The sequence below is a fragment of the Papaver somniferum genome, chromosome 8, assembly GCF_003573695.1.
Source record: "Papaver somniferum cultivar HN1 chromosome 8, ASM357369v1, whole genome shotgun sequence".
Taxonomy (NCBI): Eukaryota; Viridiplantae; Streptophyta; class Magnoliopsida; order Ranunculales; family Papaveraceae; genus Papaver; species Papaver somniferum.
In genome coordinates, this window is record NC_039365.1 from 147858361 (window position 1) to 147930449 (window position 72089).

Consider the following 72089-nt stretch of genomic DNA (forward strand, 5'->3'; position numbering starts at 1 on the left):
CAAAATATGAAGAGAATTATAACATACGAAGAGGATTATGCTGAGTAGAGAAAAAGGAAATAGAATACCCGATTTGACGGCGAAAGCAAAATTAGAACTCTGTTATTCAAGGCAAAAATCCAACATATTTCAGTTAAGAGTCACATTGGATTAGCAAAATATGTACAAAAGAAACAAAAGATTTAACTAAGAAACTATCTACTAGATTCTATACAAGAAAATTTGGCTTTTAATGGGATTGGACTTTTTGGGAAAAATTTGGTTTTGTCGGGAGACATTTGGTTTTGATGGGAAAAAGAAAAATTTTGGTCTTTAGGGAAAAAGAAAATTTTGGTTTTTAGGGAAAAAGGCCCAGCTGACAACTTATAGTTTGAGTACGAGGCCCAACTGTTCAGTAAACCAAGCCCAGAAGTTAAGTTTCAGTTGGGTTTTGGGCTAGCTGTTTAGCCAAAAGACTAAGCCCAACTGGGCTTTGAAAACGTTTTACAAATTTTTGTTTTGGGTCAAGCCCACAGTTCAGAAATTCAAATTTCAGGGTTGAAACCCACAGTTCAGAAACAAAATAATCCTACAGTTCAGCTTAAATACAGGCCCACAGTTTAGTTAAACTACAAGCCCAGCATTCAGTCTTAAAATTACAAGCCCAAAAATTGGGTTTACTGTTGGGTTTAGGCTTACTAGTTAGCACAGCCCAGCTGCTCAGTAATTGCAGTTGCACAGCCCAGTTGGGCTTGGTTCACAGCAACAACAACTTTAGCAAGAGCACCAGAGGCTCATCAGCAACAGCAACAAGAAGAAGAAGCAGCAGCAGGAGGCAGCAAGACAGCAGCAGCAGCAACACAGAAAACAGCAGCAGCACCAGAGGCTGGCTGTAGCAAAAGCAGGAGTTGACATCAGCAACAGCATCAGTTCAGCCACAGCACAGCAGCAAGTAGCACCAGCAGCAAGTAGGAAGAAGAATAAAGAGTAGCAGCACAGCTGCAGCAACAACAGCAAGAGCACCAGAGGCTCAGCACCAGCAGCAGCAACTCCACAGCAACAGAAGACAAACAGTAGCAGCACCAACTACCTGACACTCATTGTGTGTGATCAGTACACAGAAAAGGAAGGGAAAAAAAAAGGAAAACTGCATAAAGCAGTGCAGTTTGCAGCTGTAGTTGGCAAGGCCAAGATGCTTGACAGATAATATGCAGCTACAGATGTAGTGAACAAACGGAACACTAATATGCAGGCTAAGCTAAAGCTATAGAGCAGGCATGCAGGCTAATATGCAGATGCAAATGGAAATGGAACAGATGCAGGCTAAGCTACAGATGCAGATGCAGATGATGCAGATATGATGCAAAAGTTACAGACTAAGTTACAGTTAAAGACACTAAGGCTAAGTTAGAGATGCAAGAATTACAGACTAAGTTACAGACTAAGTTACAGCCAAAGCAGCTAAAACAGTTATACTAAGTTACACTAAACAAGCTAAGTTACAGCTAAGTTTGAAAACAGAAAAGCAAGAGCACAATTTTTTTTTTTCTTTCAACTACACAGCACCAGTCCCCGGCAGCGGCGCCAAAAACTTGGTAGGATTTTAAGGATGTAAGAAAATAAGAGCAAAGAGGAAGCCTACTTGTTAACCGCAAGTGCACGGTGATTGTAGCTTGTGCAAATACGGGTCGAATCCACAGGGACTAGGGTGTGAGTTGAAGTTTCCTAAGCTAATTCTCTAAGCAGTGAACTAACTAAACAAGGATATGAAAACTAACAGAATTAAACAAGACAATAACAGGACATGAAACAGCAAATATTGAACAAACTAAACAGTGATGGATTTTTGGATGAAAGTGAGTTTTGGAAACTAGGGCTTGAATTCCCCTCTTCACCTAAGCTAAGTCCTCCAACTATGTTCTTATCCCTTGTTAGTTATTAGTGAGCTTCTAGGCTCACTGATTAACTAGATGACAGTTGCGGTTCAAAGCCGGCTGTTCATCTAAGGGTTGGTCTAGAAAGATTACTAAGAACACTAAGATGAATCTAATCCTAGTAGTAGTTGGGGCTCTCACACTGCAACTACCCGCAGAGAAGCTTGCTTAGTGTTTTAGCAACCTAAAAGGATATTCAATCCTAGACAGTTCAAGCACAACAAGATCAGAGCATGGATGCGACAAATACAATTGAAATTTACAAAATAATTTAAACTAAGAACTAACCCTTGAGGCACTGTCTATTCCAGTCCTCTTGGGTGAAGCACTGGCTAGCCCAGGCATATCTTCAACACAACACCCACAACCCATATTTATACCCAAATTAATCAATTAGGGTTTACAGAGAAAATCCCCAAATCCCCAAATTACACAGTTGAAATTAGGGTTCGACTTTACCTAATTTGACGTGACAAAGCACTCAAGAATGTCGAACCATTTCTTCTCTGACTCTCCTGCTCCTCTCCATCCATTCCAATTGCGTTTCTAACTCGACCTATTCTATTGATTTCTTACCTAGGGTTTCAGAGAGAAATCAGGGAAGAAATCGAGAGAATAGATGGCTAGAAGTTTAGGGGAATGATGGGTTTCGGTGAGGGATAGCCATGATGGCTTTTGGTGGTTGATTGTGGTGGTTGAGGCAGTGGAGTTGGCGGAGTTGGTGTTCAAGGTGAGGCTGTTGCAGACGGAGTGGAGAAGATGGAGTTGGAGTCGATGGAATTAGGGATAGGGGTGCGTTTGGTTCTGCGGGTATAGGTGTTAGGTGTTTGGGTGTTGAGCGCATCAAGTCTCGATGATTCGCGAAGCTGAGCCGTGGGATGCGGAAATGATAGATTTATCTAACGGCTACAAGTGAAGAGGATGGTGTCGACCGTCGGATGCCTGATACAACGAAACTGACGGCTCAAGATGGAGTTAGGTGTTGTAGTGTTAGACAGGAGCTTCAGACTTTGATGTACTGGCGATGCTGCGACCATTGGATTCAGATGTGATCCAATCTGACGGCTGACGAAGGAGACGGGTATGGATATTGAAAATGGGTTTGGGTAAGGGTTTTGGCCTTGGGTATGCCAAGCCCATATCTTCTTTAAGAACAATTCTTCCTTGTTAAGCCCATTTCTAGCCTTTTGGTCTTGTGCACAACATTCTTCGCGGCTTCCTTGCGTGATTCCTATCGGCTTCCACCACTTTTCTACTCTTTTCGCTCCGTAATTCCATCGAAACTTTATTTAGAACCTAAAAATACAAAATTAATTAAGAAAAGTATTTATTCTTGAAAACAATGAAAATACAGAATATGGGATAAAATGGAGAATTAGAGCACAAAAGATGAGTTAAATGCCAACAAAAAGATATAGAAATATGCACTTTTTAGCACTCATCAAATACCCCCAAACCTGAATTTTACTTGTCCTCAAGTAAAACAAAACTAAGGAAATCCTACCTATACCACTGTCGCTGGTCTCTCGAATGCATTTAGCGTATGCACTAAGCCTTTTAAACCACTAAGTGTCCCTAGTGGACGAGTTGAAGTCTCGTGAAGGTTTGCTTAGAACGTACCTACAAAGTTCTAGGACAAAATATAAGCTCAGATTCCATGAAATGTGACATGTGCAAGACAGTAGAAGCTCACAGCAAAATGGAGATGTCAATCTAGCTATCAAAGGCAAAATCCTAGCACTGATAACAACTAAAGACACGTGATAAGAGTGTAAAGTGTATCTACACATGTTTCTAGAATGACCTGAAGTTATGACTACTAATCACCAAGAGATAGTTTTTAGGCTAAGAACCGAATTCTAAGCCAAGCTAGCTGTCCGGCTTTACGAGAATTGTGAATGTTCACCCAATGGGTTGGTGACATTTCAGTTTACCCGCGTTATACATCGATGGCTGCACCCTCCTTGCTTATTACAAGACTATTTACAACAAAAAGATGACTCTTTACATGATTCTTATTTACATTGATTACTCTCTTTTATTTTTGGAACAAGAGAGAACTATTGTCTTTAACATGACAAAACATGGAATAAATAAATACTTGATTTTTTTTTTGATTTTTTTTTGATTTTTTTTTGATTTTTTTTTTTTTTGAAGAAATAACTTTGATCTTTACAACATAGTGACACTTTTGATACATGAACAAAAAGAAAAACATATTTACATGACTCTTAGCAAGAGGTGGCCCTTATCGAATGCATCCGGTCAAATTCTATGGTTGCTTTTCTTAACGTATCCTCCAACTTCTATCCCAGCCAACCAAAGAACAAGCTAGTCAAGTATCATTCAATATTCTAAAGTGATTGGAAATCTAACTTCCTATCAAACACCTTGAAGATCGAGGCTATACATGTATTGGTAGATTGTGCGTGTGCAAGTTTCTTATCACATGTGAATTGTGCTAGAATCAGGGTGCCTAAATATCTAGACTAATAATCCTTATGTTTACATACATGTACAGGAGTCAACATTTCAAGGTAAATGAGCTCCATTTTTAAGATTTTTTTCATTTTTTTTCATTTTTTTTTCAATTTTTCAATTTTTTCAAAAAGAAGGAGTTCTGTTTTTAATTATGGCATATTATCATGGTATCTACTCTATACCCCCAAACCTAAACTAAACATTGTCCTCAATGTTTCAAAATATGAAGAGAATTATAACATACGAAGAGGATTATGCTGAGTAGAGAAAAAGGAAAGAGAATACCCGATTTGACGGCGAAAGCAAAATTAGAACTCCTTTATTCAAGGAAAAAATCCAACATATTTCAGTTAAGAGTCACATTGGATTAGCAAAATATGTACAAAAGAAACAAAAGATTTAACTAAGAAACTATCTACTAGATTCTATACAAGAAAATTTGGTTTTTAATGGGATTGGAATTTTTGGGGAAAATTTGGTTTTGTCGGGAGACATTTGGTTTTGATGGGAAAAAGAAAATTTTTGGTCTTTAGGGAAAAAGAAAATTTTGGTTTTTAGGGAAAAAGGCCCAGCTGACAACTTATAGTTTGAGTACGAGGCCCAACTGTTCAGTAAACCAAGCCCAGAAGTTAAGTTTCAGTTGGGTTTTGGGCTAGCTGTTTAGCCAAAAGACTAAACCCAACTGGGCTTTGAAAACGTTTTACAAATTTTTGTTTTGGGTCAAGCCCACAGTTCAGAAATTCAAATTTCAGGGTTGAAACTCACAGTTCAGAAACAAAATAAGCCTACAGTTCAGCTTAAATACAGGCCCACAGTTTAGTTAAACTACAAGCCCAGCATTCAGTCTTAAAATTACAAGCCCAAAAATTGGGTTTACTGATGGGTTTAGGCTTACTAGTTAGCACAGCCCAGCTGCTCAGTAATTGCAGTTGCACAACTCAGTTGGGCTTGGTTCACAACAACATCAACTTCAGCAAGAGCACCAGAGGCTCATCAGCAACAGCAACAAGAAGAAGAAGCAGCAGCAGGAGGCAGCAAGACAATAGCAGCAGCAACACAGAAAACAGCAGCAGCACCAGAGGCTGGCTGTAGCAAAAGCAGGAGTTGACAGCAGCAGCATCAGTTCAGCCACAGCACAGCATCAAGTAGGAAGAAGAAGAAAGAGTAGCAGCACAGCTGCAGCAACAACAGTAAGAGCACCAGAGGCTCAGCACCAGCAGCAGCAACTCCACAGCAACAGAAGACAAACAGCAGCAGCACCAACTACCTGACACTCATTGTGTGTGATCTGTACACAGAAAAGGCAGGGAAAAAAAAAAGGAAAACTGCATAAAGCAGTGCAGTTTGCAGCTGTAGTTGGCAAGGCCAAGATGTTTGACAGATAATATGCATCTACAGATGTAGTGAACAAACGGAACACTAATATGCAGGCTAAGCTAAAGCTATAGAGCAGGCATGCAGGCTAATATGCAGATGCAGATGCAAATGGAAATGGAACAGATGCAGGCTAAGCTACAGATGCAGATGCAGATGATGCAGATATGATGCAAAAGTTACAGACTAAGTTACAGCTAAAAACACTAAGGCTAAGTTAGAGATGCAGGAATTACAGACTAAGTTACAGCTAAAGCAGCTAAAACAGCTATACTAAGTTACACTAAACAAGCTAAGTTACAGCTAAGTTTGAAAACAGAAAAGCAAGAGCACAATTTTTTTTTTCTTTCAACTACACAGCACCAGTCCCCGGCAGCGGCGCCAAAAACTTGGTAGGCTTTTAAGGATGTAAGAAAATAAGAGCAAAGAGGAAGCCTACTTGTTAACCGCAAGTGCACGGTGTCGATTGTAGCTTGTGCAAATACGGGTCGAATCCACAGGGACTAGGATGTGAGTTGAAGTTTCCTAAGCTAATTCTCTAAGCAGTGAACTAACTAAACAAGGATATGAAAACTAACATAATTAAACAAGACAATAACAGGACATGAAACAACAAATATTGAACAAACTAAACAGTGATGGATTTTTGGATGAAAGTGTGTTTTGGAAACTAGGGCTTGAATTCCCCTCTTCACCTAAGCTAAGTCCTCCAACTATGTTCTTATCCCTTGTTAGTTATTAGTGAGCTTCTAGGCTCACTGATTAACTAGATGACAGTTGCGGTTCAAAGCCGGCTGTTCATCTAAGGGTTGGTCTAGAAAGATTACTAAGAACACTAAGATGAATCTAATCCTAGTAGTAGTTGGGGATCTCACACTGCAACTAACCGCAGAGAAGCTTGCTTAGTGTTTTAACAACCTAAAAGGATATTCAATCCTAGACAGTTCAAGCACAACAAGATCAGAGCATGGATGGGACAAATACAATTGAAATTTACAAAATAATTTAAACTAAGAACTAACCCTTGAGGCACTGGCTATTCCAGTCCTCTTGGGTGAAGCACTGGCTAGCCCAGGCATATCTTCAACACAACACCCACAACCCATATTTATACCCAAATTAATCAATTAGGGTTTACAGAGAAAATCCCCAAATCCCCAAATTACACAGTTGAAATTAGGGTTTGACTTTACCTAATTTGACGTGACAAATCACTCAAGAAGGTCGACCCATTTCTTCTCTGACTCTCCTGCTCCTCTCCATGCCTTCCAATTGCGTTTCTAACTCGACCTATTCTATTGATTTCTTACCTAGGGTTTCAGAGAGAAATCAGGGAAGAAATCGAGAGAATAGATGGCTAGAAGTTTAGGGGAATGATGGGTTTCGGTGAGGGATAGCCATGATGGCTTTTGGTGGTTGATTGTGGTGGTTGAGGCGGTGGAGTTGGCGGAGTTGGTGGTGAAGGTGAGGCTGTTGCAGACGGAGTGGAGAAGATGGAGGTGGAGTCGATGGAATTAGGGATAGGGGTGTGTTTGGTTCTGCGGGTATAGGTGTTTGGGTGTTGAGCGGTTGCATCAAGTCTCGATGATTCGCGAAGCTGAGCCGTGGGATGCGGAAATGATAGATTGATCTAACGGCTACAAGTGAAGAGGCTGGTATCGACCGTCGGATGCCTGATACAACGAAACTGACGGCTCAAGATAGAGTTAGGTGCTGTAGTGTTAGACATGAGCTTCAGACTTTGATGTACTGGCGATGCTGCGACCATTGGATTCAGATGTGATCCAATCTGACGGCTGACGAAGGAGACGGGTATGGATATTGGAAATGGGTTTGGGTAAGGGTTTTGGGCCTTGGGTATGTCAAGCCCATATCTTCTTTAAGAACAATTCTTCCTTGTTAAGCCAATTTCTAGCCTTTTGGTCTTTTGCACAACATTCTTCGCGGCTTCCTTGTGTGATTCCTATCGGCTTCCACCACTTTTCTGCTCTTTTCGCTCCGTAATTCCATCCAAACTTTATTTAGAACCTAAAAATACAAAATTAATTAAGAAAAGTATTTATTCTTGAAAACAATGAAAATACCGAATATGGGATAAAATGGAGAATTAGAGCACAAAAGATGAGTTAAATGCCAACAAAAAGATATAGGAATATGCACTTTTTATCACTCATCAATAGAGCACGATGATATCGAACCACGCTCCATTGCAGAATGGCAAAAGAGAGTAGATTGTCCTCAATGGAGAGATGCAATCCAGGCTGAACTAGATTCACTGGCAAAAAGACAGGTATTTGGTGCGGTAGTTCTAACCCCACCAGGTGTAAAGCCTATAGGACATAAATGGGTATTTTTCAGAAAGCGTAATGAGAAGAACGAAGTCTTGAGATATAAGGTTCCTTTGTGGCGCAAGGTTTCTCACAACGCCCTGGGATTGATTACGAAGAAACGTACTCTCCTGTAATGGACGTCATAACGTTCCGTTACTTAGTCATCTTAGTAGTTTCAGAAGGAATTGAAATGCAACTTATGGATGTGGTTACCGCATATCTCTATGGGGATCTTGATACAGAGATATTCATGAAATTTCCAGATGGACTTCCATTTCCAAATCAAGTAACTCTAAATCACGGAGTGCGTTTGCAATTCAGTTGAAATGCTCACTTTACGGATTAAAGCAATCTGGGCGGATGTGGTATACCCGTCTAAGTGATTATTTAATTTGGAATGGATATACAAATAATGAATTGTGCCACTACGTGTTTATAAAGAAAACAAGTTCCGGATTTGCAATTGTAGCTGTCTATGTCGACGACATGAACATAGTAGGAACTCTTGATGAAATAAGAGAAACCGCAAGCTATTGAAATCCGAATTTGAGATGAAAGATCTTGGGAAAACTCGGATGTGTCTAGGACTTGAACTAGAACATCGATCTTGTGGAATATTAATCCACCAGTCTGCATATGTCCAAAAGATACTCATGAAATTTAATATGGACAAAGTGCACCCTGCTAGCACTCCCATGGTTGGTCGAACCTTAGATGGACGTAAAGATCCATTTCGTCCAAAGGAAGATGGCGAAGATGTATTGGGACCTGAATATCCCTATCTAAGTTCAATAGGCGCATTATTGTACTTAGTACAATGCACTCGACCAGATATCTCGTTCTCAGTGAACTTTTTAGCTAGATATAGCTCAGCGCCAACGCAGCGTCATTGGAATGGTATACAGAATATCTTTAGATACCTAAAAAGAACAATTGACTTGGGTTTATTTTATCCCTATGAAGACGAAAGGAGAACTGCTAATGCAATTGCGACTCCTTACACCGAAACCTCGAATAATGTTTTGGTTGGTTTTACTGATGTTGGGTACCTCTGAGACCCACACAAAGGTCGATCCCAAACTGAATATGTGTTCACTATTGGCAATACAACGATATCATGGAGATCGACCAAGCAAACACTTGTGACTACCTCCACGAATCACTCTGAGATCATTGCCCTATATGAGGCGGTTCGTGAGTGTATATGGTAAGGTCTATCATTACACATATTCGAGGGACATGTGGTTTGAGTTCTACCACTGAAGAGCCAACTTGCATTTATGAAGATAACGCAGCTTGCATCGAAGAGATGAATCAAGGGTACATTAAGGGTGATAATACGAAACATATATCACCGAAGTTCTTTTACAATCAGCAACAACAATGTCTTCTAAACATTCAAGTCAGTAAAGTAAAATCTGACGAAAATGTTGCAGACTTATTTACTAAGTTATTACCTTAGTCCACATTTGAAAAACATGTGAGAAATATATGACTAAAAATAATGTCTGAACTTCCATGACTTCATGGGACTAAAGGAATTGTCCACCCCCATGACTGTATTAGACTAAAGAAATTTTCATGCATCAGGGAGAGCACCAGATGGTATGTTGAACTCTTTTCCTTCACCGAGGTTACTTTTCCCACTGGGTTTTGTTACTCAAAAAGGTTTTTAATGAGACAACAATAATACCATAAATGCAAATCATGGAGAGATGTCGACATCAGGGGGAGCATCTAGAGATGCACTGATGACATCAAAGTGTGTTGTACTCTTTTCCTTCATCGAGGTTATTTTTCCCACAAGGTTTTGTTACTCGGCAAGGTTTTTAATGGGACAACAAAACACTAGAGATACAACTTCGGTTGAGGTTGTTCTTCTCCTTACAAGTGTTCAGGTTTTTTGTGCGAAGTATTTTCCTGACACATTAAAGGACAAGAGTCTTGACAAGCGACACCATTTCAGAAGCTCAAATATAGTCTTTATCCTTCGGCCAGTTTTTTTTATCTCGACGAAGTTTTCTGGCAAGGTTTTGACAATACAATGAGTATGTAATGGTGGTCATCCATGGGGGAGTGTTGAAGTAACATGTGTAGAGGAGTGGATGACCATATACCACACATGTCAAGATGCATGTACCTTTCTCTCAACCACTAGACACATGTAACTCTTTCTGTTCTCCTTCCCAACAAGTGTACTAATTCAAGCATTTCTTCTTTTGTATTTGAAGGAACTAAAGGAAATGAAATGGAGACACTGATTCCTTTGCATTTTGTCTACAATTATCTTTCTTCTCTTTTATGTTTTGTCCCCTCTTTTACAGAAACATGATTTTTTATTTTTATTTTGAATTCTCATGGCTAAAATGTTATTGCAAGATGATTTGAAAGCACAAAAAGTAAACATAAACAAGATAAGAAAGATGCACAAAATAGTGCAAGACAGGTGCAGGGAAAGTAACAAAGCCTTTCCAACAACACTATACAAACTGGATTAAGCAGTATAGAAATTGAAGTTTAGTCCCATTTTTCCTGATCTTTGGACACTCTAGTCCTCCCTTCTAAAGACCGGTACTAGGAGATCCAAATTTACACAATTTAATCCTTTAACGAACGATTCAATCCAAAAATGATTATTTTTGTGGCAAAAATACCCATCAGTGTTACTTCTCAAAATTCAGTTTATGTCTCTTCATTTCCATTGTTGCAACTTGCAACTCCCTCTCTCAGCGAAGAACAAATTCTAAAACCTGATCTCGACATATTTAGCTTCCAAATATAAATATGAAAATTAAACAAACACTTGATTCAATTCAGTAATAAGTCTATATCGTCATCGTCGGTACTTTTTTCCTGAAGATTCACTTGAAATTGGGAAGAAAAGTTGATGAGATTTAATTTCATCAAATTAATTTGAGGATTTCATCATTAAAATCGATTTGAAAGGTAAGATTAATCTATTCTTATTATTTAATTTGATCACAACTATTAATTCATTGATTTCGAAATCGATTTCAGAAAGAAAAAAATTCGTGTTAAAAACCTAATTAGTTCAATTTCTTATTCGATTACTAATCAGAGTTTAGATCTATGTTTCCGTATGCTGAATGATTGCTTATGTTGGCTACATATAGGTACTTCAAGTTTATTAGTTCCTTTACAAAGAGAATAATTACCTATATATAATCTGTATAATCTGGGGAGGTCTCGACTCCAGAGACTGTAATAGGGAGTAATTTCGAATATCGTGGTAAGATTTCTCATTCATTTTGCTTCAAAACTGTAAATTAATCTAAGTCCATATTATCTTTTTATTCTCTAAAAAAAATAGTATAGACTCTTGATTTGGATTTTTTAAGAGCAATATATATCCCTGAGGATGGACTAGTTTTTGATATATTTTCAATCATTAGGAGATTTAGTTTCATGAAAGATGGATGCGAAATGAGTTCTCTGTAAATAAAATTTTGGACCATGTTTTGATTATGTGGATTCCGAATGAAGGTAGTAGGAATATGTAGATGAGTTTCCTTGAAGAATATAATAATAGTTTACTTCACAAAGAGGCACTTCGGTTTCGGATGACTTTTAATGATTCGATCTTCATTGTAGTCGATAGTCCATATGTGTAAAAGATTAGTACCTTTTTTAATTATATCATGCTAGAAGTTTTATGGGGATGTTCCTGATGTGCGTTCATTTTTAATTGCTTACCACACTTATGGAGATTTGTAATATATATTGAATTTCTCATGAGCAATACTTTTCTTTGTCCTTTCATTTTGAACAACATAACTACTATTCGTGAAAATATAGAAGAATCTAGAAATGTTTGGCTGGTGTTAGTTTTTTTTTGTGTGTCCTTTGTTATGAGCATAACTCTGATTCATGATATGGCGTTTGGTAAACAATTTAATTTTCCCGCAACAAAGAAATGTTTTCCATTGGTTTGATCCCTTTTATCATGATGATATGTTCTTTGAGAATCAGATAAAGTTGAAGGATTAGCATGGCACATAAAGTTTTTTGCATCCAAAAATATTCACCATTGGTTACCTTTTTCAAATGATTTTTGCAGCCAAAAGAGCATCAGTAGCTGCTCGTTTGATTCATAAGTATATTCGTGGTTGGATAATACGGCGTTCATATTTGCAGCTTGTTGGGTTGTTCTTCTTATAGAATCCAGCATCTGTAGTTTGTCTACTTGTAACTATTTGCTACACAAAAGGAACATAAAGTTGCTTCGCGAATCCAGGTAAGTGTTGATTATTGAGCATATTTCTTAACGGTGCACCAGTTAATACTCATGAATGATTGATTTGTTCCATGTTTTATAGTTGTGTACATACTGGTGCACTAGTGCATTTTCCATAAAAAGTAAGTCTATTTGCGGGAATGATTGATTGATTTGTTTCATATTTTATAGGTGTGTACATATTGGTGCAACACTGATTCTTAATGGTGCACATTTTTGCTATAGTTTTGGAAAGCCTAACCCTCTTATGTTGCTTTCACTTGTTCAAACTTAATGTGAGAAGGTTTGAATTAAATGTCATTTTCAGTCAGGTTTCCAGTTGTACTCCTTAGACTTTTACCGCTATTGGGAGGAGTTACCTTTTCTTTCTAGATTCAGTTTTTTGTTTGCTTCTCTTGTAACCTCATGCATTGCCTTAGCACTTTTGATTGCATTTGACATTCCTGTTCCAATAATAAATTGATGCTTCACACGAGTATCATTTATGATTGGTTGATTGTCAGTATGTACATAGTTGTACACATATTGATTCACATAATTGTACACATGTTGATTTTCAGTGTGCAAATAGTTATACACCTATTGATCATTAGTTTGCACATGATTATACACCTATTAATTGTTAATAAATGTACATATTGGAATTCATTTTGATAACCATAACTACCTTAGGCCATCTCCATCTTAACTATTGTGGAAAAACACTTCATGTTGTTCATTCCTATCCGTTGACACTTAGCTCATCTTCTATAAACTCTCAAACTTTTTGTCGGTAATGGATCCTTACATTTTCTCTATTGTACTAACAATTTTTTATTTTGCACTGCCTTGCTTCAATTACCTGTTAGGTTGCTCTTGAGAGGAATAAAAAATGAGAGAAAATGCTCCTGAAAGACTAGTATCGGGGTCTGATGATATCACCATGTTGCTTTGGGAAATTGCTGTCATCAAACATTTCTTGGCCTACTTATTGAGAGAAAATTCATAAAAGCTAATGGAAGTTGATTTTTTCTGTACAGCTTCACTGTCTTTTTAGCTTTGTCCCACTATGTTCCTGATGCAATCTACTGGCTCAAGGTATCCACTTTTTGTATTGTTCAATCTCATACGTTGGAGATAACTTATGGGATGACATAACCTGAATCTTATTTTGTCTATGTATCTTTTCAGATGGACTATGAAATTATATTCAAGTATTTTTTCGTCATGTGAAACCCCGCCAATTTATAGTACTACACTATTTTGCAGGTTCATTGCTTGTTCTGCTAGGTATGGTCTTATATATTATACTCAATTATCAACAGGTAACTCGGAGTACTTAATCAAAATTTTGAGTGGTCAATTCGTTTTATGCGTATCAATTTATCAACATTTGTGCTCCTATATATGACTTACTTCATTCCAATCAAGATAATTTTGAAACCTCCAGGTTTCAAAGATAATATGCTATTACTTATCTCCTTGATGGTCTAGGGGCTGGGGAACTTGGAATAAGGTTTTCCTAGTGGTTGGTATTATTTGTTTTTATATTATTATATTTCAAGTTGCTTGTTGATTGATGGTTGATGGAAACATGGAAAGATAGTATCATTTAGGTATATCTGTTTTGGAGGTACATATGTGTATAACATGTGTACATAGTTGTACACATGTTGATTTTTAATGTGTACATAATTATACACATTGATTTTCAATGTGTACATCGTTTTACACCTTTTCAACGTTATGTACCTTGTTCTAATAGGGATATTGTCACCAACCCACTCTTTTATTCATTTTACAGTAATATAATTGAAATAACATATAAAGAGGTTGGTTTGGCTTGCTGGTTTGCATCCATGAGATCTAAACAATAATGTATAATAGCCTACTAATGTCGGCGTCTGCAATATCTTCTTTGATCGTCATTCTATCTACTGTTGTACTTTGGATAGTTTCTGTATTCACTTACTTGCTGCCGTTGTTACAGTTTAATTGGGGGGTGAAGACTTGCTTAGAAATGTGTAGTAGCTGGTGTTCGTTGAATTGCGGTCTTCATTGATGTACTTATACAGAGTCAAACAAACATGGGTGAGAAGGAAAATAGCGGACGCAGGTTAGTAAAGTTCAATTATTCATTTCTAAATGTTGGATTTTTTTCTTGAGCCACTATTGGTGTTTGGAAAGCTGCTCTTCTTATCATTGGTATGCATGCATTTCTTTAGAATTATTACACACAAAATACAATATGGTCCAACATGTTTAAAATACAAAGTTTGAGGGAATAAACTGAAGTTACACACTGTTACAGATAATCAATATAGTTTTGAGGTTGCGGATACCATATGCTCAATGTGACGTCTTTATGATAAGTTTTATGTTGAGAGTATATTTTCATTTTGCATAGATTTCGGGTTGTTGTTGCTCTCAGTTTTGCACCATAGAGTTAGTTTGATATGTGTGCAACTTGTGATATAGAAGAGTCCATAAGCTTATGTTTGCGCAGATGACTAGGGTGTACAAACTGGTACACATGTAAAACTAGGGTGTACAAACTGGTACACATGTGGGGAAAAATGACTATTAGCTTATCTTAGGGTAAATAAATTGGGTGTACAAACTGGTACACATGTATGAGAATTAACTCCATAAGCTTATGCATCAATAACTAGGGTGTGCGTATGATAAAAAATGACTCCATGCCATAAGCTAATGTTACGTAAATAACTATGTAAAAAATTCACTCCGTAAGCTTATGCTTGCATAAAACTAGGGTGTACAAGCTACTCCTACTGCTTGTAAATCCAATGATTCTGAGAGTAGAGCCACTGATGTTGGTGGATTTTCTATAACTAACAATTTTTTAACTTTGTGGAATCCAATTCCATCTGGATCATGTATCCAAGGTATTCTAAGTTTGTCATGTGACGAAAGTATTATGAGTTCTTTTCATGTGAGTTCAGTTTCCTACAAAATACATTCCTCCTCAACTTTTAAAGCAGAATTTCTCATTTTGTATTTCTTGTCATGACCACATAAACCACTGTTTAAAATTTGCTGCTCCTATGTAATAAATAAATGGGAGACTTGAAATATTCATACTGATGTGTAAAACTATGCATATAATGTTTATCATTCAACACTATGGATTTTCCTTTGTTTGTTTACTTGTCTTCTTCCATTTGTATCCCATTTGTTCGGAACCCCTCTTTTTTTTTCTTCCTATGTCAGATTGAGTTGCGCAGAAGATGGATAGCGCTGATGACGTTTTGGCACATTTGTTTGGAACCCCTCATGGATATATTGCCTGTTATGTGGGTCTGGATGTCCGAGTTTTTTGATTTTTATAGTGGTTTACATAGTTGTACACAACAATGTAAATTAAAATTCAAAAAAAAAAATGAAAATTATATAGTCATATGGGTACCCTTTTTGTAGATATTGGAAAGAGATTTCCGAATATATAAAGTTTGTGAATTTTAGACGAGCGGTTCGAAAGATATACTGTTTTTTAATTATTTATATATTATTTAAAGTTGTTGACGTCATCGTGAGTCACTGTGGATTTAACTGCAAATATTTCGACTAAATTATAAATAATAAGGGTTAATAGTGTATTTTCCATATTTTTGGACTAATCTGTACCTAATTGACTCGGATTGGACTATAATATACTTTTGGATTGATTTTTAGACTAAATCGTATTTTTCCCTTAAGCAGTACTCTAGACAACTAATAATATACAACTACTAGACTTTCTTTATAATCCAGTAGTAATGATAATGACACTCGATCCCCAATTAATGGGCATCGATTGCACTAAATCCATTGGCCTAAATATTTAGCAGGGCTGAATTGGGGGCCATGGAAACTAACTGGAGGCCATGACACATTTTATACGCACACCCAAAAATATATGGGTCTTTCAAAAATGAGGGTGAAATACATATTTTATCATTCTCTAATAACTAAACATAAAATCCTAATACTAATCGAGTGAGGCCCCCATTCACAACTCAAAACAAAACTCTTCTTCTTCTCCTCCCCTCACCTCTCTCTGCACCTCCATCTTCTCCATTAACGACTCATAGGAGATTTTTTTTTCTCGACCGATTCTTCGCGTAATCGTCGATTAATTTTAATCGACGATTAACGATTAACTTCTTCTACAAACATGCTCGTACAAAGCAGACTGTTAGAAAGCCAAATCAAATACCTAATCTGGTAGATGCAGTTAATGCAGCGAAGGAACATCAGAGACTGAGCAAAAAATCAAATCAGTCGGTGAAGGAAATGGATCCGATCAGAAGGTATGTTCACTAAAACCCCCAACTGTAACTTGGGTTTGTGTTTAATTTGATGTTCTACTGAAAAATTAGGGTTTGAATCGGGAAAATAGGATTCTCAGAAATTGAGTCGTTAATCACTAGGTTTTATTTCTTAACGATTTTGCGGATGCATGTAAATTTCATCAAAAATGTTAACCATTAGGGTGGCGGAGAAAACGATCCTTGCTGTAATTTTTTTTTTATAGGTTAGAATCGTTAACAAATATTTTTTTTCTTAGCGATTTTTGATCTGCATGTTAAGTTAATAAAAAATCGTTAACCATTAGTAGTATGTGAAAACCACTCTAGTTAGTTTGTGTGCTAGTTTCTATAGACGACCCTTTTTATTCATCAACGACTCTATGATATGCCTAAACACATCTCTGTCCCAAATAATGAAAGGATTGTTTATTTTAAAAAAAAAAATTCTGACGACCCTATGGTATGCCTAAACACATCTCTGTCCCAAATAATGAAAGGGTCGTTTATTTTTAAAAAAAATTCTGACGACCCTTTGATATGCCTAAACAGATCTCTGTCCCAAATAATGAAAGGGTCGTTTATTTTTAAAAAAAATTTTGACGACCCTTTGATATTTCTTGTTTTGTTGTCTTTGACCTATAGTAGCAAGAATAAAAAGGTTAAGCTTGCACTGGTAACTCCTCCATCCAGACCTCCCCGCAACACAAAATACCTAAATGTCGGTCTATTACGAGGAAAAATATCGAGTGAGGTAGGCTTACTTATCCGCGAACCCAGAGACCCATGTGATGATTCGTCTGAATTGTCCTCTTCATCCTCTCCTGTTATATTTGCAACTTGAAGCATAGAAGAAGAAGTCGCAGAACATGACGAAATTGCTTTAGGAGGTGAATATGTTGCTTATGATGATGATGATGATGGTAATGATGGTGGGGATGGTGGTAATCATGGAAATGAGGAGGAGGAGGAGGAGGATGAAGGTAATGATGATGATGAGGATGAGGATGGAAATGGTGGTGCTAGCGGTGATGAAGAGGGGGATGAGGATGATGATAATGATGAAAATGGTAAGGAAAGAAATGATGGTAGTAGTGGTGATGATGATGATGAGGAGATTCAGGAGGATGAGGAGGATGCGGCGCAAACACAACCACAGTCACAACCACATCCGAAGAAGAAAGTTCCAAATGCACCGAGTGCGCGACACATTCCACCCACGCATTTGCATCTTACTCGTCTACCCGGTGGGAAATCCAGAGGTAAACCTAAATATGGAGGCAAAGTTCTATTTGGATATGATAGCTCGTGGGCCCGTACCATCTATGAGACAATTGTAACGATCTCAACTTTGCTTTTCATATGATTTGTTGATATTTAATTTCTTATGTTTTAATTCTATTTGTTTGTCTTTCGTAGGATCATAAGAATGCCACGCGTCTTTTTAGACACCAATCTTCTTATGCAAAAATGAAAAAATGGCCCATGGAAGGTGAATGTGCAAGAGTGCGAGACATTGTTGAAAACTCAGGTTCAGATGCTTCCATTCAAAACTCCGTGATTGCATATGACAAGGCTGCAATATCATGTTTTACTGAGAGGTTTTACGGCGAAGTCGATGCTTTCCAATTCCCTTTTGGCGAGATGGCATTGATACCCGAAGACGCAGAACAGATTCTAGAATTGCAGGTTGAGGGGAAATCCACGGGTTACAAGTTCAAGAAAAACCTAGATTGGAAAAAAATATATGAATTGACGGAGAAGTTGTTTGGATGGGATGAAAAGACGACGTATGACCTTTTTGTGAAGGGAAAGAAGTACCCAAAGAAAGAGTTTAAACTTAAGGAAATTAGGAAGATGCATGCGGGGTCACTTGAGAAAGACGGAGACAATGAACTACTCTCTGAGAAGGAAGTTCGTGCGACGGCAGCCGCATACTTGTTGTATGTCCTTGCTTCGGTTATATTTCCCGATAGCAAAGGAAACAGAGTCAGCATCAACCTTCTTCAACTTTTGGATCCCTTGGAGGAGGTGAGTAAGTATTCGTGGGGGACTGCCATAATAGCACATTTGAACGCTCAGCTGGCAAATGCTTCCCGGGAACGAACTTCTCAAATGAACGGGAATTTGTCTTTACTTCAGGTAATTTGAGTTATCAAATTTGTTCGTTGTTTGTAATATTTGTTGTTCTATATTTTTATATTTAACTTTATTTTATTGTTTTAATGCCGTTTCAGGTGTGGATTTACGAGCATTTCCCCTCATTGATCAAAGACGATGGAGACATCCAATTGGAGCCAACATGGAACAACACTAAACCAAGAGGAACTCGATACAAGTACAGTGGAAGTCAGGATAAGGAGGAAACTCAGAAGTTGAAGTTGTTAGCCATGCGCCAAAAATTGGACAACATGACAGGAAAAGAGGTAAACTTTGATCCCTATAAGGAAGATAGAGTGGGAGGACTCATAGATCTTGCATATTACCATGGCCCTCTGTTTTACCCTTATGGATACTCAATGAACAATCCTAATAGAGTAATGCATCAGCTTGGGTATATTCAAGATTCACCTGATTAGGATTATGTACCACCGTTCTAATATAAGTTAAAGAAATACAAGGCGGACAGAAAGACGTTGGCTATTGTTTACGAACCTGAGCCTAAGACTGAGCATTGGAATAATAGGCATTTGTCTACTAGTAGGGTAGACATCTCTTGGTGGGAGCATGTTAATGAAGGTCACGAGGTAAGCGATGATTACATGCCATGGTATGAAGGCTTCTCCCACGGTCGGGTGATAAGGATTGATCAGACTACGGGTAGGAGGAGCAACAAAGCATATTCCTATGCTTCTACGGCCGACACTAGAGATGACTCTTCCATTCTTAAGCTTGTGGTAAGTACTTATTTTTAGAATTGTGTTAATCATTTACATACAATTTTAATTATGTTAATCTTAATCGGTATTTGAATGCAAACAGAGGGAACGGGTGAAGATTTTTATGAAGTCATTTTGTTGCAAAGCGGACAAAGGAGAAGTGATAGAACCTGAGAAAAGTCGTATGTACGCTGAGTACTGCTAACACATTGAAAATCCACAAGCAAAGAAAATGTTTGTTGATCTAGCAAAGCAATGTAAGAGAACAAGAAGAACATCTATCCAACTAAGACAAGAACGTGCAGAAAAGGGTGAAGGAAAGGAAGATGGTGATGATCAAGCTAGTGGATAAGAAGCTGGTTCCCCAAGGGGTAGTCCTGGATAGGGTCCTTCAAAGAAAAGCCGCACATCATCAAGTCAGAAAAGCCAGAGAGGTCAAGGCGGAGGTCAAGGTGGTAGTCATGGGTGAGGAGAAATTATGTCTAGAACTTTAAAGTGTATGGTTTAACATATAGAACTTATGTCTTTTAGTATTGTCGACTTTAACTTACGTCTTTCTTAGATACAATTATTTTCTGTAGTTCGTACTATCGGTATCTTGTGTTAATTATGTTTACAACTATGTTTAGAAGTTGTTGTGCTTATATGAATGTTAAAATGATGTGAAAATTCTAAAAATATGCCAACTTTTTGTTTGAGTCGGCAGCAAATGTTTTGCAGATGAACGACTCTAAATTTTGAGTGTTAGAGTCGTCACCAAAAGTTTTGCAGATCAACGACTCAAAACCTATGGTAATGAAGTGAATGTTAGAGTCGCCAAGACAATTTTTGTAGACCAACGACTCAGGGTAGGCCAAACCACCAACTCTGTTTGATTTTATTAAAGGGTCGTTGACATTTATATAAAAAGTGAACGACTCTGCATTGACGACCTATCTGTTAAATTTGACTCGTCATTGTACTACCTATATAAAGGCTAACGACACTTACTAGAAACTTGGAAATAGTAGCATAGGAATAAATTTTTATGTTGCATTACAGTTGATCTACATTACATGTTATTCCTTTTCTTTGTGCGAGAGGCAACTACCATTGCGGCTTCGATGTGATAAAACTTCTCTCTTCTCCATTTGGTATATGCAGCTTGGGCCGCACGTCTATCCCATTTGTACCTATTTAGAAACTCGTTGTACTTGGTGCACAATCTCATAACGTGAATCGTCCTATCACGAATGTGGGATGGTATATAATCACAGCGTAGTTTCTTGTGGTAATTGACGAAAGGACTCCAACCAACTTGAGTCCAAAATATACTCTCATCTTGATGTTCTTCGAGAAGATCTTTCACGATGTAATAGTTTTTAAACCATTCGGTCTCTTCCTCGACTTGCTTGAATACTTTCCGGAGATGTGCTTGTTCTTTTCCTTGTTTTTCAACCTCACGCATCTCTTCTTCTTCCTTCGTAGGATATGGCGTAAAAGTGTATGGTTTTTTAGTAGGTCGCATGTTTCTTTTGTGTATCTCTTCTTCCATTTCCAATATTGATTTGGTTGGTCGCTTGCATCTTCTAAGTATGCTTTCAATTGAATTGGTAGTCGATAACGAATTTTCCATTGAGAAAATGATATACTTTGATTGTTTTAAGTTCTATTAAACAGTTAATGGTTGAACCTTTATATAGAAAATAGCCCAACGGCTATTCTTTTGGGAAATAGTATATCCAGAAAGAGCCGTTGAAGGTATATTTATGGAGTCGTTAGGGTTGAGTTTATGTAAACTAACGACCCTGTTTAAAATAAATCTCCGGCATACCAACATCCAGGAGCCGTTAGTTTATTGATAATCAGTTAACGACTTCGACAATATATGATAAGAGTCGTTCATTTTTTAATGGGCCCGATAACGATCATTAATTTCCAAAACATGCAGGAGAACATCACATTTGGACTACAGGGATCGTTTATATATATGAATACTTACCTAACGACTCAAGTTTATAAGACAAGAGTCGTTATCCTAAATTTCTTAAATGTAAACGACCATAGTATTAGTGATAATATAAACATCCAAAAAGTATGCTTCACAATAGTAGGATCCAAAAAAAAAACAACTCCTTCCACATTTAGTCGCACATGTCAAGGTGTTCAGGCATTGTACTTGGTGTTCCTTCCAAAGCATTCCACATGTTCATTCCATACTCGTACTGGTGTGTCCATTCCTTGGTGTAGTCTCACCAATAACCATAGGCCACCCGTGGTAGAGGACATTCTTCGGAAATCTTCAAACCTATGTAATGGTTATCGTTGACATGTGTTATTACAATTCTTCTTTTCTTTATCGCCGCCTCACACCTAGTTCTTGAGGGTACGTATATACAAGAGCCACCCGGAAAGCCTTTGATGAATACAATCACAACACAAGTGAATGTGTCCGCAAAAAGTTGACCGCCAAAAGGAATTTTCATCCAAAACTTATAACTGGCCGTCTTCGACCCCTTCCGCCATTTCACGTTAGATACCAACTCTTTGAACTTCAATTCTTTCTCTTTTGAATCCCTTGCATGAACATGGTTAAATAGAGTTGCTTTTCCTCCACAAGTTTAGCCGCCATTCTTATTCTTGCATATTCGATTTGGGTGAGGTTGAGTTCGTCGGCTTGCTCGAAATGCCCTAATTGTTCGGTTGCCACATGGTAACCACAATTCCCATCCCCATCAACGTCGTCGGTGGATATAAGGTGATCTAAGATGACATAAGGAAGTTGGTCGGCATACTCTTTGTACAAAGTGTAAGCAACACGATGTGGTCTTCCTTGTGAATCCCTAGGTGTCTTAGGATTACCCTTTATTCCTCTTATAGTCACCATACCACTAGTTTGACTTTGCTGGGTACCGACCGCATGCTCAATAATATCCATATCTTCATTTTCTTGCATTTTTGGCCGACCTCATTTCTTAGGAATTAAAGACTTTTTGTACTCCTCATATTCCGCCTGGACATGCTCATGACGTGATAGGTCTCTATCGCAACCCTTGTCATTGTTAACAGTTTCTCTAAATGACATTTTAGTTGTTGGTCTTCCGGGTGGTTTTTGTTTGATTGGCTCTTCTTCAAACCCCGAGCTCTTACGGGCGGCCGGCCACAAGTTAGCAACCAAAATGCGTCTTCCTGCACAATTCATTTTTCGTTATTTTTCGTTAATGTACTTTCCAATCTCCAAGTCTCCAAATTCTTTATAGGCTAAACCCGTGGGCTTTGGGATGAATGAAAGTTGCTGCCAGAATGGATCGATATCTTCAAGAGGAATGAAACCTTTGTACCCATAGAGTTTATGTTTACAAGGGAGGCCGAGCCAAATGTCGGTTGTACAATTACACTTCGTATTCATCACCTTTCCCTCATCCGCTTTAGCTCTAAATCTATAAGCGCATCCATCATATAGTTAATTGTCCACCATGATACTTGGTGTGCTACCAACCGTAACAAATCTTTGTCCCTTACGTGTTGCATCAAAAAAAGATCTTTACTCAACTCCATATGAGTGACTATTTTTCTTAGGTCATCCTCTGCGTGCTCGTGAATAGCTTCTTGTACGGTAACTACCCCACCCCTATTTTGATCCAATTTTTTTTCAAACGCCCGTGAGACTGCTCTGCAAGCTTTTAGACTCATTTTTGAAGTGCTTGTATCTATTGGTCCATGCATAACCAAACTTCTCATTCCAAGGATTCAACCATGTATTCAGGCAATACTCAACAACCTTCTTATGATCCGTGCTCCAAACATCAATAAACTTCTGCAAGTTGGCATAATACTTAACCTCTGTTTTCGAATGAGCCAAATAGTCCCAATCTTGGCAAAAAAACTTTCCATACATCCCCATCTTCATTGTATTTTTCATTTTCTTTCTTTTTCTCTTCTCCTCGCTCTTTTTTGGAAAGTTTACTTAAACGCTCATCTTCTTCCTTAGAACGTTGATTACCCTTCTTAGTATGGATCTTTTGGATTTGATTCTTGCAATTAGAAAAAAGATTGGTTTGGATGTGCCACGTACAAAGAAATTGTTGAGCAAGTGGAAAGACTTGACGAACGACACTCGTAATTGCAAAATCTCTATCCGTAAATATAACCTGTAGCGTCTCTTCTCCACGGTAAATCAACCTCACTTGTTCCAACACCCAAACATAGTCCTCTATTTCTTCTTTTTCCATAAAGCACCATGCAACGATGAATGAATTTTTATCCGAAGTATGGATTACCACGTTCAACATCGGCATGTTATACTTGTTTGTCTTGTAGGTGCAATCTACGAATAGAACCTGGTAAAAACACTGAGCCAAATCCATCATCCTTGGATGTGTAATAAAAATATGAGTCACTTTCTCATCCGGACCCACCTTAGTTTGCATGGCGTAGTTAAGAGTTTCTGCTAACCACTCTGATTATTGCATAATGAACCTACCATCCCATTTAGTTCTCTTAATCGTTGCTTTGGCGGCATTGATTGTGGAAATGGTGGACAAGTTATCCTTATCTTCCGCCCTTATTGCATTTAGGATCTTAAGTGGTCTAAATCCCTTCATCTGCCTAACTTTATCCATCTGACGTGGTTTCAACCGGGCATATGCAGGGTGTCCATATAAACTTGTGGGTGGAGGATGGTTGTGACGACCGTCCGAAATACTATACAATCGGAATAGATCGGCTTCATGGCGTCTTTTGAAAACAATCCTGAACGGGCATTCACACTTCTTCGAATTTGTTCTATAGAACCTAGTCGTCTTTTTCTCATACTTGTAATTCTTGCCTTTGTGACTTTCTACCTTCTTACCCGCTCTCTAGCATACCATTTCCATCTTGTTACCATCGACGTGTCTACTTTGAACAACCACACACATCTTCTCTTTTGCCTTAGGGATAAGCCATTCCTTGATGTCATCCTTGGTTTCCCATGTCTACATTGAGCAAACAATTAAATTAGACAACCATGAGATCACTAATAAAATTATTTGAATATATAAATATATCGACTCGGTTAAGGTAAACGTACCAAATCAGTCATATGGTGTTGGGAGGTATCCAGACCCAATGTAGATACGTGTTCTGGCTGGTAGCATTGTCGAACTACCAACTAAAAAATAAAACACAAAACCATTAAATTAGAGGGTCGTCAAGATATTATATGCAGATCAACGACACCACATAAAGTCGTCAACAAATCTTTTGCAGATTAACGACTTTGATTCATCTTACATTAGAGTCGTCAATCTACTAAAATGACAATTGCCGACACTTTAACAAAGGTTGACGACTCCCCTGTACACTAATGACTCCTGATAAATATGTATACACCATTCTGCTCGGTTTTCTTCTAGAGTCGTACGGTTATATATGTCCAACCTGACGACGAAATATACTGAGTCTAAGAGTCGTTTTGTTGTAAACGAATTTTAGTAACGACTCATGATAGTATTTGCATTTATTGGAGAATTTAACTCAACCAAATGTGGTTGATGCAGTTGGGTCGCTCAATTTTATAAATAGAGACCCATATCTCACCTCTTCCTTATCAAAACCCTAATTATCAACCTTCTCTTCTCCTTCTCAAAACAAGAGCAAACACCATGACTACTCCCTACACTTTCGAAGAGAATTGCGCCATTGCGAGAGCTTGGTTGACAGTCACAAACCACTTTGAAAGTCTAGACAAAGACATTGATGAAACATCGGATGCTTGGTGGAACCGCGTATTCATCGTTTTTGTGGCATTGGACGGAAATCGCAACTCAAGGTCTTTGAAACAAGTCAAGGAATGCTTCAAGGAGATAAAATTCGAGTGTGATGTTTTGAAAAGAGAATTTACGGCCGTAATGGAAGCCTTTCCGGATATGCTGAGTGCTATAAGAGTAAGTATTTAAACAAGAGGTAAAACTTATCCAAAGATATGATCGATACTGACTAAGTATGTTTGCGTTTGCGTTTTCAGATGAAGAAGGCGTATGGATACTACGAGGTGCTTCGTGGGAAAAAGTTTGAGTTATATGATTGCTACTTTATCTTCAATGGAACCATGTATAATTACATGTTTTATGATTGAGTGTAGAAGTGAATCGTTATCATGTATTATATTTAACCCTATGAAAGATGTATGACTTTTACAATTCAATGAAATGGTTCTATGAAATCAGAAATTATTAAAAAAAAAACAGTTTGAGTCGTCAATATTAAAGATGTATAAAAAAAAGGCTCTCATTTAATATGAAAGGGTCGTCCGCATATAGTAATGCTTAACTGACGACCCTTAGAGTGATAGCTACAGAGAGTAAAAGGTTTTTTAGTCGTTCGGTTCTAAATATATAGAGTTAACGACTCTATATGACCTAAAAGATGGAGTCGTCATCTTTTAGGAACCTCATTGACGATTTTTCATAACTGAACAATGGAGTCGTTTATTTTGGTGCCAATTCATTGACGACTCTACAGGGTCGTTAGTTAATTATACTCACGACCTAACGACCCTCACACTGAGCTATTGCATAGTGACCATGAATCGACCACTTGGAGCACCATTCATGCGATTTGAAGAGTATAGGAAGTTTACCTGATTGTTTAGAGCTTTGGGTTCTTCATTTTGAGTATTAGTTCCTTCATTTTGAGCAAAAGGATCTTCATTTGCAACAATTATCAAAGCTTCCTCTATTAACATCTCTTCATCAAACATCCAATCCATAGGATTAGTTGAGACAATCTCACCATCAACACAATCATGTATGTTGTTTGAAGCTTCACCAACATCATTTCCTCCACTAGAATCACTCATTTCAAATAATCCTAAGTTTTCCCCCAAAATTCAACTTCTTCTTCTCCACAACACAAAAACACAATTTTTCTTTTATCAAATTTTATCCTTATATGTGATTTTAATCTACCCAAATTAATTAACAACTAATCAACACTCAATCAACACTAATAATCCAGGGGTAGTTTAGCCATTTCTTAAAAAGTGGGATAAGGGATAACTCCCAAATACTATTTCATGACCTTTTTTGTCCTGTAGCTAGGGATCCCCAATTACTATTTCAGGGCCCCTAATTCAGCCCTGATATTTAGATGACCTTTTTAATCAACAGTTAGTAAGGCCCAATCGTCAAACATGTATTTTGGTTGGGGCTGAAATATCAATTCTTCCTGATAACCTCTCCTCCAAGAAAAAAAGTAGAGCATAATCCCCTATATAGTTATCTGCTAAGATTCTTCCTTTTCTTATTTTCATTCTTTCTTCTAGAGAAAAACTTTTTGTTTCTGCAGTTGTTATGCTTTCTCAAAAATGGCGTCATCAGTTGTTGCTAAGGTAATGAGAGGAACAATCAAAAGAGTTAATACTCCTTTTAACCTTCATCGTCAGATGAGTGTGATGGTGAACAAGAGATCTATGTCTTCTTCATCCATCGACAGCAGCCCTGGTACTTGTTCCTCAACCAAGTATAAGTTTACAGATCATTTTCCTGACAGTGTGGTGAATCAAAACGATCCGCCTACGACTAAGAACAACTCTGATACTGATTGGTTGCAAGTCGACATGCGAACCAAAAATCAGACAATAAACAGCGTACCTCAATCCGGATACGGAGGCAAGGCGCCGACATCGACCAAATCAGGGTCATACGGAGGTACTATTTCATTTACTTGTGCAACTGAACGTTTTCCTATCAAGTTATGTTTATGCGATTAAGTTGAACCTGTTAGAACTAGTATTAGTAGTATATATCCAGATGTTTTACCTCATAAACCATAAAACCAAAATCTAGATCTGATCATGAACCTGAAACCGTAATTAGACCTTGAGGTGGTAGGGTTAACTATATAGATATATGTGTGTACGTGGTAACTGCTGATGAAAGCGCACTCTTTGCATCCGGATAAAAGAACGGTTAAACTTAAAAATTAATTTTACCAAATAATAACACTTCGCCGATCTCACCGTAGTATAAACAAGAGGGGTTCGTAATGTTGCAGAGATCATGCTTTAGTGAAAAGCTCATATGTACATATAGCATATTGCGAATCTCAGTTCCACTCGCCTTTGTATCTAGCTTAGTTTTTTGTTGATCTGGTATCTGCTTCAGCTGTGCGTTCTCAGGATTTTACTGCAGTCAAGGGACTCAAGACATTTCCTACGCTTCCTTAAGATGAAATGGAACTTACTTGATAGGCATAAGCTCTATCTTTTCAGATTTGTTTTAACTGAATTTGGTTTTATTTTCCAGATGATGAAATTACTGAGATCCAAAGGAAGATGGATTACATGCCCATGTTTAAATGGAACGGCACATTATATGGCTTTTGCGATGGTTGTGCAGACGAAGACAGCGATGGTATGTATGTCAAGATGTTAGTCCCAGATCTCGGGAGGGAAGATATAAAACAAGTGCAGGTAGAACAGAAACTCGTGGCAGTAGGTGAATCTCCAGATGTATCCAGAACATTGAAGATGACTATGATAGTACAGGTGTTACATGAGAAAGGAGATGTCAAGAAATACTCGACTCCATTTTTTGTGAAGCCAGAAAATTACGAATTCAGTAATGTTTCGGCAAAGGTTCATCATGGTGTGCTTAGGATTTTCATTCCAAAAGTTAAGCCAGCCAAAATTGAGGATCGTATTTTTGATGTGAACCCGGAGCAATTAAGTTAGAGAAATAGATCATTCCTCTTCACTCTTGTCAATATTGGACGAGTACATATTACTTGTCAAGGGTTCAGAACATGCTGAGAGTTTTCTTTTAAGTAAAAGATTATTTTGACTTGGGCTAAATTGCTTATGAAGTTTTTATGTTCGTATTTTTTTTTCTCTAGTGGAAAACAATGAACTATTGGTATTCAATAAGTAAGAGAGTATTGATTTATTAGTTTTTTGTGTAAAGCATCATATATCTTTAAGAAGTAAATTCTGTGATTCTGATAAACAAAATCAACATATATATACAAATGATATTCAGCCACTTCTTGACGTGATTTTCAGCTAAAAACAAAGAATAGAAAAACGGGTGTTTTCCTTGTCAAGAATTACAAAATGGGAGGCTCAAGGCCTCCCCACCCCCATAAACCAAATGGGAGAAAAAAATAACAACAAAATAGCTAATAGAAAAAAACTCCTAAACACAAATAACTAACGAAAAGAAGGATAATAAGATTTTCCAAATGCCTCCACCTCCTCCTTTGTTCTTATTTTTCCTCTTTGGAGTCTTCATTCTGTCCGTATGATTGTGATCATAACGGTCAATATTTTTATGCTGTTGTAGCAAAGCGTTGTGCGCAGATATAAAACCCCCAGACCTACGCATAGCTGGACGTCCTTGTTGCACTTTAATACCCAACTCATTAACATCATAGTCTGAGTCAGAGTCCTTTTTGCCATCTCTGTCCCCTCATCCGGTGGCAGATCACCCCACTTCATTCCTTTAACACCCGAGACTGAAGGCCCAATTACCTTGTTCTGCTCTGTATTCTTCAAAATAGTACTCGGCCCAGACTTTTCCTCCACCAAAACACGGTCAGAGCATTCCGCATCAACTAGGTCCGACTGTAATTTACGCTCAGCAAGAATGTCCACAGCTCCTTCATCTGGAAACTGTTCCATCTCACTGTCTTCCTCTTTCTCAATGATCACATTACTAGCAGTATCTGTGTTATCCAATCCTAACTCACTCTCTAGGATATCAAATTTATTTTGGTGCATAACAACTTCAGTCGTTAGAACCTCATCCACAAGAGTGCTCTTCTTAGTCTTTCCATTAACCAACGTCCATTCTATATTTTGAGAATTTTTATTAGCTACAGAGGCAGTAAGATCCACCCCACCACCAGCAGCAATCAACGGAACTGAAGAGCTTACCCCTACAGCACCATCGAACGTACTTTGATTTGCATGGGTTGCATGAGAAATTGCAACTTGTTTACCTTTATTCAAACTGTCAGAAGCAGCTCGTAAATCCTCCTCAGACTTGGCAAGATCCGTCTCTATCTGATTTGCATTATCATCCTTGCTGACATCTTCAGCAATATTGCCTTTAGTTGATTCAGTTTCTGCATTTTCTCTAATCTCATCACCGTCATTTTCTTTCTTTGTCAAAGAGAGCAACACATGGATAAACTTTTGCAATGCAGTACCGTGTTAGGTGTTCCTCGTAGAGGGAAGGAGAACATCGACACGTGCTAGATTCTTATGTGAGACTAGTAACGAAAAAAAAAACAAAAAAACTAGGGGCCTAGGCAGTGATATAGTTTGCTATACAGTTTGCTGTGCTTGGAAATTCACGTTTTAAAGTTTGGCTATTACGCTCTCTCTTTTGTAGCACCTTCTAGTGCATTATTTCCTGCCTTTCTAGTGCACTTCCTTTCTAGTGCATCATCCTCTTCTTGAGTTCATTAAATCGAAAATTCTCAATTCTTATAGAGATAAAAAAGGAAAACGTTTATCCTCCCTTAATTATCTCTGCTCACTCATACCATGTTTTGAACTTTCCACTTCTGTCAAGATCAACGTAGACCAACTGCTACTGCCTCAGTTAAAAAAATTTGTAAGAGTTTACCAAAATTATGAACTCTTACCCCTAGCTAATTACAGTACTGGTATTACAATTCTTGCATATATATATATACGGTTGTTCTGATTTTACTTCCTTCTTATTTTCACTCTTTCGTCTAGGAGACAAAAAAAGGACTTTATAAAAATAGGCCTTTTTTTTATGATTTACAAAACTAGGCCACTTTTTTTATTTCTTACAAATCTAGGCAAGTTTTGACCAAAAATGGTGGATGGAAAGTTAGCTGCAGTTATGTGACACCTAACCACATTTTCCCAGTTTACAAGACGTTTTAGTCCTTCAAACTCCCCATCTAAGATCAACGACAAAGATTTCATTATAAAGCGAATGGCCAAGATCTCTTTTATACAGTACACGTGTAACAGATCTAGCCACAGAAAATCGAAGGCTGACTGGTCGTACTCCAAGTTCAGAGTTAAGACTCTACCACTTTTCATTTTCCGTGACTAGAGCTGGCAAACGGGCGGGCCGGGGCTGGCTTGTGACCAACCCGCGGGTTACGGGTTAATACAAGCCTAAGCTTGCGGGTTGAAATTCTTCACGGGTGGTCATTTCTCCAACCCGCGCCCGTCCCGGGTAAAGCTTGCGGGTTCACGGGAGCTCACGGGTTAGCTGGTTTTTGTTGAGTCAACTCGCCAGAAATCGATTTCTGGGCTATTTCCGGCCACATTCAGGCCATCTAAAGCTCATTCCCAACCTAAGTACTTAATTTAACATTCATCATTTCATCTAATTCATTTGATTTCGATTCAAAAACTCAAAATTGCAAAACTAAACTACTTTGCAATTATATTAGAAGATGGTTCAGCTGCTTCAGCATTATCAGTTTTGGACTTGTTATTTATCAGGGATGCTTCATCAGTCTTCTCTTTGTTTTTCATCTGCAACAACCATAGCTTAGTTAAAATGAGAAGCTATACGGAAATTTCTTTACACTGCAATTGAGATGACAAGTCTTAACCTTTATTTCCAACTGCTTGACCGGCTTCTTCTTTACTGCTTCCTTGCTAGTCTTCATTATTGCAGTTATGCCTTGCAAAAACAGAATTCAATTATCAATGTGGCTCAAAAGCTAACACAAAACCATCATTTCATATCTAGAACATGAACTCTTGTGCATATTATTATTATTTCAAATACTAAATAAAGCATGTGAATAATAAAAAGGAAATCTTCAAACCCATATAGCATCTCAGTCACTACTCTTTGGGTCTGGCTCTCTTTTGCAGACATTATAATTAATGACAAGACATATTTCATGGTTTCAGTTCTCTGTACGTCGATTGACACTCTTACTGGTTTACAGTATCCAACTTATACACAATATGCAGAAGTAGTTTATCTAATTCTGACTATGAAAGTCAAAATCAATCATAAATCCACATAACAACAAACAATCATGTAAAATAGGAGATATGTCATGCATACACTATGAGAGGGTAAAACCATACAAGGCTTAATTTATGCCACAAAACAGAAAACTGGACGGAATTAGAAATGAGACGGGACTCCTCTAAACTAGTCCAGGAACATTATTTCCACCAGAAATAGTATCAAACAGTTCATGTGCATTTCAAATTATCTGCAGGATTTTTAAAAATTCAAATCCACATAAGAAATACTGACATCTCTCTGTGTGTATGCATATGCAATTTAAACATGGATTTCGGATATAGACAAATGAGATGAATAGAAATCATTTCAAATACTTATCATCAACCAAAGAAATAAAATTCAGTTGATTTGTGCGTACTTATCATCAATCAAAGCATGTTAACAAATGAGTTGATTTGCATAAATGAGCTACAGAGACAAAATCATCAAAAAGACCAAAATTATGATGAAAATCATCATGAAAATCAAAGACCAAAATTAAAGATCTAAAATCAAAAATCCCCAAAATTAAACAGGACCCAATATAAATTTCATCATATAAGCAACAAAACTTAAGTTGCATGTTAAGATCTAAAGTTCTAAACATTTCTGAGAGGAAAAAAAAACTCAAAATTATACAATCCCTAAAACAGAAAACTGGAACAGAAATTATTCTTAAGATTTGAGAGTATGAGAGATTCTTACCCCTTGGTGAGATCTGATTGAGTTCGAGAGATTAATCCTTTGAGTTTCTGCTGAATAGATTGAGAGATTGCTTCTGAGTTAGGGTTTTCTAATTATGGGTTATCTTTTGAGAGATTTAGAGATCGAGAGATTGCTTCTGAGTTGCAGGGTTAGAGATTTTTTGTTTTCTTTTTCTGGTGAAGAGGGTTTTCGTTTTTAGTGGTTTTCGTGTCATTGTGTTTGTGTGACACGCGGCCTAGTGAACTGAGCCGGGTTACCCGCGGGTTTCACGGGACGGGACGGGCCAACCCGTTTCTTCACAAGCCACTAATTATACAACCCGCGCCCGTCTTGTTTAGTTACGATCCGGGACGGGTGCGGGTTTTCACGGGACGGGACGGGCCAACCCGCGGGTTTTGGCTCGGATTGCCAGCTCTACCCGTGACCAACTCAGTTTCTGTCCCACAGAACACCTTCTTCCACTAATTGCCATAAAGCCTCTTAATTCACAGTCATACAAGAATGGCAGCAGCACTTGTTCGTCTTCCCTGTATATTTGTAACTCTTCTTCAGTTGCAGAACCAATCACTCTTGTAAACAGATCCATCTCCACTGTCTCACGCGTCCGTAACACCCATCTGTTCTCAAGCCTTGTAGCACCTTCAATAAGCATAACCAGTCGTCGCACCCAACATTTAAGTTTAATTCCCATCCAATAAGACACAATTCTCTCACAAACTTCATTATATAACTTGAGTCAGAACAGTTCATCCCCAAAGTCCCATTGCATATGTTTTTGTATGAAACTAGAAAGACCAGCATTGTCTGGAACTATTTCAGCCTTCAAAAGCCCTTATCCCTCCAATCCAAAGACCCCTTAGAGAATTGATGTCAAACGCCATCATCTATATTTCTCAATGACTCAGTTGTTGACAGTATACTAAGAAACACTCCACTGCTATAAACCAATCTCTGCCACCACCAATCAACACCGTTCTTTTTAATCAATATCATTCTAGACCAAATCCATGGTAGGTAGTACTTCCAAAAATGATAATTAAGCCACGGCCAGACTCCGTAGTCATGTTAACATTCAGTACTTACATGGAAGCTTGACTGCCTATCATTTCATTGAACCTATGAAGCACTATCCACACAGCCACCATCTCCTGCAATCATTTTCATTACCCACGTATTGCATCTGAGATTCCATTCTTCCTCCATGTATACACGGCCATGGCAGTCAAAAACCAAAGCCCCCAAAATATGCACTACAACCACCAAAACCAACACCAGTCTAAATATTAAACCCACCACTGTCATGAGTACTTCAGCTATCTAATTCCTCTCAAATCTCGATAATTAGCACCATAAATCAACAGTGAAATTAGATTAAAACCCATCACATAAACCCTAGAAAAAACATGATCAATTTTATTTACAGACAAACCCAAGAAACTATCATCACAGGAAACCCTAGAACAAAACCCAATCCATTTTACATGCTTGCAAACAATAACCACCAGACAAAATCAAAAACAGTAGTGGGTTTTTCAAGATTTACCTTTCATCTCTAGAATGATGTCTTTTTCGTCTCGCCATCAAAACCACGACTAAATCTTCAATCTCTGGTAAATAATCACGATTAACCTTGATTGCAGAAAAATCCCTAACTTATCTCTCGATTTCTGATGAAGAAATCCTTGATTTAGAAGAAGCAGAGAGAGTAGAAGAAGAAACAGAATGAAAGAATGAGAAACGATCCTCTTCCTTCTGATGAAGAAATCCTTGATTTAGAAGAAGCAGAGAGAGTAGTCGGGTTTGGTTTGTTTTTTTGAGAGAAAGAAACGCTACGTGTATACAGAAACCACTTTTAGGAAACCCATGCACACGTAAGGGTTAATGCATGGGTTCGCCTTCAGTAGCTTTAATTAGCACCATCCGCTCTCCTATGCTTTGAGTCTTTCTTTGATAGCTTTGTCTGACTGTACATGACCAACACCTCAATACAAGTCCTGATACAGCTCTAGCTAGTTACAGGTCTTTTCAGGAATGTCTTAGTTAAAGTCCACTTGGTAGGAATCTCAGTGTCCTCTTTATGATTATTCCGCTTTGCTGGACATTTGCATATGCATCTAGCTTAGCTTTTTGTTGACCTGGTATCTGCTTCAGTTGTACGTATTCAGGCTTCTGGTGCATTCAAGACATTTCCTGGGTTCTTGAGTTGAAAACTTACTGCATGATAAGCTTTATCTTTCTAGATTTTGTTTAATTTAATTTTGGTTTAATTTTTCAGATGATGAAAGTGCTAAGATCAAAAGGAAGATGGAGCTTATGCACTTGTATAACTGGGACAGTAAATCACATGCCTGCGATGGTTACGCAGATATAAAAGAAGATAGTGATGGTATGTATGTTAAGATATTAGTCCCAGGGCTCGGAAAAGAAGATATTAAACAAGTACGAGTAGAACAGAAACTCATGGGAGCAGATGAATCTCCAAGTGTGTCAAGAACATTGAAGATGATTATGAGAGTACAGGTGTCACGTGGAGGTTTTATCAGAATTACACGAGACCATTTTTTGTGGAGCCAGAGAATTACAAATTCAGTCATGTTTGGGCAGAGGTTTACCATGGTGCTCTTAGGATTTTCATTCCAAAACTTAAAATGGCGTAGAATGGATGATATCATGAAAAACCTAGTAGTTCTTCTTGTGAAGGCGGGGAGATCGAAGACTATTCTTTTGAGGACCATGTTTTCGGAAATTTCCGCTTTGAAAACTTGACACTTAGTGAAAGAAGTATTCTTAGTCCTTTGTTAGTGTCAGAAATGACAACTCTAAAAGCTTTGTTGAACCTAACTAGGACCTCTCGTCCGTCATGTATCAGGTTAGTTGAAACTGAGGCAAATTATGTACTGAAACCTGGGACCATACAGATGCTCCCAATCTTTTTAGGGAAAGAAAATTGAAACCCCTATTTTCATGTTAGGGAATTTGAGGAAATCCGTAACTCTGAAAATTAAAAACCTACATGATGATGCTTTAAAACTTAGGTTATTCCCCTTTCCTCTGAAAGATAAAGCCAATCTTGGTTGTATAGTTTGCCTTTTGAGTCTATTGAAACTTACATCTGCCTTGTTAATAAAGTTCTTCCCTAGGCACAAAACATCATCTATTAGACAGCAGATTAGCACATTTTCTCAGCAAGAGGGAGAATCCTTGTATAGGTATTTGGAAAGGTTCAATGATTTGATAGCCCAATGTCCTCACCATGGTTTAGAGAAGGTTAGGCTAGATCAGATCATTTACGAGGGTTTAGATTATTCGACAACAACCATGGTTGAGTCTTTATACACATGTGGGTTTGAGAATAAGATGTTGATCAGGTGATGAAATTTTTGAATGAAATCGCCGAAAAGACACAACAATGGGAAAATAGTAGGGAGCCCCAGAAAACAATTCTTCTAAGTAGAGGAAATGTCAATAGGGTAGAAGGATCTTATGAGTCAGATGCCAAAACTGCTATATAAAAAAGGTTAGAATCCTTAGAATTAAGTCATACTAGTGGTGGAGTAGAGCCCAAATCCTTTTGGGAAGGGCAGACTATTAAAGAGCAAGCCCATCCTCTTTATAATAATTCTAGATTTGATAACGGTCAAAAGTTTAACCTATATTCAGAAACCTGTAACCCTGGTTGGAGAAACCATCCAAACTTTTCTTGGTCCAAGGGCCAAAGTCAAGGTCAGTCTAGTAACTCTCAAGTTTTCCCCCCAGGTTTTGGCTATAGTAAGAATATTCCTTCAGGACCAGCACAAATTCAGAACCCTTCAGATAAAAAGATCACGAGTTTAGAAGAGACTCTCGCCTCGTTTATTCGAAACTCTAAAAATATCAACCAAACTGTTGCACAAGGGATAGAAGAAAGTAAAAACATAGGTTATGCTAACTCCCACGTTATTTCCGAGTTAAAAAACCAGGTTAATCAGATAAATGAGACTTTGAGAGAAAAATGCAAATTTCCTAGTCATACACAACCTAATCTTAGAGGAGTTCATGAAGTAGGTGGAAAACCATCAGATCATGTGAATGATATTAAAACCCTTAGGATTGGTAGAGTGATAGACAACAAGGTTCCCAAGCCTGATAGTGAACATGTTGTAGCAAAGTAGTTGAAATCGTTCCTCGGTCCTACTCGGTTGGGGAGCTTGGAGCGAGGAGCAATAAGTTCGGACTTGGAAATCGCCAAAACTCGGTCTAATACTCAAAATCTATTTATTAGACACTTTTATATTGCTTTTCATAAATCATGATTTTACCCAAGTAAAATTAAAATTTTAACATTATTATGTAATTAAGTGTGTAATATAGTTATATTGAACGTATTTATCATGTATTTAAAGGTTTTTATACTTGATAACTCCCTTTTGAGGGGTTACAAAGTTTTTTTATTTTGTTTTAGTACATGAAAGGCCAACTCGGGAAAATCGTTAACTCGTTTTGCTCAAAAATCGGTCCAAACCGGCAAAATCGTCCGCCTTAATAGCTAAAAATCGGAAAATGGCTTGGAATCGGAAATCACCTCGGTCATATAGCATGTACCGATTACTCGGTGAGCAATCATCCTTGGAGAGCGATTTTGACTACACTTTGTTGTAGACTTGTAGTTCACCCTTCTGAACCAGAAACTAAAGAGATTGACAAAGTATCTAAAGAGACCGATGAGGTTCCTAATAAGCCTAGTTTGTTCCCGAAGCCCCATTCCCACGATTGTCAGTACCAACTAAGAAGGAGTCCACTTTTAATGATATTTTGGAAGTTTTTAAGCAGGTCACTGTCAACCTTCCATTATTAGATGCAATTAGGCAGATTCCTCCTTATGCCAAGTTCCTGGAGGACTTGTGCACGCGAAATCGTAAGCTTAATGTCCAGAAGAAAGCCTTGTGTACGCGAAAGCGTAAGATTCGTGCACAAACTTGATCAACTGGGATCCGACTAGATCTAGTTTATCTTTTAACAGACTTATTATTGACTAGTCGTATTTAGATCAATAAGCTATCATTTGGTGGTACTCTTCAGTATCTAAATTTGGTAGTTCTTTTTGACTCGATCTGGTTAACTTTTTTAATACAGATTTAAACCCGATAAAGGATTTTAATTGATTTTAAACAGAAAAGACTTTGTCACGCTCAACTATAATATCTCTAATTGATTTCCCGAGGTAGGAGATCGTGGTTACCAAACAAATTAGTGTTTTACTATTCGGAAGACGATCTAAACGGTTGAGTGCTTAAAGTTTTCAGAAAGACCGAAGCAACTTAAGATAGTGGATTTTATCTTAGGATTCACGTGCGTAGGCCAGATTGGTTGTAGGCGCAGGGATACTGAGGAAACTAGGTAACTAAGGGCAATTTACTTTGTCTCAACTCTACGAAGTAGGTAGCATCTTTATATAGAGGATTAATTCAAATAATATTCAAAACTAGACTAGGTCCCGGAGTTTTTCTGCATTTGCGGTTTCCTCGTTGAAAAAATCTTGTTGTGTGGTTTTACTTTACTTTCTGCATTATAATTTGCTTAAGTTATAGTTAAAGTAATTGCACTCGTACGTTAATATCAAGCACTTGATATTTATCCTATAGAAAATCGGTCTTGTACCGCAACTATTATCAAGTGATTATCTTGTTGTTGTATTGTCTCGACTTCTTTATCCATAGACGATCACACAAGGTATATGACTTATAGGTTGGCATCGAAACAAATAATCGAAAACTAAAATAACAATATGATTTAGTTTTCCACCAACGGTATTACTAAAAGCTTCTTTATCCCAAATAGGACTTTAAACGGATGCCACACAAGAGATCTTACCTAATTAGATTACTCTCCTCTATCAATGAGTATGTATACGAGTGGGCTTCGCATACAAGAGGTTAGACAATATATGTCATGTGATGAGTTTGTACGAATACATTATAGTGTAAATGGCCAAGGTTTAATAATTCCGAAAATCCTAATGATATGCAATAATAGTATATTTTTGGTTTTGAAAAATTCCAACTGTAATCCTAAAGATATGCAATAATAATATATCCTAAAAAAAGTATTAACAATAAAAATATTTTTACATGGAATTTGTAAAGTTAAAATAAATAATTTATTAAATTACAAACGAAATCAATTTATTCTTGGAAAATTCCTAGAAAAATAATATTGTTTATTCATGAATCTAATTCACAATACTCTGTATCAAACGAGAGAGAATTATCCATAATATTATACAAAATCCTTTTATTAGATTGTTGCATTGCTCCAAACATAAAAGCGAGTGATTTAGTATTCCCTCGGGAAATACCTATACAAACAATTTCATCAAATATTATAAAATTGGCTTTATAATCTGAAATAATGTAGTCGGACTGTTGAAAATGAAATGTTATAGAAGGATATTTTCCCGTAGGCGGAAACAAACGTCAAAACTTTGGTGAGAACCAATATATTCAATGTCGAACTCGTTAAAATGTTCCTTCATCAAATCTGCAACTCTATCAAAATGATCCTTATACATAATGGATATTGGGGTACCAGAATCTATAGCAGTACCGACTTCTGCTTTACTACTAAGCTTGAAAGTACCTCTAGAAAATCTTACTCTTTTGTTGCCTACACTAATATCTTCTAGATTTAAGTAATAGAGTTGCGTTCGAAACTTAGGCACAACAATGGGAGTTGTATATACTTTTTGACCTGCACCTCCAATTTTTGCATCTGCACCAAACCTTAAATATGTATCTGATCCCTCAATATTCGGGTTAAACGTCTCGAAGCAATAAGAAAATTTTCCTTTTCCAGCATCACCTAATTGATTTAGGAAAGACCATTGTCCCGACCCTAAGCCGAGTATTCCTGCAATAAGATCAGGTTGGCCATATAAATGATTATATCCAATAAATTTTTCGAAATTCTCTTGGAGAAAACCACAACCCATGTGTATTTTAATATTTTCAAGACCACCAGCGTCGGAGCCTATAGTGAGTTTTTCTTCAGCAAAAATACCAGATGTAACTAATCCAGTAATATAGCTTGCTATGTAAGTGCATTGACCATCAATATTGCGTTTATCTCCCTTACAAAGAGGATGTGTATTACAAGCAACATGACGATATGTAGTTGACGAATTCCAAGGATAAAGTGGCATATCTTGAGTGAAAGCTTTAGTGGCACCTTTGCACTGAAGCCATGTTTGATCACTACCTGTATCAATCATAAAATAGTAATGCATGAATGACTTTCGTCTACCAGGAAACGTACCTAAACCAATTTTTACAACGTAAAACATTCTTGGTTCGTAAACTACAGGCAAACGGGCAACATCAGGATCCATATAACGTGTTGCATTTATCTGGACTAATATTTGTGACTCAATGTAACGTGCTTGAGATCTGGATTGTTCGACGAGTCTTTGAAGCCTTTCATCTCATGTTAAACGGTTACCAGGATACAAAAGTGATTCTTTGGAGTCTGTATGAATCATCTTCATACTAAATCCTTTCTTTAGATTCACCGCGATGACTGGGTTTAATAGTAGCGAAACATGAGTGATTGTTATGAGAAAAATGAAAAAAGTTTTTCCCATTTTGAGATAAAACGAATTTTGATAGACACAACTGTGTGCAATTTTGTACTTCTATATATAGTACTATATAGGGAAGTGATACATTGAGTGCCACTTGGTACTACACATAGATATCCCAGTTGCATTGACTCACAAAGGATTATCAAGTTTTATCAGGAAAGCATATTAATTATATCTTTGGATATCAAAATTTGTTAAGAAATCATGTCAATTAAATCTTTGGATATCAAAATTTATGGAAAAATCATATCAATTATATCTTTGGATATCAAGATTTATTAAGGAATCATATTAATTAACAAATCTTTATAAACAAGATTTGTTAAGAAAGCACAACGATATTGTGACACATGTGGCTTTTTTTTTTTTTTTCTGTTTTTGAGTTTGATTTCGCCAACGGGGATAGAGGCTTAGTTGAATCCATAGCTGAGAGATGGTGGAGTAAAACGAAGAGCTTTCATTTTCAAGAGTTTGAAATTGGCCTCCTTCCTGTAGATGGGTACATGTTAACAATAATTCCCACTGGTGACCCTGGTAAACGACCAGTAGTTATGCCGTAGTTGGGTAATGATCTAACATATCATGCTCTGGATGATTTATATTTCTTGGATATCAAAAATTTCATGTTGGATGAGACCCTCAGAAAAATTCATTATCCTTGGTTGTCTTGAAAAACTACATTAACAGTAGACAAAACTAGGACAATACTGGATATGCAGACACATGGACGCGAGAATTCTTTTTGTGGTGTTTTGGTCCTTTTCTTCTTGCGGATTCTAGTGGAAGAGTAGATAAGCATTGGGTTATATTGTTGGCTGATTTAGATAGAGTTGGGGAATATGATTTGTGTATAGCTTCGTTAGATAATACCTATAAATTTCTTGACGAATGGTCAACCAACGCTAAGGATTTTTCTGGCGTGGTTATGGTAATTGAGTGTTGGTACTATTATTACTTCCGCAACATGCAACCCTTGCTTTGTCAGATACCTGGAGATCATTATGATGTTTTCCCAAAGATTTGTCTCTTCAAGAAGACTAACATTGTATGAAGAAAGAGAGGACATAGAGGAGGCCAAAAGGATACTAGGAAACACTCAGTCACAAGCACAAGAACACAGATTGACACTAGAACAAGTGCATTAATAGACACATTTTTATGTCTAAATTGTCCTCATTTTTCCTGTATTGTTAGTACTCGATTTTGTACTTAATATGGTGTTTTGTGTATTTGTAGGTATTTTTGAGAAATAAACATTTTTGGAAAAATCAGCTGGAAAAATTACTCGGAGCACCCAAGGAGGACATTTGCTAAACGGAACCCACTTTAAATAAGGGGAACCTCAATTACTAATGGCACCCAAATTACTATTGGCACCCAAGCAGTTGGTTAAGGGGCACCTTCATCCCTTCGTTTGAAACTGAATTTTGGCGGGAAATTGTGCTCTTCAGGTGGCAGAATTAGGGTTGGCATTTTGGACAGGATTGAAGGAGACTCAATGGCTGGATTTGCATGGGAGGACTTGACAGATTCAATAATCGGAGTCGATGAAGTTCTTAATATGTTAAATACGTACCCCTCCGTCTTTGATATATAAAGGTGGATTTTTGAAATTTGATTGTCCTGGTAGATAGGTGAAACTCCGATTACAAGATGATTTTTTTCACATATATCCTTAATTATTAATGAAATCCAAATTTTCCTTATTCTAAGAAAATTGGCAAATTCCGTCTATACAAAGGAGACGGCGAGAGTATAATGACATCTGTAGATATAATTGTGCTTAGCGGTAAATGAACAACAATATTATATCTGAGTTGCTTAGTTCACGTATACATACTCCAGGTTCATGTGTTGTGTTCCTCTTGTATCATATTGTGCTTTAATGCTGCGAAGCTAAGACGATAAACTTCAGCAATGTAGAGACAAACCTCAAGTCTTTAAGTCTCGCAGTCATAATTATTCAAACTCAATTGTGCACGTGGGACTAGTATTAATGGATTCTTCCTTTATAGAATATGTGCATCCACCAAAATTGAAGTTTGAGAAACCAACTAACTCTAGTTGCGTTCGTTAACTAATTGTAACACATAAGTTAAGATTAGTATCTCAAAATTTTTGATAGATTTCCCATAATTTATTCTTAGATTCTATAGGCATTTAGCTATATCTTCTTTCCAATATGAAACAAAATTTGCTATAAATGTTGTTATCTCAAAAATTCTTCGAAAATTAGATATGAGATCTTTTGTAATCCATATGATATGTGACTATCACATGGAAAGCTTCATATTGACATCGTTTATTTCGAAAATCATAGAGATATGCATAAATCCAAGATCATTACTCGTAAATAGTATTAACATATAAGACCAAGAGTATCAATTCCTCCCACTGATCTTGAGGTATATGCATGGATCTATAATAATTTCATCCAAACCCAACACATTTATGGTTTTGTTGAATTTAACATATACCATTTTAGGTAGGCTTTCTTAATTTCATACTTTTATTTCTTGAATTTGTAAACTGCATGTTTCTGTCTTTATAAGGAAAGGCCTTCAATCTAACACGTGTATTATTTTTTTTATAACAGATCTTGAGTCATGATGATCTAAGAACAATGCTATAATAATAATTATTATTTTGAACAAGTCTTTCTTTGACACGGGAGAAAAAAGTTATTTATAACTAATACCTCATTTCTGAATAAAATGTTTGGTCACAAGTCTAGCTTTATGTCACTTAACATTTCCATTACAGTCGTATCATGAAGGAAAGACCCTTTTGCACACAACTGATTGGTGTATTTCTAGAAATTCAACAATATCTCAGACTTGACATTTAAACATTGATTTTAGCTCTCATAGCATCAATCCATTATTCAAAATTATTACACATAATAACTTATGAACCAGAGATCGAATATTTACCATCCCATACCAAAATCAAATTCTTGTAAGAATTAACTAAAACAACATGAACAACTTTCTTTCGATCTCTTTGGGACCTTCTTAATTCTGGTTCATGTGGTTAGCAAAAATTTTCTTTACTGGAAGTAGTTTTATCATGGAGTATTGGATATCCTTAATTATCTAACAGTTTGACAATGAAAAGATTCACAATATCTATTGAAGTCTTAAATAAAGGGATCATTATCCTAACATCTTATGTAGATATATCCATATGCTCCCACAAACTATGTGATCACTAATGAATTTATATTTTTGGTATCAATAAATCTCATACTATGGCTTGAACATTAATATACGAGCTTTCGATTATTCAAGAAAAACCAATGAACCAATAATAGTTTTTAAATCTAATTTCTATTATATGGGAATGTAAACCCGCACCTCCAACTGAACAACCGTAACTTAATGGTGGTTTAATAGGTTTCCAGCCTTTATATAGTTCAAAAGGTATTTTTGGAACTGCTTTGCTCATAAAAATATTTAAATTACACAGTTGTACCAAGAGCATACAATTATGAATGTACGGTCAATTATGCATGATTTATTATGCATACTGAAAAAGCGGGGGTCTAACAACCACACCTAATATTTTTCTTAGAAATATGTATGGACTAACTACGATATACTATTAAGACAATCAACTAGACAGTCAGACTCAATCTTAAGAAAAGTATATCCAAGAGTTATATCTCTATTTCTTAATGTAATCAGCAAATCAAACAGATAGAAATCCATGAGCCTGATTAACATAAGAAACAACTTGGATGGTATCAAAAACCAATATCCAAGTGTCAATCAATTCAATCAACAACCAAAGGTTGGATTCAAAATTGATTGAACTTACGCACAACTTTTGATATTTCAATTATATAAACAAATATAATGCGGAAAATAAATAACACAGACACCATAAGTTTTGTTAACGAGGAAACCGAAAATGCAGAAAACCCCCCGGACCTAGTCCAGATTTGAACACCACATTGCATTAAGCTGCTATAGACACTAACCTACTCCAAGTTAACTTCGGATTGGAATGTATTTTATACCTAACCAATCTCATATTGATCAAGGTACAATTACGCTCTTTACGTCTTTGAATCCCAGCAGGACTCTACACACTTGATTCCCTTGGATGATCTCACACACAAATAAAAGTTTCTACGACTCAAAGTCGAAGACTTGATAAAACAATCTGTCATGCACACAGAAAATTCTATTGAATAGATAAATCTGTCTTCCACAGATAAACCTACGAGTTTTTTTCCGTCTTTTAATAAATCAAGGTGAACATGAACCAATTGATACACCAGACTTATAACCGAAAAACATCCTAGTAGTAACAATCACCTCACAATAATCTTAATCGTATGGTAGCGAAACAAGATATTATGGAATCACAAACGATGAGACGAAGATGTTTGTGACTACTTTTTATCTTGCCTATCGAGATTAAATCTCGAGAAAATATTAGAGAAGATAGTACTCAATCACGATAGAAAACAGCAAGACCAGAACACGCAACTACAGAGAAAATAGTTGGGCCCGGCCTCACAATCCCAATGAAGTCTTTAAGTCGTTAACCTACAGGGTTTTGGAAAAACCTAAGGTTAAAGGAGAATCGACTCTAGTCGCAACTAGTATCACACAGGAGGTGTGGGGATTAGGTTTTCCAGTTGCTAGATTTCTCCTTTATATAGTCTTCAATCAGGGTTTTCAATCAATGTTACCTTGGTAACAAAGCATTCAATATTCACCGTTAGATGAAAACCTGATTAGACTCAATGTAATATCTTTCAACTGTTAGATCGAACTTAGCTTGTTACACACAAATGAAAAGTGACTTCGGTTAGATATGAGTAACCGTACCTAAACGTGTGCACCTTTGTTGGCTCAACAATAGTTAACTGAAGTTAGCCATATGAACACTTTCGTATCAACCATATTCATCTTAACCATAACTAGTTAAAATGACTCGAATAAAAGTAGTTCTAGAGTTTTTCAATTGTTTATATTCTCACAGAAGTATACAAGATACAAATGTATTAGTTCATGAAAAAACCGATTTTAGAACATAACCCACCCAAGTATACAAACGGCTACGCATACCTAGGTGGCCGGACTAAGTTTGGTTTCGCCAGTATGCGAATGGGTACGCATACCACCAAACTCAGTAAAGTCCTGGAACTTGAAACTCATGCCAGTACGCGTACCGGTATGCGTAATGAGTTCCCGGACCTTGACAAAACCAATCAGTGCGCATACGGGTATGCATACCATGGTTCCCGACTGTGCTTATATCCAATTGTTCTAAACTCTTATTTCAACCATTTGAAATATTCTCGGAAGATGAACAATAGCTGTCTCACGCAAACTATTAGCTTCAAAGCAATTTTAAGTGATCGAATGATCAATACGAAACATTCCGAGTCTACATCAAATGACTGTCTCACACAAATCATGTAAGATGTTACCAGGTGATTTTCACGTGATCATATTTTGACTTATGTCAAGAATATAAGATGAACTTGGTTAAAGAGAAAGTTTACCAACACATATTTCGAGAAAATGTAAGCGAGTTACACTCAGCTCGAAATATCAAATATGCATAATTGAAGTCTATATATCTATACGACTTTTGTCTCAAATAGGAGATAAAGTATATAGACTTTTGAGTGATAGATGAGTTCAAGTCTCCACATACCTTTTGTTGATGAAGTTCCACAAGATCTCCTTAGTAGTTCTTCGTCTTCAATCGATGAACGTCGTGAAGTCTAATGCTCAACTACACTTTCTATCCTAATCAGAGACTTAGCTATAAGTAGACTAGAAATATAAAGACTTATAGTTTTGGAAACTAAATTAACTTGAAAACAAGCTTGAGATGGAAATACTTGCGAGTTGGACCAAGTAGTGCTCTAACACATACTTTTAACCATTTTCTTAAGAGTTTGATTTACGCATTTTACTATACACCATTATGCCAATGATAATTTGGCTTTGTGTACTAAGCAATAATAATGCCAAACTTTTGAAAGTTTAGGAGGTTGTCATGTTTTGTCTTACCTTTCACAATATTCACCATCATTGTTGAAACTTACGATTTTCACTTTTCTCTATAATTGCCTCTCAATTTCGGTAATGAATGCTTAACATTCATAGTTTGAGATTTACGATGCAATTGGTAGATGTGACAGTATCGTGAAAATCATCAATAAGGTAATACAACAATCTATCTTCCAAAAGTTAAACCATCAAAAGTCTAAAAAATAATCATAATCAATAATTTAAGAACAAAAGTCGGTATGTCATATAGATATATATAACAATTAACCTTACAATAATTTCATTCCTTCAATAAGATTTTCCTGTGAGTAACATCTTGTCAAGGATCAAAGCGAGACGTGAAATATATTTGTGTATATTTTATCTTCTTAAGATACAACACTGTGTTTGTTCAATATGACAACCGGGATCACCCGTGGGTGAATCTTGTCCTAAATATATTAACAAACTCATATTAATCTAATGTTCATCCTGACATATTGTAAATTGGAGTCATCTGTGAGTGGATATTATTTCACTTACATATGAAATATTTAGACAATCTTAATGTTTGTTTAAACGTGTGAACCAAAACTACTTGTGATCAGCTTTGTTCTAATTGTAAAATCAAACTAAGAGGACTGAAAATATAACACATTTACTACATAAGAGTTCAGTACCACTGTGGTGAAAACTAAACAATGTAGCAAACACATGTACAATTGCAAATACCATATTAAATTGATCTGATCATAAATTTAATCGATAATAAAGAATTATGAGTAACCCTAAATCACTAATGTCAAACATTTATTTGAGAGTATGTCAAGTATAATCTGTGAATACATCAACACTACCTAATTGAAAAATATTTGAACGTGATGAACCTTTCGTAACCCAAAATCAAACATTGTGCAATGATGATTCAATAATGAAGATTCTTCGAAGAAAACTCTTTAATGCAATGCTAGGTTAAATTCTGGTTTTTAAGGATTGCGATAAATAAGGCGTTATAAGGTTGATAAAGATGAAGGTTATTTGAAATAGGAGATATGAACATCATTTTCCAGAAATTTAGATTTATCAAATAAAATAAAGCTTAAATTTCTTTAAAGGATGTACAAATTAAGTTTTGGATATGATACAACATAATTTGACATAAACATTAGAATATCCATAATGGGTTACTCAACCGGATAATGGGTTTAATTCAAGTAAATTCCCTTATGCATTTTAAGAAATATCATGAAATAATGTGTCATTTAGTTAATTTTGATCTTTATTTTATGTCTATAAAATATGGTCAAATTGGTACCCAAGGTAAAAAGTAAAGAAAATGACACTAGACACTCATTCACACTTATATGATTCAGATCCATAAAATATAAAATTAAATTAATAATATCATATTCTTCAGTTTTCTCTTAAATATATGAATTCAAATCACCGGTGGGTAATTGTTTTTCCAATATATTTAAGTAAAAGAATAGTGTAAGCACTTAAAAATTGATGATTATGGCCGAAAAGTTATTTTGAAATCGCTGTGGTGATTGATAAATAACTTAATAATAATGGCATTATCATAATAATATGTAATCGCAAAACCCTAACTTTATGGTATGGTGAATTATTGCTAAATTAAAACACTTTAATATCACTGTAGTGACAGCTAAATAGTCATGAAATAATAAACTTAAGCATCATAATGTTATATAATTAAACAATCAACGTTGAGTGAGAAACATAGCATAATCGACCCTCGCATAAACTATACCATATAATCGACTCTCACATAAACCATACTATAATACAATACAAGTTTATAATATATTCTCGTTCATTTAATGTAGTCGCTCAGTGAGAAATCATTATAGGGTATTCCTAAATTATTATAAGTAGAAGCATAATAATGTGTATACTTTCTCATAGGAGAAATCTCATTATTCTTAAATTAGTTACACGATAAACATGTTCAAATTAGATAAAATTCGAACCTAATCAAGTCTGAACCAAACCAAATGCTTACTTTCCCAAAAAGTCGCGTTCTCTAACTTATCTATATGATGACATAAGGGACATAATCGAATAAACATACATCATGGTTAACTTTTTTGGTGCATTCACTATGGTTATTTTATTTTTTGCTTGGTAAAAGGATAGCGAATATTCACTAAGGTTATTATCTTAATTAATTCGGAACATGAGGATTCTCATGCATTTGTGATGTTTTCATCCTAATTTAGTGATTTATCTAAGCAAAGGATCTTGGGTTTACTGATTACCTCATTGGTAAGTAACTTTTATCCGTTAACTGGTTTACTGATTAGGGAGGAAATAATCGTTGGTTTTGTATAATCGAATTAGTAAGAGTTAGTAGTGGTGTACTTTTAAGTGATTAGTCTTCTATTCTGCGGTCATTTCCGTCTTTTTGGTTGTTTAAAAATAAGTTCGGTCAGCCTGACCGCCGAAACCCATCCTCTCTGTGGGTTACTTGAAAATTTAAAGAGTTATTATTGTTTTCTTTCATCAAAGAAATTAGTAATAAATAAGAACCCATGTGGTCTGCAATAGTTAGAATCTCTTACAACTTTGAATCTCTCACTCAACCTTTTAAAGCTCTCACTTTTTCAAGTTTACAGAAAGTTTCTATAATAGATCTTCCTATTAGATTTGTATGTTTGAAGTGCTCATGTTCAATTGCTCCACCAAATATCGTTGTGAGAGTAGAGGTGAGTATCATCAAAATTTGTTCTTTATATTATGTATTTCTCATATATATTATTAAATGTCTAACTTACTTTCCAATTTATTTTTATTTTCAGTATGAGTACATGAATCAACGACCATGACATTTGTTAGGGTTCCATTTTTGTAAGATCAATTTTATAATCTTTTCAATATTGTTTCGATGTAATCTTTTTTATATTGTATAATAATTAATAAGCAAATGCAAAATCACGCAGGAGGGACTTGATTATTCGAAACCCTTGTACGCAGTCATTAACATCAATGTAAGTTCAATTTTTACCTACATTTTTTAGATACAAGTATCAGTGAGTCCATTAATGGACTTCTTTAAATTTGTATTGAATTTTTCATTCTTATAGTATTTACAATGTTTATTATTAACTTATATTCCTCAACAAATCTATAAACTAATTACAAGTGTTCCTAATGAATTCATCAGATTCGATCAATCCACTGCCATACTAGAGAAACTACAGTATCGGTTTTATTGTTGACAAAATTAATTATAACCATTATTTATTTTTCTAATTCCATTTTTTGAGACCGATGTTATTAAACTGGTTTGAACATATCTGCGAAAATGCTTTTAATAAACTTTTGGAAGATTGGGATCGATTTCACAAAACCAAACTGAAGGCTTAAATTCATACTCTAGAAAACCATCTTTGGTTTCAAGTATACTCTGTTTTTTTGATGTCATGCGATTGAAAAGATCAAAATTTTGGATTTTTGTTTTTAGTACTATTTTTTCTATGTGGCAGAAAATTTTTGGTAATAGGGAGGAAGGCGTCAAGCATATCAAATGTGGAGGATGTGAGGAAATACTTGGCCGGTTTTATGTAAGTTTTTTATTATCAATTTTTTTTTATAAGTATCCTGTCAATTTTGCTCAGCTTGATGCCTTATTCCAAGTTGATTGGATTGGACAAGGGCAAATCTATGGGAGATTTCTTCGATGGGATAAAATTAAGCCACTACCTTAGTTTGGTTCTTCTGGTTAGTTTCATCGCCTATTATAATGATTTCACCTTTCAATTAGGGTTACAAATTGTCGGTTGTTTAATTGATTGATTTAGATTTTTCTGTGATGAGTTTTTTTTTTTTTTTTTGTAAAAGATTCTAATATGATGGATTGTAAATTAGTTTCTTTTCCGTAAACAATAAAAGATGAAATTATGTCTTTGCACTTTTTAGGTGAATGATATTTCACCTGACTTGGTAAGGGAGTGAGATAGAATTAAGATTTTGAAAGTGTTGGAAAACTAGTGACGGCCTAAAACAATGAAAGTTAGGTGTGATTGAGACTAATTTTTGAGCCTGCCATTTGTTGTGTTTCTCGATAATGATGGAGTAGGAATCAAAAAACGATTGATAGATACCAAACTCTAGGGACTCGCTAGCTCTTTATCTAGAAGTCTATTATGAGATTTTAGGGTAAGAAATGCATAAGTTCTGAAATGGGTTAGGGTTTTCCAGAGGCGGTGATTTTATCAGTTTTTAGGTAAATCTCTCCAATCTCTCTCAATTTTCATATTCTTCTTCGATTTGTTAGATTTAGTAATCTGTAATCCCGATATATTCAATTTTCAATAATTTTAGGAAATCAATTCAAGATACAGATAGATTAATCTGGTTTTTTATTTTTCTTTTGCAGGATATCATCGTCATCAATTTCGATTTATCAATTATGATTTTAAGGAAATCTGTTAATTTTCTCTCCATTTTCATCTTCTTCTTCTCTGATTTGTCTAAGATTAGGAAATATAATCTGGTTTTCTCTACGATTCAAGATATGGTGATTAACCTAATTTTGTTTTTTATTTTTCTTTTGCAGGATATCATCATCATCAACTTTGATTTATCAATTGCGATTCTAAGGTAATATGTTAATTTTCTCTCCATTTTCATCTTCTTCTCATTTGGCTAAGATTATGAAATATAATTTGGTTTTCTCTGCGATTCAAGATATGATTAACCTAATCTGGTTTGTTTTTGTTTTTGATCAACTGCGATTTTGTTTTTAAAAATGAAATTAGGGTTTTGGTAATTGAAAGCATGGTGTAATTTATGTTGTTAACCTAATTCGTGGTTGATTACTGACTATGAATTGATCTTTATTCAGTATATCTTATAGATGTATTTTGTGTATTAATGTACATGTTTTGTTCATGTGGTATCTAGAAGATACTCAACAACTTATTTTTATAGTATGAAGAGCCTTTTATGCTTCATAAGTGGAAGTCAGTGTATCCCTGCTTTTGAGTCATTGTGTTATCCTATTGATGGTAGTTTTCTTTTACTGGTTATTTTAGATCGTAAGAAATTCATGTAATCTGTCATAGAAGTGGGATAAAATTAGGAAGCTATGGGATAGGTTTTTCAATTTTCACGATTAGACATAAAGAAGTCTCATTTTGTGCATTTCTCTATGTGAAATCCACACAATGTGTGTCTATCTTATAATGTTTTCTTCTATATCACGAACCAGTTTCAACATATAGGTTCTGAATCTACAAGCAACATTTAAATCTTGTTGTGTTCTCCTTATAAATTTGGCCTATTGGTTCTAAATCTTTGAAAATATCTAATTCAAGGAGACACTGATTTTTCTTACTTGTCTATCTCTTTCGTAATTTGCATAATCTAATTGTCAAGGAATCTATCATCCACCTCCTAGTAGATGCAAAGAGATGAAAGAGGCAACAATTTACAATGTTTTCTTAGCTTGTTATATTTGGTTTGCAGACATTAATTTAAAACTTTAAATAACTCACTGGGATGTAATTGGGATAGAAAAAATATCACTTGAAACAATCTTATATTTTATGGATGCAAAATATATTTTCTTTTTGGTATGTTATCCATGACTCTTTCTTATTAACGAGAAATTTGGTGTTGTGTGTTTAATGTTTATATTGCAACTTACTTTATAACTATGAACGACATAGTGAGTTTCAAAGCACATTTGACTTGGAAATGACGAAGATTTAGAGTAATGTTGAAGAACCAAGGAGATCAAGCATTTGGATGAGAAGCTACAAAGTTTATTTATTTTGTAATACATATGTATTAATAGTTTTGTCACTAAAATTGACAAAGGGGGAGATTGTTAGAGCACTGCTCGGTCGAACTCGCAAGCGTTGCTATCTCAAGCTTGTTTATCAATGTTAGTGATCAAAAATATATGTTTTGATTTCTAGTCTACTTATAGTGATGTCTCGGGCTAGGATAGATTATGTAGTTGAGCATTAGACTTCACGACGTTCATCAATTGAAGACGAAGAACTACGAAGGAGAGCTTGTGTAACTTCATCAAAAAAAGGTATGTGGAGACTAAAACTCATCTATCACTTGGAAAGTTTATTTCTAATCTATCTCCTATATTGAGACAAAAGTCGTATTACCATATGGTTGTCGATTATACACATTTGAGATTTCGAGATGAGTTTATCTTGCTTACATATTTCTTGAAATATGTGTTGGTAAGCTTTCGCTTCAACCAAGTTCATCTTATATTCTTGACGAAAGTCAAAAGATTATTATGTGAAAATCGTCGAGTATTATCTTACATGGTTTGTGTGATACAATTATTTGGTGTAGACTTGGAATGTTTCGTTATGATTATTTCAATAACTTGAAAATTGCTTTGATGCTAATAGTGTGTGAAAACGGCTATTCTCATCCTCTAAGAAAGTTTCAATGATTAAAATAGAGTTTAGAATACTTAACCATCATTGAATTATGAACATAGTGTGCATTCTTGCATGTATGTGATCCATGACCGGAACTAAAGTATGCATACCCGTATGCGTACTTGTAGTTGTGAAATTCCGTGTACCAAGTACACATACCGGTATGCATACTTGCGTAAGGTATAGGTCCGGGAATTTCTGGTGGGTTTTTGAAGTGTACTAAGGTATGCGTACCCGTTCGCATACGGCGAACCCAAACTCAGACCGGCTACTTAAGTATGTGTACCCGTTTGCATACTTGAGTGGTTAAAGTTCTAAAATCGGGTTGTTCATGAACTAATACATTTATATATTAAGGAATGCATTTTTTGCAAATCGTGGCTATAATGTTCATGAATTTATTCGAGTGAATCAAACCTAGTTTTCTTCAATTGTGTTATTCTATACTTCTATGAGAATATAGCAATTGAACAACTCTTTAACTAGTTTCACTTGAGTCATTTGAACTAGTTATGGTTAAGATGAATAAGGTTGATATGAGAGTGTTCATACAGCTAACCTCGGTTAACTACTGTTGATCCAACATTGTGTATACGTTTAGGTACAATTACTTAAACCCGAATGAAGATGCTAAGTTCGATCTAACGGTTGAGAGCTATTAGCTTGAATATAATCATGTTTTCATCTAACGGTGAATATTGGATGCTTTGTTACCAAGGTATCTTAGATTGCAAACCCTGATTTGAAAACTATATAAAGGAGAACTCTAGCAACTGGGAAACCTAATCCCCACACCTCCTGTGTGATACTAGTTGTATATGATAGAGTCGATTCTCCTTTAACCTTAGGTTTTTCACGAAACCCTGTAGGTTAACGACTTAAAGACTTCATTGGGATTGTGAATCCAAACCCAACTATTTTCTCTGTAGTTGCGTGTTCTGATCTTACTTCTACTATCGTTTTGAGTACTATCTTCTCTAAGGTTTGCTCAAGATTTTATTTCCGATAGGTTAGACTAAAAGTAGTCACAAACATCTTCGTCTCATCGTTTGTGATTCCACAATATCTTGCTTCGCTACCATACGATTAAGATTATTGTGATGTGATTGATAATACTAGGCTATTTTCGGGAATATAAGTCTGGTTTATTAATTGGTTCATGTGCACCTTGATTTATCAAAAGACAGAACATAACTCGTAGGTATTTCTGTGGGAGACAGATTTATCTATTCCAATAGACTTTTTTGTGTGAGACAGATTTATCAAGTCTTCGACTTTGGGTCATAGAAACTCTTGGTTGTGGGTGAGATCAACTAAGGGAATCAAGTGTGTAGTATCCTGCTGGGATCAGAGACGTAAGGAGCACAACTGTACCTTGAATCAGTGTGAGATTGATTAGTGTTCAACTACAGTCCAGTCCAAAGTTCATTGGTAGTAGGCTAGTGTTTGTAGAGGCTTAATACAGTGTGGTGTTCAAAGATGGACTAGGTCCCGGGGTTTTTCTGCATTTGTGGTTTTCCTCGTTAACAAAATTCTGGTGTCTGTGTTATTTCTTTTCCGCATTATATTTTGTTATACAATTGAAATATCACAGGTTGTGCGTTGAATCAATCAATTGGTAAATCCAACCTTTGGTTGTTGATTGAAATTGATTGATCCTTGAACATTGGTCTTTGGTACCGTTCAAGTTACTTCTCTTATATTCAATCGGGCTCGTGAATTCCTATTTGCTGATTGCAGATTGAATTGAGATATAAAATTCTATGATATAATTTTTTATAGATTGAGTCTGACTATATAGTTGATTCTCTTGAAAGTATATTGGAGTTTGTCTATGCATATTGCCAAACGAAATATTGGGTGCGGTAGTTATACTCCAGATTTTTCAATATGGTTAATTTATTATGAGGTGATTGATATTTGTAGGCTGTTCTTCGGGAATATAAGACCGGATTATCAATTAGTTCTTGTTCATTTTGATTTATTAAAAGATGGAACAAAACTTCGTAGGTATTTCTGTGGGATACAAATTTATCTATCAGAATATACTTTTCAGTGGGAGACAAATTTGTTTATAAAGTTTTCGATTTTGGGTCGTAGAAACTCTTAGTTGTGGGTGAGATCAGCTAAGGGAATCAAGTGCTTATAGTCTTTCTGAGATTCCAAGGCGTAAGGAACGCGACCGTACCTTAATCGGTGTGATACTTGGTGTTAGAGCATAGCTCGGTTGAACCCACCAAGCGTTGGTATGTCAAGTTTGGTTTTCATATTTTAGTGAATCAAAACTCATTTAAAGAATCGCTTGATTATGTACTAGATTCAACTTCGCATAGGTTAGCTTGAAAGTATTAGGATATGAGACATTACAAGTATTGCGAAGACTTGAAGAAGTGAAGAAGTAAAAAGCTACAACGACAACATCATCCTTCCACTTGATGTTAGTGATATTTGACTTGAACTGTTTCATTCCCTAACATATCTTTCAAGTCGTGCATATTGAAAACAAAACTGCGAAGCATGAACACTCTAGTTAGACATAGTATTAAGGAATACAATACGAGGTTTATTGCTTAACCATTAAACTTTGTAGATAAGACATCGACATAATCGTTTAAATGCTATTATGATTATGTATGGGTATGAGGTGAGAATTTCATCATAGGAAACAATGTTTTACATGTGTTTTAAGGAAGTAAATTCATGAACTTGTTTTGTGAATCGAAAAGGTAATCGCCATGCGTCATTGGTATTTTTATTCATTGCATATATTGTGAACAAACAATATGTGAGATTAGCATAAACACACATGACTTGTTTATGTTCTTGGTAAAACTATTTACAAAGGCCTGACTTTTGTATTGGTATGACTTTTATTAGAGAAACCGATCTTAAGTAATCATCTGAGATGATATGATCGATTTTGTGGTATTGGTAAGACCGACTCTGGGTAAAGGGGAACCGATCCTAGTAAGAGGTGCAACCTATCACAAAGGGGAATCGATCCTTGTATGTGGTGCAACATGTTTCAGCAGAAAGGGGAACCGATCCTATGGTCATGTGCAACACGTTTTTAGGAAAAAGGGAACCGATCCTATGGGCATGTGCAACACATACAAGTTAGATACCATATATATGTGGGGAACCGATCCTAGTACCTAGTCAACAGAATTTTTGGAAAGCTAGTGTGACTATGTACATACTCACATGGAGGTAGAAACAAAACTTGTTTTGGTAGAACCGTGAAACCCATGATTTGTGATTGAGTATTCTTGATCAATCACATAGTTCTTGAAAGTCAGATGAACTAATTCTAAACTTGTTTGGAAGTGTGTAAAATCGGTTTCAAGGTTGTAAGTATGAAAGAGAACTTACAAAGTAAGGATGTCGACATACTTTCAACATGTGAAGTAACACTAATCGTAAATTGTTCAAAGTTATTCCTTAATATCTAAAGGAAGAAAATCCCAAGAACGAAACATACATAAGTTAAGAATCTTTTATTTAAGGTATTTAATTTTATTTTAGGAAAATAAGAATTAGTAATGTGCATTTACTAGTTGGAGATTTTCCAAAGAGATTTTTGGTCAATATTTTGGACAGAGCATTTCCAGGAATTATGGAAACCGAATTTGGAATATATTGCATATCTTGAGAATATTTTCGGTTTTGGAAATTCCTTGGTGTCCAAACTTCCTTGTCTATAAATACTTGAAGTTTGCATTTCTAGTAAATTAATCCTTCGTGACAACAAACTTCCTCGGTTGTGTTGTTACTGATGAAGCCGCCTATTCGGAGAGGAGAGTAACCTAATTAGGAGAAATATCTTACGGCCATTTTAAAGTCTTCTTTGGGATTGAGAAGATCTATTAGTACCATTGGTGGGAAACTAGATAATTACGGTTTATCTTGTGTTTTCGATTAATTTGATTGACTAACGGTGGTTGAACTTTGATTGCACCTAGTTTGTTTATGCTTGAGAATCTTCTCTTCTGATATAAGATTCACTCAAACTAGATCGAAGTTTCGACAGGGATCTTTAGACTGTTTGTGGATCTAAAGACGTCTTGTGATAACCCATTGTTAACAAACTCTGTCGTGTGCGTGATTGATCACAAGAGATTCAAGTTGTTGTGTGAAGGTGTTTTTTGAATATATAAGAAGATTTGAAGACAAATAAGATATTGAAGATTTATGATTTGGGGTTCATAATCTTTGGTGTGCACAATACTTGTTTCGGTATAAGAGGATCCAACTATAATCGGTTTATCCTTGTGGTAGATTAGATTGATTAGTTGTGTAGATCGGCATTAATCCAATTCTTTTTGATTAAAAGTATTGATTTCAAAATCTTAACAATTACCTTTGGTAGTTTATCATAAGATAAATCTAAGAACCTTATGAAGGAGTTTATTGAGATAAACAGAAGAGCCTTTGTCGAACTCATATCACTTGGTTGAAAAGAGTTGCTACCAAATAGATTTATTGTTCCTTTACTGTTTGGAATATGAACCAAAGGAATTGTTCCAAGTACGTAACTTATTCATAAGTTAGAGGCGTGGGAATACAGACGGAACTAGGTGAACTATACATTTAGTTGCTTGGTCTCAACTATACGAAGTTGGTTTGATTTTGTATAGCGGCTTAATCATGAGAGTATTCAATTCTGGACAAGGTCCCGTGGTTTTTCTCTGTTTGTGATTTCCTCGTTAACAAAATCTTGTTGTGTCTTTTAATTTTCTAATTCCGCAATTATAATTGTTTTTGTTATAATTAGAAGTAAAATACACAAACTTTAATTCCTATTTACTTGATAAGTAATCATATCGTGTTTGGTTAAGTCCGAACCTTTTTATCAAGTAAACATACTTCGTTGTTGTATTGTCTCGATCTCGTATCCATAGACGATCACACGAAGTGTGAACCAATTAGTTGTATTGTCTCGACTCAGTCCATAGACAATCACTTTCGTACAAAGGACTTATAAGTAGGATAAGTTTTAGATTGAGGTATATTTGGGTACCCTCGTATTTTCAATTGGTATCAGAGCAGACAAACACGAAAATATCTAAAAATCTTTGTTTAGTGCGATCCAGCATATAAGATGAACGCGAGTTCTCATGAATCGACTTCAATTAACGTACCGCCAAGATTTGACGGAACAAACTATCTATGGTAGAAATCTTCTATGAGATCTTTTCGTCAATCAAGAGACTTTAATACTTGGCTATTAGTCGTTGATGGTCATGTTCGTCCAAAGATAGAAAATTCAGAAACTGAGTTTAAACGCTTAGTATATTTTTCAAATGAAGAAAAAGCGCTTGCAAAGCATAATTCAGATGGTTTGAATGCTATATTACATGTTGTAAGTCGTGATCTACAACATAATGTATCAACATGTCAAACTTCGAAAGAAGCTTGGGATAATCTTCAGATCGTATTCGAAGGAAACACTTCAGAGAAAGAAGCTAGACTTCAAACTATTACGTACGATTGGGAAAACCTTCGAATGGATGACAACAACACTTTTGAAGAGTTTCATCTTAAACTCTCTGAGATAATTAATGCCTCTTTCTCTCTTGGAAAGACTATCTCTGAAAAAGATATAGTGTGCAAAATTCTCAAATCGTTGCCAACTAGATATGATTCTAAGAAGCATGCAATCATAGAAGCAAATGATATCTCAACTCTCTCACGAAGCACACTTGTTGGAAAGTTAAAGATCTTTGACCATGAATCACAGTCTATTCAAAGTAAAGGAATCACTTTTAAAGTTGAAAAATTCTGAAAGCTCCAAGGGAGAGGAATAAACAGATGGATGATTCAGATGAACAGATTGCAGAAAATTCTGATGATGAAATTGAACAGTCATTATCATTGATTACTAGACAGTTTCGATATATCTTGAAGAAGCGAAGTAAGAGATTCATTAAGGTTACTCATCGATCTTCTCGCCCACATGATCGAGTTCCTATCAAAAAGGAAGAAGATGATGAATATCAACCACAGTGCTTTAAGTGCAAAGGGTTTGGTCATATTGCTAAAGATTGTCCCAATCTTAAGAAATACACTGGAAGCAAGGATCTTGCTATAACTCTAGATGAGAGATCTGATTCATATGATTCTGAAGAAGAGGAAACAGCTAACATTGTATTAGTTATCAATCTTATTTCTTCCTCCTTCATTAATGATTTACCCCATTTTAAGGATGCACATGTCTTCCGATGTTATTAAATCATCTAATGGAAAAGGGAAAAATAAGACAAGATGCAAAAACTGTCTCAAAAACAGAACTTCTAAAATTGCATTGACAAACCAAGTCAATCTCAAGATATTTCGCTAGTTCGAGGTAACAAGAGGAGAATTTCTCATACGATGCTAGATCAAGAACACTCTATGTGTTCAAATTTCCATAATGAGAGAAAATCTCATACTAATACCACCTGATCGGTATTAGAACTCTTCCCTCACCATGTGTGCCAATTTTGAGTGGAAGAAGAAAAATCGAGGCACTTATGTGTAGATTATGGAAATAAAATCTAGTAATTAAAAATATTTGATATATTCGTACTTTTAGGAATATTATGTTTTCGGAAGTATGAAAATTATAAAAATATCCTTCTCCTTCTTTGGTCATTCTTTGTCCGAACTATGAGTCTGGATCCAATATCTTCTCCTGGCAAGATGCTAGATCAGAAAGATCAACTTAAGATTAAGTATGGATCTTCTCTTGATATTAAGGGTAAAATCAAAAAGGGAGATTGTCTTAGCAAGAAGGAAAGAGAGAATACCCTGAGGAAAGATCAGTCTATTGAAGCATTGACACACTTTTGTGTTCAATCAAAGACAGAATTACATGCTCTTGCAGAATGCTTCACGAAAATTTCTCACCTGCAAGAAGTTCTGGTCAAGCAACAAGGTTTTCTACTTAAAGAATTTCACAAGCTGAAGACTGAAACTAGTAATCCGCCTTCATTTAGCACTGATATGAAGGACTGAGTTTCAAAAGGAAATATACATCAATTTTTGATTTCTTTCAATGATTGTATTAGGTCTATTATGAATAAAACTATCTTATTATGAATAAAATTATTTGATTTATAATTTTTCTTGTGATAGTTTTTGATTTACATAGCCTATGCTTGAATGCTTTATTATTGCTATGTATGTTTATGAAATGTTTATTTTCGGTTTTACCACCTTGATATTCGATCTCATAATGTTGCGAACCCTTATGGTTTGGGTGACTTTTTGATTTAGCAGGATTAAGTTCTAGCCCATGTTGGTAGGCTTTATCAAAGGATCATGAGGGGTTCTGATAGAAACAATATGTGAAAAAGTCATAATATGTTGAATCGATTTTGGTTTAACATAAAAGCATATGTGTTTCGAGAGTTTTCAACTTTTGCTTGCAATAGTTAAAAACCGGTTTTCAACCTTTCTCTGGTAAAGGTTGGTTGTTGTTATTCTTTTGTTTTGCATAAGGATGACAACATAATGATCTTTCGATATCAATTCTCCCTGGAAGAAGATGCAAACATATTGGAGAAGAGGATGCGAAATTTGAGGTAACAATCTTGTTAGTTAATTGTTTTCCTGTTTAAGAAAAGCCTGATTTTATTTCATATATTTATTGCTTTTGCTTAACAAAATTTCGGTACAGTTGATGTTTTATTCCATTATGTGTGTATGATTCAATTGGTTCTGGTTAAGAAAAACTATTGTTATCTTGCTTTATTGTGTGGTATCAATTGTTTAGGCTTACAAATTTTCGGTGCAATTGCGGTGCTTTAATGTCTATGTTGTTTCAATTGCTTCCGGTTGAGGTGAATAATTATGCAAGTTGATTTATTTTGGTTTGTATAAATTGTTTATGGCTTAACGAAAGAAAAAGGTCTACGGGATGAATTGTTTAGTCCAATTCGATTCCGGATAAGAGAAACTAAGTTAATTCTGATCTTAGTTAGACTTATCAAAGTGGAGGTTTCGGTTATTCAAGTCTAATCGAATGCCTTAACAAGAGATGCTAGTTAACTAACCTAGTACTTTTCTTGTTTAAAATTTAAAGGTCCAAGTTATATGGATACTTAGAACCTGATGAGAAAAATAGAGTTATCTTTATTTTGGTCTTATCGAATAAAGCGATTATATTTGTACAATCGGTTTGGCAAAGGAACTAAGGTGCTTAGTTGATTTTTGGTTTGCTAAACTATTAGGGAAATATACTTCAGGAAATTGTTTCCTTGGTAACATATCAAAACATAATTACTTTGTAGTTTCGGTTTTGATATTGGTTATCAAAAATGGTGTGTGGAACCCTCGTGCTTAACTCTATAGGTTGCAAGTCTATTTTGAGATTTGTAAGATCCTGTTCGGTTTGTCCTTTATTTTTTCGTTTCTTTGTCATTTTTTGACAAAAAGGGGGAGAAATATATGGAGTAAACAAGTGATACTGGCATTGATTTATATTGATTGGTATCACTAAGAAAAAGGACATTGATGTTTAAACGTTTATCTAACGAAAGAGTGAAAGCATAGACTAAGGGGGAGTAACATATCATTACAAAGGGAATAACAAAGATGTGCAGATTGATAAAATCTACCTATCTTACCTTTAGGAGGAGTAATATTCTTTGTTATTATAATGTCAACATCTATATTTAAGGATTGAATGTATACAAGTTATTGTGTTGTTGAATTCGGGAATCAGGCGTATGTGTAATGAATTCTTATAATTTGTTTATCCATATGATATAAGAGTTTTGTCACCAAAATTGACAAAGGGGGTAGATTGTTAGATCATAGCTCGGTTCAACCCACTAAGCGTTGGTATGTCAAGTTTGGCTGTTATATTTTAGTGAATCAAAACTCATTTAAAGAGTCGCATGATAATGTACTAGAGTCAACCTCGTATAGGGTAGCTTCAAAGTATTAGGATATGAGACATTACAAGTATTGCGAATATTTGAAGAAGTGAAGAAGTAAGAAACTACAACGACAACATCATCCTTCCACTTGAGGTTAGTGATATTTGACTTGAACTGTTTCATTCCCTAACGTATCTTTCAATTCGTGCATATTGAAAACGAAACTGCGAAGCATGAATACTCTATACATAGTATTAAGGAATAAAATACGAGGTTTATTGCTTAACCATTAAACTTGGTAGATAAGACATCGACATAATCGTTTAAATGCTATTGTGATTATGTATGGGTATGAGGGGAGGATTTCATCCTAGGAAACAATGTTTTACATGTGTTTTAAGGAAGTAAATTCATGAACTTGTTTTGTGAATCGAAAAGGAAATCGCCATGCGTTATTGGTATTGTTATTCATTGCGTATCTTGTGAACAAACAATATGTGTGATTAGTATAACCGCTTATGACTTGTTTATGTTCTTGGTAAAACTATTCACAAAGGCTTGACTTTTTTATTGGTATGACTTTTATTAGCGAAACCGAGCTTAAGTAATCACCTGAGATGGTAAGATCGATTTTGTAGTATTGGTAAGACCGACTCTGGGTAAAGGGGAACGGATCCTAGTAAGAGGTGCAACCTATCACAAAGGGGAATCGATCCTTGTATGAGCTGCAACATGTTTTAGCAAAAGGGGTAACCGATTATATGGACATGTGCAACACGTTTTTAGGCAAAGGGGAACTGATCCTATGGACATGTTCAACGCATACAAGTTAGATACCATATATATATGGGGAACCGATCCTAGTACCTATTCAACCGAATTTTTGGAAAGCTAATGTGACTATGCACAATACTCACATGGAGGTAGAACCGAAACTTGTTTTGGTAGAACCGTGAAACCCATGATTTGTGATTGAGTGTTCTTGATCAATTACGTAGTTCTTGAAAGTCAGATGAACCAATTCTAAACTTGTTTGGAAGTGTGGCAAATCGTTTTCAAGGTTGTAAGTATGAAAGAGGACTTACAAAGTAAGGATGTCGACATACTTTGAACATGTGCAGTAACGATAATATTTAATTATTCAAAGTTATTCCTTAATATCTAAAGGAAGAAAATCCCAGGATCGAAACATAAATAAGTTAAGAATCTTTTATTTAAGGTTTTTAATTTTATTTTATGAAAATGAGAATTAGTAATGTGCATTTACTAGTTGGAGATTTTCCAAAGAGATTTTCGGTCAATATTTTGGACAAAGCATTTCCAGGAATTATGGAAACCGAATTTGGAATATATTGCATATCTTGAGAATATTTTCGGTTTTGGAAATTCCCTGGTTTCCAAACTTCCTTGTCTATAAATACTTGAAGTTTGCATTTCTAGCAAACTAATCCTTCGTGACAACAAACTTCCTCGGTTGTGTTTTTACTGGTGAAGCCGCCTATTCGGAGAGGAGAGTAACCTAATTAGGAGAAATCTCTTACGAACGCTCAGTTTAAAGTCTTCTTTGGGATTGAGAAGCTCTATTAGTACCGTTGGTGGGAAACTAGATAATTACGGTTTATATTGTGTTTTTGAAGTTTCGACAGGGATCTTTAGACTGTTTGTAGACCTAAAGACGTCTTGTGATAATCCATTGTTAACAGAATCTGTTCCGTGCGTGATTGATCACAAGAGATTCAAGTTGTTGTGTGCAGGTGCTTATTGAAGATCTAAGAAGATTTGAAGACAAAGAAGATATTGAAGATTTCTGATTTGGGGTTTATAATCTTTGGTATGTACAATACTTGTTTCGTTTTAAGAGGATCCAAATATAATCGGTTTATCCTTGTGGTAGATTAAATTGATTAGTTGTGTAGATCAGCAGCAATACAATTCTTTGTGATTAAAAGTATTGATTGCAAAATCTTAACAATTACCTTTGGTAGTTGATCATAAGATAGATCTAAGAACCTGACGAAGGGGTTTATTGAGATAAATAGAGGATCCTTTGTCGAACTCACATCACTTGGTTGAAAAGAGTTGATACCAAACAGTTTGTTGTTCATTTACTGTTTCGAATACGAACCAAACGAATTGTTTCAAGTACGTGACTTATTCATAAATTGGAGGCGTGGGAATATAGACGGAACTAGGTGAACTATAGGTTCAGCTTCTTGGTCTCAACTATATGAAGTTGGTGTGATTTTGTATAGCGGCTTAATCCTGAGAGTATTCAATTCTGGACAAGGTCCCGGGGTTTTTCTGCATCCTCTTTAACAAAATCTCGTTGTGTCTTTTACTTTTCTATTTTCGCAATTATAATTGTTTTTATTATAATTAGAAGTAAAATACACAAACATTAATTCCTATTTACTTGATAAGTAATCCTATCGTGTTTGGTTAAGTCCGAACCTTTTTATTAAGTAAACATACTTTGTTGTTGTATTTTCTCGATCTCGTATCCATAGACGATCACACGAAGTGTGAACCGATTAGTTGTATTGTCTCGACTCAGTCCATAGACAATCACTTTCGGAGAAAGGGATTATAGGTAGGAAAAGTTTTAGATTGAGGTATATTTGGGTACCCTCGTCTTTTCACTTGGTTAGGGCTCAACTACATTCCAGTCTGAAGTTAACTTGTAGTAGGCTAGTGTCTGTAGCGGCTTAATACAGTGTGGTGTTCAAATATGGACTAGGTCCCGGGGTTTTTCTGCATCTGCGGTTTCCTCATTAACAAAACTTCTGGTATCTGTGTTTTTTCTTTTTCGCATTCTATTTATTTATATAATTGAAATATCACAGGTTGTACGTAGTTCAATCAATTGGTAAATCCAAAATTTGGTTGTTGATTGAAATTGATTGACACTTGAATATTGGTCTTTGGTACCGTTCAAGTTGTTTCTCATAATATGGATTTCTATCTGTTTGATTTGCTGATTACATTGAAAAACAGAGATATAACTCTTGGATATATTTCCTTGATTGAGTCTAACTGTCTAGTTGATTTTCTTGGAATTATATTGGAGTTATTCCATACAGATTGCCGAACGAAATATTGTGTGTGGTTGTTAGACCCCCATTTTTTTACCTAAAAGAAGCACAGGAAGTGTATGTGCGGCTCTTGGATGGAGAATTGGTAGAGGAAAAGAAGTTGAATAGAACTATGGAAGCTAAAGTTTGATGTTGATGGGAAGATTTTTATGCCGCGAATCAGCAGGTAGGTTTTCCATCTATTACGACGTTGATAGATTAACTAATGGAGTTAGGAAATTCCCAAGTCATGAGATTTCAATCTTTTTTTTTTTACAAACAGTGATACAAGTGATTCTTGAGTTTAATCTTGTTTTTTGAACGGTCTTTAGGATTTCCTTTCTTAATGATTGTGATGCAAATATTGTCTATCATCCTTTTTACATTCGTATTAGGGTCTTGTTTAGAATTTCTGTGAAGTAAACATGAGTTCTAATTGGTCATGGATATGGATCTGTCACTACGTGCATTTCTGGACCTAATAAGTTATTTTTGGCCTTAAGATATCAGATACGTCTAACAATCGTATGATCTACTAATATTTAATTAGAATTACTTGTATTTACCGTTAAGTGTATGAGATAAAGTGCAGTATGTGTTAGAGTATAGCTCGGTTGAACCCACCAAGCGTTGGTATGTCAAGTTTGGTTGTCATATTTTAGTGAACCAAAACTCATTTAAAGAGTCGCTTGATTATTTACTAGAGTCAACTTCGTATAGGTTAGCTTAAAAGTATTAGGATATGAGACATTACAAGTATTACGTGAAGACTTGAAGAATGCGAAGAAGTAAGGAGCTACAACGACATCATCCTTCCTCTTGAGGTTAGTAATATTTGACTTGAACAGTTTCATTACCTAACGTATCTTTCAAGTCGTTCATATTGGAAACATAACTACGAAGCTATGAATGATTATACTCTAGTTAGACGTAGTATTAAGGAATACAATACGAAGTATAACGCTTATCTTTTGAACGTCGTATATAAGACATCGACATAATCGTTTGAATGTTGTTGTGAAATATGTATGGGTATGAGGTGAAGATTTCATCCTAGGAAACAATGTTTTACATTCGCTTAAAGGAAGTAAATTCATGAACTTGTTTTGTGAATGGAAAGGGAAATCACTAGGCTTATTAGTATTGTTATTCATTTCAAATATTTTGAATTACCAATATGTGTGATTAGTATAACCGCTTATGACTTGCTTATGTTCTTGGTAAAACTATTCACAAGGCCTGACTTTTGTATTGGTATGACTTTTATTAGTGAAACCGATCTTAAGTAATCACCTTAGATGGTATTATCAATTTGTTGTAATTGTAATGACCAACTCTCGGCAAAGGGGAACCGATCCTAGTAAGAGGTACAACCGATCACAAAATGGGAATCGGTCCTTGTAAGAGTGTAGATGGGAAAAACGATTTGCTGGTTTTTAAGGAATTGAGGAGACGACCGAGCGGAAAAGACTCCTTGAACTGAGAAAGCTGCAAAAAGGGAGTACTTGAATTCGAGAGATCAATCTGTAGGACTCGGGCCTAAACCAAGAAAATGGTCGTTCCAGAGTCAATTCGGTTACAACAGAGGATGGGTCGATCTGTAGAAGGGAAGCTGAGAAATGTGTGAGATCAATGGTGGTCGAAGATTGTAGGTGTATTGTGTATTCTGCGTGAAGAAATAAGATAAGTTCTGATTGATTGAATTTTGCTCTGTTGAGAGTAATCGCTCAGACGTTGAGTTCTTAATCTCTTGTTGTCTGTTGACGAGAGATTGTCTTGTTTTTTTTCAATCATGATTCAGAGACTTATTTATATTGCAAGAATTGTAGACACCTTGATCCCATGAAGTGTGACAGTTACTGGAGTCCAAGAGTGGGGAAGTGGAAATCGTGTTAAAACCAGTTTCTCATCGTGCGGAGACTTGGTTGATTTCATACCCACTACTTTGCTAACTCCTCTAACTGCTTGCACGACTTGCTCACATTCTCATCGTGTGTATGAACACACGTGCTGTAGACCACAAGAACAAAACCCTAGTTGATATCCCCCATATGACACGATTGATGTCTCGTGATTGTGGAGTCTGCAAGGCAGACTTGTGTTTAGTTAGTCAGTTGTTGACTTTATGAGACGGTGAGTCTTTGTATTGCTGAGTCGAACATTATTTGTAAATGTTCTAGGACTCATGAATTGAACGTGTCTGTTGAGACAGAGGTATAATTGTAGAATAAATTTTTGATATTTAAGGTGAGTAAATGTTGCTCATTAGATGAATTGTTGAATATTGATAGTTGAACCGATATTCCTTAGTCTGAGCAAATATTGCTCATTTGAGGGAATGTTGCTCGTTTGATGAATTATTGGTAGTGGGACCAAATGAAATATTAATTTAAGATACTGACGACTGGGCCGAGTATAATAATTAAAATGTTGATCACGGGATCAATGTAAAATTATCAGTGTTTGAACCTGCTCAGAATTATGAGCCTTGGATTCAAAACCCTAATTTTGATCAATTGCTGATTAATTGATGATTTATTGAAAATTAACCACGGAGTAAAGGAGGGACCGACTACATGGGATGATGGACCGGCCATGTAGGCGCCCAGATGCTCGAGTGAGCAAATACCAAAGTCTCTTGAAGACCAGTTGGTCAAAGGATGATTAAATGCTGGTTTAATCATTTATCAAAATAATGCTCATTTGAGCCTTAGGTGATAAAACCTAATTATGACGCAGTGAGGGACCGACCAAGGGGTCATGGAACCGGCCATGGTTGGTCATGGGATCTAATGACGATTGTTTGATGAAATTCCAAGTTGTTTGGAAGAGTTTGAACCTAATATGAACAAATTAGGTCAAATTATGAAAATATGTGGGACTGGCTTCTTGCAAGCTAAAGGGCCAACCTTGGTCGGTCAAGGTAATATGCCCATGTCACCAAAGTGTCTGTGTCTCAGTCCTGAGGATTTTGATATTTTTTGATGCGCGTTTGAGCAACATTTGAGAAAATATGAAGAAATCAGGGTTTTGCTGAAACTGAGGAACTTCATAAGATGAAGGAAATAATAATAAAATAAAGAATCATAAAGTATGGGACCGGCTATGGATAGGGCATGACCGTCCGGCCAATAAGCCCGGTCTCATGGCACTTTTCCTAATTTTATATTATTTTCATGATTTGAAGGAAATATCATGAAATCAAGAAGTTTGTTGAAACAAAGGAGTTTCCTTAAAGTGAAGGACTTTCCATGAGATGAAGGAAACAATAATAATAATGACTCTTTCTTTTGTTCAATAAAGGCCCTCTGAGGTGATTTTTATAATAATAATAATAATAAGCCAGCTGATATTCTCGTGTATAATTGGATAGATGGTAAAAATGTATGCTTTGATGTAACATGTGTCTCGACATTCACAACTGCCTGGACACGCAACTTTACTCCAGGGCATGCCATTTCAGTTGCAATTACGCGTAAATGTCACAAATACCTCGACAAGTGTGCTGCACTTGGATATGGATTTAGGATGTTGGCCTTTTCTACCGTAGGCGAGCTAAGTGAAGATACAATTACTTTTCTGAGAAGATTGAGAAACTGTCTCATTGGTCATGATGCCAACTCCAAGGTAGGTGATTCTCTCTTTCATAGGTTAGGCATTGTTATTCAAAAGGGTGTAGGCACTCAGCTTGTCGCTCGTTTGCCTTCCACCGATGTCGTCGTTGACATTGTACCTTGTATTTGTTTCTTTTAATAAAAAATTAGTATATTTTAGTGATTATTTAATTAATGGTTTGACGATTGCAAAGCTTTGGGCGGCAACCTAGCAACAAGCTGGGCACCAACACCTTTTTGAATAGCAATGCCTAGCCTATGAAAATGAAACTACCAAAACCACTATTTGCGTCGTTGTTAGCTAAACAATTCTTCAGACGCTTGAAAAAACATAAAGTATCTTCTCCAAGTTCCCCTAAGGTATAGAAAGCTAGAACGCCCAGACCATATCCATGAGAGACACACTTGTCCAAGTATTTAGTGCGTTTACGCGAAATAACACTAGAGATAGCTTTGCCTGGAATGAAAGAGCGAATACCATCACCCGTGAAAGGAGAGACACCTGTAACATCCATGCACACATCTTGACTATTTTCCCAGTTAAGGACGAGAATATCAGCAGGCCGTAAGCTTTTGTCATCATCTGACAGAAACCCAAGAGAGACTTCCTTGCGGGAAGGTACGCTAGCCTTGTAACAAATTTCAGCAACAATGTCACGTACAAAGTCATATCGAAACTTAATCCCAACATCTTTATCACAATGGAGCCCGTGATCCCCAAAGATATCCATAGATTTGTTGCAGCTCGAGCATAAACCATTCTTAACAAACAATGGGATACCAAGACGGTAACAAAGGACAGCCTTGAACTGTCTAGGCCCCGGGCATTGGTTAAGCCCACTAATCGGTAAAGCTAACAAATAATCTTGTGCGTTCTTAACTTGGTATGGGATTTGCTTCTTAACTGCATCAAAATAAGTGACTGCCAGGGAATGCATGGAGGATAGGGGAAGTATCATCGACGCAATAAGAAGACGGTATTCCACATACCTGGATGAAGTTCTGAAGAGCCAACTGATAAGCAGAGAATTTGTTTGTTGAGAACAAGTTACTTAGTATCACATTTTATAGTGAAGAAGTCTGGCTCTGAGAAGCCAGATAACAATAGGTGCGGGTGTCTTCCATGGTGTAAATTCCCAAGCCACCGTCCTTGATGGTCAAGGTAGAAAGTCTCTGCTGTAAAGTACCAAAACCAGGACTGTCTCCAGTAACAAGGAGTCTCAAGTACTTGAACAGGTGATCATCAACAATCTCAGTAGCTTGTTGAGGGGCTGCAGGGTTGGTAGTGCGCATTGCAAAATATAGCCTAGATACCCCAGTGCAATTGCAAAGTAATAACATCTCACTTTGAGGATCCTAGAGTTTTTTTTATGGCAAACTTTAGTTGAACAGTCTTGTTCACCCTACTCAACATCATATCACTAATAAAGTTCAGATCCCGACTCACAGGACCACCTAAAAGTTTGACACCATTAGAAGGTCTACCAATACCAGGAGGGAAAACACCATCAACAGTACTTCTGGGATCAATCGAAGGCCAAAAGAGTTCTGTTTTCTTGATGTTGAGATGTAAACCTCTTCACGGTCCTTCAATTTCAATCAAGCGTAAGTCTTTGGAAACCTCAAGAGTATCGCCAATGATTGTACCATCATCAAGGCACCATGCATAATAAAATAAGGGGCGTGTGGGACCGGCCATGCCTAGGGCATGGTCGGCCGACTAGGGGCCCAGTCTCGTGAACCTTTCCTGATTTTATATTATTTCCTTGATGTGAAAGAAATATCATGAAACTGAGGAATTTCATAGGATGAAGGGAATAATAATAATAAAATAATGAGGAATGCAAGGTGTGGGACCGATCACAACTAGGGCATGATCGACCGGCTAGTGAACCCGGTCCCGTGACACTTTTCTTTATTTTATATTATTTCCTTGATACGAAGGAAACACCATGAAACTGAGAAGTTACCTTAAAACGAAGGATATTTGTTCAAAATGATGGGATTTTCATGAGATCAGGGAAAAATAATAAAATATGATAAAATAAAGAATTAGGCATGGGACTGGCCACGTCACGATCGGCCGGCCGGTGGGCCCAGTCCCTTGGCGCCTTAGCCAATATTTTATTATTATTATTTTTTCCTATTTTGCATAGGTTCATAGTTCCTTCGTATTTTTGAATGCTCGTTCGTGCATTCAAGTGCTCGTTAGTGCATTATTGCTGAGTACACTTGCTCTATTTTGGTCGGGGCTTACTCGATAGCGGCTCAGATGCCCGTACGTTGAATATTTATTACTAACCCATGGAATTCTTCTGGGAATATCCATGAATTGAAGTAATGAAATATTATGAAAACATAGAATATTTTCAAGTATTCAGTTAATGAATTTAATGACTAGAAATAATTAATTGATGGTTCTATAATAGCAGGCACGCTGTCTAGGAGCATTAATTATTTGAGGATTGGGAGATATGATCTAGTTGAAGCGTCATATTTATTTATTACTATTGATGGTGGTTTTTAGTTCAGGGTCAAAATTGTAAAACCCTGTATTTAATGCGTTGTCATCCTGCAAAGGAACAAAAGCCATTTGAAAGTGATGAGTGTTCAAACCTCTTTACTTATATATGTATTGAGTAATTCAACATATTTATGAAATTTATCAGAATGGTGCATCAATCCCAGATATTCTATCAAATTCAACCTATCGCATTTTGACCTGCCTGATATCTTCCTATGCTATGTTCCCAGCCGGACTCCCAATATTGACATGACATGACGATTAAATGTTCACTCTCAGCAGAGTAGCGTGAATCTCCTGAAGTGTTAGTATTGAGAAGCTGGATGAAAATACTTACACGGACTGCATCGCTCACAAAGAGAATATGGTATCGACGCACGTTAAGGAAAATCTAGACTGTTAATATCAGTCTCAGAAACGATCACGGCCCCAAATTTGGCCGCACGATCCAACAAGCATAGCATAGTCCTAGTAGAACTAGGCAATCACTATAGTGACCACTAACGTGCCCACCAGTTCCCTGGTCGATCAAGTAGTCTTCTGCTCATTCACAAGCGCTTCAAACACCAACCCAAACGTGGGTGTTCACGCTATGTAAAGAGAAATCTCAAACGATCTAGACATACCACGACGGTCTTAAAATCATCACATCTGTCCAACTTATCCAGCCAAGTTGACGGTTTAGATTGAGTTTTGTGGAATCAAAAAGGCCTTGACGTGATCACCGGCCACCCAACTCAATCCCTGGTCGATCGGCCTATCCACGACACGCCAAGAGCGCGTGGAATCGCTCGTTCAAAGAAGGGTGATCGCTCTCTAGAAGGAGAAGTTCAACGAGCTAAGACTGACCGCAACAATCTAAGACTCATCGCATCCGTCCAAATTAGCCGTCCTGGTTGGATGGCGTAGATCGTATCTCGAACGAGCGGAGAAGTACCAAAGTGTTTATTTGCGGCCAAAATCCTGTTTTGGTCGATCTACCTGCCCACAGCAAGTCCTTAATGCATCAAGTCGTTCGATCAAACTAGGGTAAACGTAGCCGTTTTTAAAACCATAATTGGTGTTTGCGGCATTGTATTACCCTTAAATCGATCACAACCATCCATCTTAGCCAGCCAAATTGAGCGGCTTAGATCTAATTTTAGGTGGCCCAAAAGATGACAGCATACTCACCAGCAACCCATCTTTGTACATGGTCGATCGACCTGGTCGAACGAACATTCAATGCTTCGAATCGCTCACCCAAGAAGGGCTGGTCACACGGCCCCAAAACCCTAAGTTACGTCAGCAGCAATTTGAAACTGCCGCAAATCGATCGCGACCATCCAACTTCGCCAGCCTGGTTGGATGGCTGTTGATGGTGGTTTTTCGAATATGGCTAAAATTATAAAATCATTTATTTAATGCGTTGACGCCCTGCAAGGGTATAAAGCCATTTAAGAAGTGATGAGTGCAAAAAAACTCTTCACTCATTGAGCAATTCAATATGTATGGAATTCATTCAGAATGGTGCAACAATCTCGAATATTCTATGAATTATCCTAGTAGCATTATCCATTTAATGCATTGTGTGCCTTGTATTTTCCTACGCTATGTTCCGCAAGAGAACCTTCAATGTTGGCATGACATGATGATTAATGTTCACTCTCAGCAGAGTAGCATGAATCTCCCGAAGTATCAGTATTGAAGTCTGCATGAAAGTACTCACACAGGCTGCATCACTCTCTGACAAAGAAAATC

General features: G+C 36.3%; 3 protein-coding genes, 2 long non-coding RNA genes and 1 other non-coding gene across 10 annotated transcripts; 3 read left to right on the top strand and 3 right to left on the bottom strand.

Moving 5' to 3' along the window:
* Positions 1-10381: 10381 nt before the first annotated feature.
* On the top strand, positions 10382-15895 carry LOC113303424. 5 transcript variants are annotated; one of them, XR_003337473.1, is made up of 6 exons: positions 10383-11044; positions 11233-11348; positions 12177-12353; positions 13202-13430; positions 13602-14448; positions 15564-15895. It is a non-coding gene; the product is annotated as an uncharacterized LOC113303424 (long non-coding RNA). The 5 variants fall into 5 exon arrangements; XR_003337474.1 differs by having other exon boundaries at positions 13602-13860; positions 14323-15892; XR_003337475.1 differs by having other exon boundaries at positions 10384-11044; positions 13524-15894.
* A 1463-nt stretch (positions 15896-17358) lies between these two features.
* Positions 17359-19417, top strand: LOC113306170 (protein MAINTENANCE OF MERISTEMS-like). Its single transcript, XM_026555140.1, has 5 exons — positions 17359-17393; positions 17486-17583; positions 17677-17975; positions 18059-18781; positions 18877-19417. Exons 1-5 carry the CDS (start codon positions 17359-17361, stop codon positions 19216-19218), a joined length of 1497 nt encoding a protein of 498 aa, XP_026410925.1. The 3' UTR covers positions 19219-19417.
* Positions 19418-26845: 7428 nt separating this feature from the next.
* LOC113306171 lies at positions 26846-28213 on the top strand. The gene is made up of 2 exons (XM_026555141.1): positions 26846-27188; positions 27786-28213. The coding sequence occupies exons 1-2, from the start codon at positions 26846-26848 to the stop codon at positions 28211-28213; spliced, it is 771 nt and encodes a 256-aa protein (XP_026410926.1).
* A 2601-nt stretch (positions 28214-30814) lies between these two features.
* LOC113302386 lies at positions 30815-32288 on the bottom strand. The gene is made up of 3 exons (XR_003336851.1): positions 32205-32288; positions 31087-31157; positions 30815-31006 (listed from the first exon to the last, which is right to left on the bottom strand). It is a non-coding gene; the product is annotated as an uncharacterized LOC113302386 (long non-coding RNA).
* A 3068-nt stretch (positions 32289-35356) lies between these two features.
* Positions 35357-35464, bottom strand: LOC113307117. The gene has a single exon (XR_003339041.1). It is a non-coding gene; the product is annotated as a small nucleolar RNA R71 (small nucleolar RNA).
* A 3155-nt stretch (positions 35465-38619) lies between these two features.
* On the bottom strand, positions 38620-39567 carry LOC113306172 (aspartic proteinase CDR1-like). The gene has a single exon (XM_026555142.1). It carries the CDS (start codon positions 39565-39567, stop codon positions 38620-38622), a length of 948 nt encoding a protein of 315 aa, XP_026410927.1.
* Between the last annotated feature and the right edge of the window lie 32522 nt (positions 39568-72089).

Bases quoted from the DNA above. Each gene is read 5' to 3' on its own strand.
- LOC113306170 (XM_026555140.1), top strand. From the start codon at position 17,359: ATGTCGGTCTATTACGAGGAAAAATATCGAGTGAG. The intron at 17,394-17,485 runs GTAGGCTTACTT...TGCAACTTGAAG, and splicing joins GAGGAAAAATATCGAGTGAG to CATAGAAGAAGAAGTCGCAG. The intron at 17,584-17,676 runs GTAATCATGGAA...GCGGTGATGAAG, and splicing joins TAATGATGGTGGGGATGGTG to AGGGGGATGAGGATGATGAT.
- LOC113306171 (XM_026555141.1), top strand. From the start codon at position 26,846: ATGGCGTCATCAGTTGTTGCTAAGGTAATGAGAGGAACAATCAAAAGA. The intron at 27,189-27,785 runs GTACTATTTCAT...TTTATTTTCCAG, and splicing joins CAAATCAGGGTCATACGGAG to ATGATGAAATTACTGAGATC.
- LOC113306172 (XM_026555142.1), bottom strand. From the start codon at position 39,567: ATGGATCCTGATGTTGCCCGTTTGCCTGTAGTTTACGAACCAAGAATG.